A 72089-nucleotide genomic window follows, 5' to 3' on the forward strand; every position below is an offset into this window, starting at 1 on the left:
TTGTGAGGTGAGCTCGAAGCTCTTTTGAGAATGTCTTTTGGAGACTTGCTTTGGTTTAGGAGACCTTGATGTGGTTGACTCTTAGGAGGAGTTTTGGAGGATCACTGTTGGATATGGCTTATTTGTGGAGTTTTCTCGTCCTAGCTATGGCTAGGCGTAGTTTTGAGGAATCGTAGTTCCGATGATTGGTTGTGGATCGAAATTGAGGAATTTTGATTTAGCTTGGTGTTGCCAAGCACGATTTTGAGAGACTCGTTTTATGCCCTCATTCGTCGAGATTATGATATGTGTGCCACTTGGTGGAATTGTATTTTGAGGGTTTAGTTATCCATGATAGGGATGTGGATCCGATGTTTGATTACGGTGTAGTCTTGTAGTTGACTTGTTTCAGGGAGATATATAGGACTTCCGATGAAATGTCTTATTGGGAGATTTGTTTCGATTTTTGGAGGCTTTGATTTGCTTGTCAAGCTTTAGAATCTTAATCGATGTTGTTAACAGGAATATTTTGAGACGTTAGAGATGTTGGTTTTATTGTATTGAGGATTTTAGGCCTTAAGCATAAAGGTGCCTATGACATTGTTGTCAGAGTTTGGGATTGGCAAGGATGGTTTGGAACATCTTTGGACCATATTCCAACTCTCACGGATGCCTGGTTCCCACATTGCTTTTGGCCATGATCGGTTTGCGACATTGATGTCATTGGGCATCGAGAGGTTTTATGGGTAGACCTAGTGGGGGGCAGGTCATGAACTAGTGCCTTATACTGTCATGCTACCGTTTAAAGTTGTGTGTTGTGGGCGGGTGCTAGTTGCCGTCGATGCTACCTTATTGATGAGTAAGTGTGGGCGGGCACTAGGTACTGTCATTGCTACCATACATTTGAGTACGCCGTGGGCGAGTTATGGTCGCTATTCGTACTGCCACGTTGTCTTTGTTCTGTACCCTGATTTGATACGTGGGTATTTTGGAGTTCCTTTGGTGGTTATTTTTGGATCGGTGTGATGGTTCAGCATGAGGGATGGATACGGTTGTTGTTTTTCGTTCCTTTGTCTGGCCTTGGGTTCAGTGTGTGAAGTCTGACTTGTCGTGTGGCCATGTGGTCACTTTTTCTTTAAGAGGTTGTCTTGTCATAAGCATATGGGTGCAAATGACACTGGTTTGTGTGTTCCTTTAATCTTTGAAGTCGCTGGTGTGGCGTGTTGTGTGGGATACTCGGAGATGTACTCCGTAGTTATCCTGGTTTCCCCTATTTGTCTTCTTGGGGCTGGATTTCGGGAACGAAATCCCTTAAAGTTGGGAAGGTTATGATGACCTGGTCATTTTCTTTCCTTTCCCTTTTCTCAGATTTTTACGGATATTTTTTTTCCGTTGATCTTTCCTTTCTGAGTTCGGTTTCTCGTCACTTAGTGTCGTCTCGAGTGCTCTGAAATGATTTCTGAGACTCTTTTCTTTGGATTGACAACTTCTTTTGAGGACCGAGTCATTTCCACATTTTTCATTTTTCGACACTATTCACTTTTCGTCATTTTCCCTATTTCGTCTTTTTCCCTATTTTGTCTTTTCCCCGTTTGTCACTTTGTTTGCAAAACCACACTTCTTGTGTTCGGAGTTGGTTTTTGACTTCATGTATCTTCATTCTAAGTGATTTCCACGAAATATATATTTTTACTTTTGTAAGAAAGTACTCTGGTTGCTCCCGGTGTCCATAGGGGCATGGATGCATAGTTTTTCAAAATCTTTTTCTTTTCTTGGGGTGTTTTTCGTAAATATCTATTGAAGATATTTTATTTCAGGGGTTTTTAAGAAAATATTTTTGGAAGATATTTTCTTTCTGGGGCATTAGTGCAGTTTTCACTTTTTGGAGGGGGGCCATTGTACAATTAACGAAAGTTATTGCAAAAATACCTCGTCTAGAGTCTGGATCCTCGTACGGGATGCATTTTCACATTTTATCGAGTCGTGCACTCTTAGAATTTCCTCCTGGTCGTTGTTTTCCAGTTTCAGGGTTTCTGGCCCCGGTTGCCGCCGAACTTGTTTGAGGCATAACTTTCTACTCGGGACTCAGTTTTTTATGCCGTTTCTTCCTTTGTTCATATTTTCTCATTTTGAATCTTTTTTGTTCATGGAGTTTTTCCGTTTGAGTGTGTCTGCTCAAATTTCACTTTTCCAGACTCGGCGGGGCCCTTCCAAGGCACTTTTTGAGATTTTCTATAAATAGGAGACTTAAAGAAGAAAAGTAAGATTTTGATCATCTTCCTCCCCCTCTTGGCTGGCAGCCATGGTATCTCCTTAGGCTGCCACCTTTTCTTCTTCTCCTCCACTTGATTTCCTGAGTGAAAAGTCTTCGGCCTTAACGTTTGTTGTTTCCCTCGTCGTGCTCTACCTTTCACCCTTATTAGAACTACCATTTTTCGAGTTTGGGTTTGAAGTCAAGTTGTGATTTTGATGGGGCTTCTTGGGGGTTCATGTAGATCGTGTTGTCCCCGACAAAACCCTTCGGTATCGTTGGATTCGGAGCACTTTTTTTTCGGTGGGCTTTTAAGATTTTCATCTCAAATTGAGGTAGGGGATGTTTTAGGATTTTGTATGTATTGTATTGAGTGTCTTGCATGATTATACAACTTATTTGTATGCCTTGTATCAAATCTAGAAAATTAGTAATATTTATTTCTTTGTATAAGATTTAAATTTCAAAGGTGTATATAACTTAGAATTGGATTGTGGCATGATGATAAATTAGGCTTTAATATGTTTGTTAACATATATTAAATTGGGATTATTTGAATAATAATTGCACTTTTTATTTAATATTTTTCTTTTGTGAAAGATTAATTATCATGGTCGTATCTTGTATGAAATTAAGTTGTGATATACTTTTAAATTAAGTCTTAGCATGTTCCTTAACATACTTTAATTCAAGAGCATTTGGATAAGTATAAAAATCTAGAGATTTTAATTAAAATGATTAATTAAAATCTATTCAAAGGTTCCATTGGTTTAATTAAGTTTTTGACTTGATAATTATGAGGACTAGGACTTGTATAATCGTATATATTAAATTGGGACCATTTGATTTTGTTTTAGAATTTAGGGATTTAATTATCATGTTTTAATTAAATTCTATCATATTGATCCAATGACCTAAGTAAGCTTTTGATTTGATTCATGTGATGAATAAGTTATGTTATTTAACATGTGTTAATTAGGGTTCATTTGATTGAGATATGAAACTTAGAGAAATTAATTAGGCTATATAATTAATTTTCATTTTTATTGCATTATTGATTAAATCATGTGTTTAGCATTGATATTATATTTAAAGCTTGATTTTAGACTTATAATGGATTTATGCGATTATGTTTCAATATTAGATTATATTGTTATAGCGTGTAACGAATCGCACACTGAAGATTCGACATGTGATGTTATTATAGCGCGTAACGAATCGCGCTCTGAAGATTCAACATTTGTCATCCTATAGTAATTGTGGATTTAGAGCATGTACTGTGTGGTTTCAACCTACTTGTGTATGAAGTTAGTTTCGTGTACTATTCAATACGTATATAAGTTGTTAACTTATGTATTTTGGAGTCACTTGGGACATGGTTACTATGATATGGCTAGAGTTTGGCTCTAGTGCAGAAGGTATGAGTTCTCCCCGTCGAGGTAGTGCGCACTAGGGGTGGTATTACCAGCGGGTTAGTCCCCGTAATAGCCGTTGAGGTTTCGGCAAAATTCCGAGCTTAGATGTCCAAGTGTTCCACTAATTGATTTCGCACTTTTAGATTTCTAGTTGATAACCTAGAGAATCTATGTCTTGATGTGTGGTATTAGAAATTCTAATTATACTAAATTGCTATATTTAGTTGATTTGGTATTTTAGATTTCAAGTTGATAACTTTGAGAATCTATGTTTTGTTGCTTGGTATAGCATGCATCTATGTTGGTTAATTGCATAGATATTGTAATTCATATTCTGTTATTCAAATATGACTTAGGAATGATCCTATAGATTCATTTGGAATATAGACGTTAGGTGGCATGACCCACTTTAGTCGTTTATATACTTTTAGGTTTCAAGTTAATTACTTTGAGGATCTATGTCTTGACGTGTGGTACTAGAAACTCCAATTATGCTAAATGGTTATATTTAGTTGTTTACACATTTTAGATTTCAAGTTGATGACTTTGAGAATTTATATTTTATCGTTTTGTATAGTATGCTCCTATGTTGTTTGAATTGCATGAATGATGTGTTTCATGCTAGAAATGATCTCAGGCAGCTTAGGATGCTCCCTGAGTCTCACCTTTGACATAGACACTAGGTGGAATGAACCACGATATTTAAATCATGCAAACATGTAAAACGTTAGGTCGATGCATACTCATTTCCTACGAGTAGCTTTATGTTGCTCACCCCAAAGTTACTGGGGCATATTTCAGGTACATGATACAAGATTGGAGATTTGCACTTGCTTTGGTGATTTGCAGAACTGAAGTTTCTTTAGAAGCATTCTTGTTCACATGCAAGTGTTAGCATGTTTAAGTTTTGCCTATAAAATGTAATTTTTCCAACTTAGGGGTTTGACATGTTAAATGTTGTAAATGAATTGTAATAAGGCCATAGGCCATTTCAGCACGTTTAAAATGTTGTTTTACACTTGCGTGTATGTTCACATCATCACACACTTGCATATAATTAAGTTTGATCATGCAATGGGGAATTCAAGTGAGGCTTAAAGTCTCTTTTTTTTTTTTTAGTTTTGGTGTATGTGGTCTAGTTTGAACTAGATTTTGTCCTTTTGGTTGTCATTGGTGCCATAGGGTACCATTTGACCCTTTTCGTGTTAGTTTTCCCTTCCGGTTATTTCTTTGAGCTCCGTGACTTCTTAGAAGGTCAGATTGGTGTCTTGGGGATGGTTTATATCTCTATAAACTTTGGTTTTATCTTTCGCTTCCGTATTTCGAATCCGTTATGGGGTCAACTTTCGGTTCATCACTGACGCACCGAGTTAAAAAACTTGAGCCGTCACAGTTACCATGTGGATGATGGCCCATCCGAGAAGTATGTTGGTTGTTGAGAATTCGGCGAAGAACGATGATGGCAATGTCGAGATAGAATCGGTACGGTGGACTGAATCGGCGATGTGCAATTTCAGGCAAGGATTCCTGGTTCGGTTGGTTGGTGCAGCGATGGCGATGGCGGCATGTGCCGGCAATGGGTTATGGAGAGGTCGGTTGTGACCTTGCGGCGCGGCACCGGTGGGTAAGGAGAACTCTGCTGTGAGCTTCTCAGTGGTGAGTTCTGCTATGATGAACTCGTGGCACGGCACCGGCGAGCAAGAATTGGCCGGCTAGCTTTACCGGTTTTAACCCAAGCGGCCGACAACCGATTCACTTGCGAAACCTATACTGGTTCTACCTAGCCTTGTGTTCAAAACCCTCATTTTTTGTTCATTATTGAGTGATTAAAAATAAGTTTGGATGGAAGTTCATTTAGAGTATTGGGTCTTTGATTGTTCGCACAAGGAGTCCAATCCGGCTTTCTTGTTGTGTATATGAGCACGTTTGACTTGGTACTCGTTGATGGTGATTCCGACGACGTTCATGCCGGAGTTGGCGGCGATGGCGCGCATAGGACCTCTTACTTGGTTCTCTGAATATTTTTTTTTACTTTTGGTGATGTAGTTAACTCAATGAGGAAAGAGAAAGAAAGTAGGATGGAGGGCTGAGGAGAGAGAGAGAAAGTAGGATGGAGGGCTGAGGAGAGAGAAAGAAAGTTGATGACGTCTCCGTTAGTGCCTTCATGTCATATTTAGTATGAAGCTGATGTGGAAAGTTAGCAACATGTCATGTTTTTTTTGGATTGGGGTAGCAGGTGGATAGGCTGACGGGGTACCCTTGGGGTACCTAATATTCTCTCCTATTGCTGATATGTCAAATGAAATCCCAATGGGCAAATAGAAATTCAACAGCACATCAAATCTTACCACAAACACCACCTAACACTAACTTATTTTAGAGCAAAACAACACCCAACACTACTGCCTCATTTTAGTGCCAAACACTTCATTTCACACCACACTCTGTACCTTAGCATTATCCAAGACCAATCAATTCCTTCCTATTTTGTACATTCATACCTCATTTTCTCTCACCTCAACCAGAAATTTCAACCAATTTTCGTATTTGGGTTTCTGAATTTACACCAAGACCCTATATTTTTTTTGTACTTTTCAGTCTCTTAAAGGTGTTTGTCAAGTAGGGGAGTTGATTTGTCTGGCAAAAAAACCTTATCAGAATTCAAGCAATTCTCTCATCTAGCCTTTCTTAATTACATAAAAATCTTCAATTCTTGTGGGCCTTTCCTAGAGCTCTAATTGGTGATCTATACTGTTATAATGGACGATCCTAATGACGCGTTGGTGGGTTAACTCAGCAAGACCGTAAGGGACATTTCTAAGCTGCCCAAGTGCCTCACACCTAGAAGAAGATTTATGGTAATTTGGTTCCGAAAGTGAAGCTATTGAGCCTCTGTTTGAGAAATTAAAGGACGGCAACGAAGAGGTTGGTGACTATAAGGTTAGGACTCGAATCATTTGATATTTTTTTGCTTTGAATTCAGTTAAAATGCTTCTCCGATCGATCAATGAATGCAGTAAGCTAAAATTTAAAACACAATCTATAGCTCTCTCTCTGTGAAAAGTGAAGGCTCTGTATATTTTATTATTTGCAGTATTACATTTACAATGATCAAATATATATATATATATATATATATATAGGTACAAACACATCCCATAAATCATTTAATCGAATCCCTAATCAAAGGGATGACAACCACTATCATATCCCAATATTAAAGGAATATTGACCACAGCCTATGACAGCAACATTACCTAATTGAGTGTCTTAATATTCCCCCACAAACGGATGCAGAGGACAAACAAGCAGGAGAAGGACAAAACATCAGTTTGTCAGGAAGATGTAGGAAACGAGACGTGGGGAGACCCTTTGTGAAAATATCAGCAGTTTGATGGTCTGATCGAATGAAGTGCACCTAAAGAGTTCCATTTACAATTAATTCCTCAATGAAATGATAGTCAATCTCAACATGCTTGGTGCGGGTATGAAAGACGGGATTGGCAACAATATATGTGGCACATATATTATCACAGTAGAGAGAACTGGGTGTAGGGGGACAAATATAAAGGTCTCAAAGAAGGTAATGGAGCCAAATAAGTTCAGCAGTGGCATAGGCAAGAGCTCGGTATTTAGCTTCAGCACTACACCGGGCAACAGTGGGTTGGTTTTTGCAAGACCAGGAAATAAGATTAGAACCAAGAAATATGTAGAATCCAGTTGTAGAACGACGAAAATCAGGGCAGCCAGCCCAGTCAGCATCAGGGAAGGCAGTAAGTGCAAGAGAGGAATTTGAGTTGAGATGAATTCCCATATGAATGGTGCCTTTGATATAGCGAAGAATGCATTTAGCAGCGGTAAAATGTACCGTTGTCAGAGAATGCATAAATTGGCAGGCTTGATTAATAGCATAGGTTATATCAGGCTTTGTCAAGGTAAGATACTGAAGAGTTCCCACGATTTGCCGGTGCCAGTAAGATGAAGGATCGGGTAAGGGATCTGTTGGGATTTATATGCCCTGGCATAGCAAATTCCTGTTTGGATTAATTGACATATGTTTCTGACGTTTCTGAAATATTTATGTTTTATACAATTGGTGAATTCAATGTATTATATTTCGATTCACTATGAAATTGATAGTGTCCATGTAATTACAAGAAATATTTATGTATATGTATGTGATGGCAATCAATGCATGATATATAAATAGTAATTATAAATTGTTCATAGTCGGTAATTATGGATGGACTCATAATTAATTAAGACTTGAACTGGATCCGCGTTAGGTTGAGATATATTGCGAGAGCCGTCGTATGCAATTACTCCCTATCACCGTCATAGCTTTTGACTCTTAAGCATGAGAAAAGTATAGACTCTTTTATTAATTAATAATTACTTTGATTTGTTCGGCGGATTCTTCGGGATCCTTAGACCGACACTTCGGGTAGTTATGTAATTAATAGTTAGAGGGTTATATTTTCAATATTTGCATCATTGCTACTTGTATTTATTTTGTATTGATTATGATTGATCACAAAGTAAATTCGAAGGCCTTCGTATGATTTTAGACAAAATGATTTATTATATATTTATTTATTAAATTATTATTTTTGTCGAACAAATGTTTTATTGTGATCGAGCCAGAAATAATCAAAGGTACCAAAATAAATATATTAATTAAGTAGTCGGATTGATGGCATTATTTATCCGATAACTAATTATGCATAGAGGGGTCAAAGTGCAACATTGACTTAGAGGTTATTTATTATTTAATTGGAGTTCAATTAATTTCTTTTAGTGGAGTAGAAATTAATTTATGAATTAATTTAATTGGGTCCATGGACCGGGCCAATCATTAATTCATTGTAGCCAATAAAATAATAGGCCCAATGGATTCTCACTCATAGCCCAACTTGATATTGGAATCATATTAGATTTGAGACATGTGAATTAGAGATTGAGAAGGATTAGTTGTTTCCTTTTCTTTACCTTTATGTTACCTATAAATATACATGGTCTATGTATATTTTAGGGGTGATTTTTAATGAGAAGGAAAAATGAATTTATTTTCTCTCTCTAGAAAATTAGGGTTTATGTTCTCATCTAATGGAGGCTCCCACAAGCCTAGTTTTCCAAGGTCATTCATGGAGGCTTATGAGTGATACCTAAAGGCAAGACCATTACCAAGAAGATGGAGATGGAGATCTATAGAAAAGATGTCTAGCAAAAGGGATCTACAATAAGTGAGAACATTCACTTTAGAGGAGAGATCTAAGGTTTACTCAAACCTTGATGTAAGTATTCAATCTTTTAATTGAATGATACATCATGTTTTATTTTTGCATAAAACTTGTCTCTATGTTATGAATCAAGATCTATGAATTAAAATCCCTCGAAAAGTTTTTAAAACTAGCACGTTTCCCAACAGTGGTATCAGAGCATGGTTTGATTCATTACTAGAGATCATGATTTTATGAAAATCATCATTCATGGATCCAAAATTATATTCATATATATTTTTATTGATGTATGTTGATGTATGATTTAATATGTTGATATATATTGATACATAATGATGTATGAATGATTGTGAATGAATGATGATGTATGGTTGGGCCATGGATGAAGCTTATAGGTTAAATTAATGTAATTTTATCTTTGGATGAATATAATTAAGGCTTTGATTTAGCCGTTTGAAAGTTCAATGATGTAATTTAATTTTTTTTCATTGTATTTCAAATTGTAAATATTTTTAAAGCCATGTAATCTTCGTCAAAGGATGCTATGAAGCTTCAAGAAGGTCCAAAAGGGTTAAATTATGCTTCAGTAATTTTCTGGAATTTTTTCGAATTTTTTGGAATTTTTCTGGAATTTTTTTAGGCTTAATTTAATTTTCTGGGAATTTTTCTGATTTTTCTGAAATTTTTCGGCGTTTTTCCGGTGGCCGGAGCATCGCCGGCGGCGAGAAGAAGCGTCGAAGAAGGCTGGGATCAGATGTGGTGCAGGTGGGGTGAGCCTGGCGCGTGAGGAACACACGCCAGGAGGAGACATATGCTGGCACGTGCATTGCACGAGCCAGCCAAGGTGGTATGGCCTCCACGCGCATGCAGGCGCGTGCAGGCGCGTCCCACGCGCCCCACGCGCGTGCCAGCGCGTGGGGGCGCGTCCCACGTGCCCCAGGCATGTGTAAGCGCGTGTGGGGCCCTCCAGGCGCGTTCCAAGCGGTGTTTTGCTTCTCCCGGTGCGTACCAGCCTTATGTGGGTGTTTGCAAGCCGATGGATGATCCTCGCGCAATACTTAGAGTGGTTAAATGTTAAAAGCTGATTCCATTGGCCATTTTATTTGCTTTATCTGTTATTTGTTTACTTATGTGATGTATGAAATGTATGGAATATATAATTGTTAATTAATTATTATTCATGCATTGGATCCATGATATTTATTTAAATGGCTTGATTTATATTAATTAAGTTATGAAAATTAATTGGATTTGATTACTAATTAATTTGAGGGCACTTATTGGGAAACGCAAAATTATTTTTTTGTAAATTATTTTTAAAGTGTGCTTCAAATTAAATATTAGTGAATCGTTTAAAGTCCAAATATTTTCTAAATTTAATTGGATTAAAATCAAGACGTTTTGCATGCATTATATCATGTAAATGAATAAAATGAAAACCCTAATTATGAATGATTAAAAATTGAGTGGGAGCGGAGATTTTTATACATTGCCCCATGGCCTTCGTTATTAACACCATTGTAATTAGATCTTCAAAAATAAGGCCCCACGCATGATTTGAAGAGTCTTAATATTACAAGAATGGTTGTCTCATGAAAATACAAATATTAAATGTTCATTGTAATTAGATCTTTAAAAATAAGGCCCTACGCATGATTTAAAGAGTCTAGATTATAATGACAACATATTTAATGTTTAATTTTTCGTTAGAGTTTTAATAACGTTATACACTTAATCTAAAATCAATAGTGTTAGCTTCCCAACGAAGTGGTCTATACTAGATGATTTTAGAAAGGCTAAATTAAATCGGGAATCATTTCATATGATAGACAATGCATTGTCTTAAGAGATATGGAAATGATGGGATTTGCCCGCCAATAGCAATAATGAACTTCGCCAACCGAATAAGTTATTGGCGTATTGGTTATTCGATTTTTCATGCAGTGGTTAAGGGACCCACATATTATTATTTTAATGGAAGTGCTCGCTTAATAGCAAATGAATCTCAACAATAGTAATAATGAACTCCTCCAACAGGATAAGTTATTGACATATTGATTAGTTGATTTATTATGCTACAGAGTTGAGGGACCCGCATTAATTAAAAGGGATTGTTCACCAATAATGATAATGATCTCTTGTTCGATTGAGATTTATTGTATTATGTGGTTAACAAGCTCATTTTAATTTTAAATATGCATGACATTATTAATAGTTCACCTTGCATATTGTATGAATGCATTTATATTCAGATTAATTATGTCTAATCCAGTTTATCTGCTTGCTTACATATTCTATGATATTGGACCTTATTTATAATGACTGGAAAATGAACTTAGTTATTTTATTCACAACGTAAGGGTACAAAATGTGTTTATTACTCCTATACCTATCTCTTTTACTTTGAGATACCAAATTTGACATTAATGCTTTTAATAAATTAGATAAGGCAAATGATATGACTTGGTGCAATATTCTAGAGTTTAGCTCGAATATACTCCAAAGCTAACATTTGTATTATTTTATTTTCTTCAAGCATCATATTAAATGTCAATGAGATATTTTGGTGAGATTAGATACAGCATATGCCTAAGTACTGTGTCAAATTTAAATACATCAAGATAGGCTCATGAACTCCAGTTTGAAATCAAATTTTGGAAAATGATTGTTTATTATATAAAATTAGCTGGAGATCAATAGGGCTGACTTGGGTGGTAAGTTTCAAGTTAACATGATTATTGTCTTGTTACCAAACTCGTTCGATTCTGTTATAGTGAACTAAATAAGGAATCAGTTTGAGTTCACACTCGCTGATATTCTTATAGAATTGGTAACAGATGAAGGGATAATCAAGAGTATGGGCGTTCCTATCAATCTAACCTAGTCCATACCATCTTCTTCTAGGCCTAAGTGGACAGGCAAAGCAAAGAAGAAGGATGATAATAGGACTAGGCTAGCACAAAACATAGGTATCTAAAAGGTTAAAGGGAATAAGGCAGTGTATGCTGAGGGCGAATGAAACTGTTTCTTTTACCGTTAACTAAGACACTAAAGGACAAACTGTCTAAGCAATGACGTGGCATAGGAAAATATATATTTAATCATTGAGCCATGTTATGTGGTTGTATCTATTAATTCCTGATGGATAGATTCTGGAGCCACTAAACATGTTTGCAATTTATTGTAAGGATTTCAGGAATCCAGAAGCCTTGATGATATGGATATATATTTATCTTTTGACCTGATGCCAAGGTTGTAGTTAAGTCAGTGGGAGTATTACATCTGAAATTAGAGAGTATGAGGATATTAGTATTAGAGAACTATCTTTATGCACAGAAGTGAAACGCAATCTCATTCTTATTTCACTTTTGGCTTATAAAAACTAGATCGTTATTTTGTAAAACTGGTTTTATAAAATTGAATAGATATGCGATTGCTTCTGGTGCATCGAAAGATGGTTAATATACTATAATCACAAGCTCTTAAGATTTGCAGGATGTAGAAACTAATGTTGCATCTTCTAGATTGAATGTTAAGAGAAAATTTGTTATTCCTGACTCATTGTATTTTTGGTGTCTATTTTTGGGTTGTAATCAATCAAAATGAGATTTAAAGATTGGTTAAAGAAGGTTTATTACCTAGTGAGGCAGATGAGCCTAAACCAAACTTGTGAATCTTGTTTTGAAGGATAGATAACTCTAAGGACTTAATCAGCCAAATGAAATAGACATAAAGAACAATTGGAGTCGGTACACACGTACACGTGTAGTCTTATGAACATCCAATCAAGATTACTCACGTTTTGGATAAATTTACCTATTGCGACACAAGTCTTATACTTTTGGTATATTCCGAGAGGGTCAAGACTGATGTGGAGCACAGATTAGGTAAACTTATCAAGACACTTCGATCTGATCGAGTATTTGAGTATTTCTTGGGATAGTGCAAAGACTATATGGTCAATGAGCGTGTTGTGTACCAGTTTTTCGCAATTGACGCTAAATTAATTTAGGTGTCAAATAGGAATAACAGAATTCCACTTAACATGGTTAGATCTATAATCAGTAATGCCACATTATCTCTTTCCGTTAAGAGTTTAGCGTTAATGACATCGATGCGCATTATGAACTGCATTCCATCTTAGTCTGTCTCAAGGATACCATTGAGCTGTGTTTTTGACTAAATATTAGTTTGAATCATATGCACATATGGGGTAGTCTTGCACATGTGCGTTTGATATGGACAAGTAAGTTGGAATCAGATCATAGGCATGCTAGATTTGATAGCTACTCTAAATGTCACTAGGATGGATTATTTTATGATCTCAAAGATAAAAGTTGATTGTTTTCACTCACTGTTTATCTATAAGAGAATCATATTATGAATCACATACCTAGTAGCATAATGTTAGAGAATTTGGTATGAGTACCAGATGTACCACATGTGAACACACTTATTATAGAGATTGAGAATAATATATGAATTCCCTATTGATGCGTTAGCATCATCTACTACACAGATTCTTGCATCGGTACATTGATGTAGTGGGAGGATTATCATCCAATTCGACAGAATCATGTTTTTAGGTGAGACCATTATGGACATCCCTGTTAAACATGAGTTGGACCCAGTAAGCTACACGGAAGCGTGAACCGATGTGGATACAGATCGTTTTGGTGAGTTACTATGAAATCAGAGTTGGAATCTATATATTCTAATAAATTCTGGGATCTTGTAGAACTTTCTAGTAGGGTGATTCCTATGGAAGGCAAGTTAATCTACAAAAAGATACCAGAAGATTTCTTAGTGAATAAATCATGAGTGTACAAGGGAATGTCATTATTTTTCTTAATTCTATATATTGATGACATCCTACTCATTTATAATGACGTGGAAGTTTTGTCATCAATTAAAAGGTAGTTGTTCAATTACTTTTAAATGAAGGATTTTCAAGATGTAAGCTATATTCCTAATATCAAGCTTTTGCAAGATCAGGTTAAAAGGAAAATAGGCTTATCTTAATAATCCTACATTGATAAAGTTTTGACCAGGTTTGGTATGCATAACTCAAAGAATGAGTTCTTGCTTTATTGATATGGATCGCTCTCTCTAGTAAGTAGTTTTTCAAGACTAGCAGAGGAGATTGAGCAAATGAGACTGGAACAATATGTTTCGGCATATGAGAGTCTCATATATGCCATGGTCTATACCAAACAGGACATCCGCTACATAGTAGGGATAGTCAGTAGAGATCAGTCCAATACTGGACTTGACAACTGGTCTATTGTGAAAAATATCATTAAGTACCTAAGGAGAATCAATGATATCATACTCATTTAGGGATGTGATGATATGGTCCTAGTCAGGTATGCTAGTTCTGATTTTCAATCAGAAGTAGATACTATGAGGTTCATGACTTAGTGTATGTTCACTTAATGGAAGGGAAATCAGTTGGTAGATTGTCAAGCAGATTTCAACTGTTGACTCAAACCTGCAGGTGGAATATATTGCAGCCTTAAAGGTGGCGATATAAGCCTATTGGTTTGATCTCACTGATTTAGAGGTTGTGGAGCATACTAGCCTGCCTATCGAGCTATATTGCGACAATAGTGCAGAAGTAGTCCAAACCAATGACCCAAGGTTCCATAGATGAACAAAATACACTGATAGGAAGTATCATGTTCTACATGATATTATCCGGCAAGAAAATGTACTTGTAGCTAGAACATTGCATTGGAACACAACTTTGTTGATCCATTATCAAAGGTGTCATTGATCAATAATTTTGATCATCATCTGGATAACATTAGAGTTAGGTGCAATTTGAATTGGCTATGAGGGCAAGTGGGAGCTGTTGGGATTTATATGCCCTGGCATAGCAAATTCCTGTTTGGATTAATTGACATATGTTTCTGACGTTTCTGAAATATTTATGTTTTATACAATTGGTGAATTCAATGTATTATATTTCGATTCACTATGAAATTGATAGTGTCCATGTAATTACAAGAAATATTTATGTATATGTATGTGATGGCAATCAATGCATGATATATAAATAGTAATTATAAATTGTTCATAGTCGGTAATTATGGATGGACTCATAATTAATTAAGACTTGAACTGGATCCGCGTTAGGTTGAGATATATTGCGAGAGCCGTCGTATGCAATTACTCCCTATCACCGTCATGGCATTTGACTCTTAAGCATGAGAAAAGTATAGACTCTTTTATTAATTAATAATTACTTTGATTTGTTCGGCGGATTCTTCGGGATCCTTAGACCGACACTTCGGGTAGTTATGTAATTAATAGTTAGAGGGTTATATTTTCAATATTTGCATCATTGCTACTTGTATTTATTTTGTATTGATTATGATTGATCACAAAGTAAATTCAAAGGCCTTCGTATGATTTTAGACAAAATGATTTATTATATATTTATTTATTAAATTATTATTTTTGTCGAACAAATGTTTTATTGTGATCGAGCCAGAAATAATCAAAGGTACCAAAACAAATATATTAATTAAGTAGTCGGATTGATGGCATTATTTATCCGATAACTAATTATGCATAGAGGGGTCAAAGTGCAACATTGATTTAGAGGTTATTTATTATTTAATTAGAGTTCAATTAATTTCTTTTAGTGGAGTAGAAATTAATTTATGAATTAATTTAATTGGGTCCATGGACCGGGCCAATCATTAATTTATTGTAGCCAATAAAATAATAGGCCCAATGGATTCTCACTCATAGCCCAACTTGATATTGGAATCATATTAGATTTGAGACATGTGAATTAGAGATTGATAAGGATTAATTGTTTCCTTTTCTTTACCTTTATGTTGCCTATAAATATACATGGTCTATGTATATTTTAGGGGTGATTTTTAATGAGAAGGAAAAAGGAATTTATTTTCTCTCTCTAGAAAATTAGAGTTTATGTTTTCATCTAATGGAGGCTCCCACAAGCCTAGTTTTCCAAGGTCATTCATGGAGGCTTATGAGTGATACCTAAAGGCAAGACCATTACCAAGAAGATGGAGATGGAGATCTATAGAAAAGGTGTCTAGCAAAAGGGATCTACAATAAGTGAGAACATTTACTTTAGAGGAGAGATCTAAAGTTTACTCAAACCTTGATGTAAGTATTCAATCTTTTAATTGAATGATACATCATGTTTTATTTTTGCATAAAACTTGTCTCTATGTAATGAATCAAGATCTATGAATTAAAATCCCTCGAAAAGTTTTTAAAACTAGCACGTTTCCTAACAGGATCACCATCATGTGAGGAGAGCTTTTATCCAGAAGTAATGGGCATATTGGTACAAGATAACAGAGTGAAAACATACTTGGATTGGGATAGATGTAAGCCTGTAGGAGTACGTTTGGCTTCCATACCCAAGAAATAGAAGATCACCTAAGTCCTTCATTGAAAAATGAGAACTAAGAAAAGATGTAAAAGATTGAATAAGAGAGAGGTGACTGCCGGTTAAGATGATATCGTCAACGTAGAGAAGAAGCACCATAGTACCAGTCGAGGAGCGAAACACAAACATAAAGGAATCTGCTCGGCTACATAGAAAATTGCTAAATCGTTGAAACCAAGCACAAGGAGCCTGTTTAAGGCCATAATTATCTTTGTGAAGCTGACAAACATGAGTAGGCCGAGAAGGATCTTGAAAGCCAGGGGGTTGCTCCATATAAACTGATACCATGAAAAGTGAAGGCTCTGTATATTTATTATGTGCAGTATTACGTTTACAATTATCATATATATATATATATATTGAATCCCTTAATCAGATCCCTAATCAAAGGGATGACAACCACTATTATATCCCAATATTAAAGGAATATTGACCGCAGCCTATGACAGCAACATTACCTAATTGAGTGCCTTAATACTCTGCAAATGTCTCTCTCTACTCTAATGGCTATGTATGAAGCTTCTATTCAAACCCTAGAGGAAATTTCAAGAGACAATAGATTGTGCTTTTGCTAAGCATAACCAAATTCGAACTTCATCAAATTATGATCTGTGTACTAGTTGTGGAGATGAGGTCTGGCAACTGGACTTAATTTATCTTGGAAAGGTAGACGTTGATGGTGTAGAAATACATGAAAAGCATAGAGTTGTAGGACTTGAACGGTTAAAAAAAATATTGCAAATGAGAGAGATCTTGAGAGCTGAATGTTGCAAAGAAGTGTGGAACATCATGGAATTTTGAAGAAGTTAAAGTTTTATTCCTACCTTGAAAATGGGACAAAATTGGGTTAACAAATTGGATAACAGTCAAAAGGGCAAAAGCTTCATTTAAAAATAATGTGCGGCGGAGTCACGTGATTGCATATCGTTTGGAATGCAACGGATGATTGACAATGTGGGGTTAATTGTAAAAAAGAAAGTAGTTTAAGGAGTTATGTGTCCATTTAGTAGTTCAAAGGGGTTTTTTTTGGAAGAAGGTAATTTAAGGGGGGTTTTATGCACTTGACCTTTATAATATTTTGAACCGGACGTTATTGCTAGTTAGTGTTCCACTTTGAGTTCTTGCTATCCAAACCATGTGGCAAACACAACTAGACTAAAGGAAAACAACAAAAAAGAGTGTTCACAAAACCAACAAGAATGGTTTACGTTTTTTTGTTTTTTTTGTCACCAGGACCATTTTTATTTTATTATTATTATTTATTTTATTTTGTTTTTCTCCTTTTTAGTAACAAGTAAACTCCAACAAGACTAATCTTTAGGTGAGTGCCGCTCAAGTACCCTTCAGGGAAGTAATTATTATTATGTTTTTTTGACACAACTACATGAAGAACTGAACATTCTGTCAATTAGACAAATCTATTAATTAAAAAACTTTTTGCACATGCAATATGGTCAATGACATGAGCATGACTCAAATGATAACCATTTTTAGATAAAATCTTGGTAAATACATGAGTGTTTTTTTTTTCATCATTCTTGATTGATCAGGGCTCACGAGGACAACTCTATTCCACATGAATTGGTGACGTCGAAAGAATAACCCACTTAAGCATATGAGTTATATTTCTAAGAGAAGTCGTGATACCGATCGCAATGTAACGAAATAAGATAAAATTAATATAAATTGGTCAAAGCGGCCGATATGGGATCTTAAAAAAAGGTCGCGTATTGACCAATACGAAGAACTATGAATGAGAGTGATTAATGAAAATTGTAAAAGTACTATGAAAAACTCTCATATAGCTAAAGATTTTCCAATACCAGTTGTTTGAAGTGCGACAATTTTTGATATGCTTAGTTTGTAACTCTGAAAATAATTTAATTGAGTCTCAATTATAAAAAACCATATTTTCATATAGAATAATGATAGGGAGACCAATAAATTAACCTCGAATAAGTATCGAATTTAATGTGTTTTTGTCTACCTCATCTACTTAAACAGTTTCTAAAAAAATAATTGTTTAACACAGTGATAAGAATGGCCAAACACGTCAAATTTGATGCTAATTGGATGATTTCTTTTCGGTTTCCCTATCATTACTCTTTCATATAACTATTTTTTCATTATTTTTTTTTTTTTTTTGGAAATAATTTATGAACTACAAACCAAGCTGTTAATTTTCAAGAACCACTCCAATCAACCTATCATGTCAAAGTCCACGAATCTGATTATTGAAATCTCTAATAATATACCTCATGTTGATTGAAAGACATTAATGAATCCATGTCAAGTCGATGATTCATTCTCACAATCCATGGAATGGATGTCCAATCGAACACTTGTGACTGTCCGAGACATTCCCCCTTCCTAGCACAAGAAACTTAAGCACACATTTGTGGAATCCTCACCTTTCTTTTTAGGAGTAGAGGAGATACTACTAAGCTGAACTAATGCCAAATCAACAAAACCGACTCGGGCACAAGCAGGATTCATTAGCCAAAATGCATCAGCAAAACCGACTCGGACACAAGCAAGACTCATTCAGGCAAAATGCATTTTCCAATAAGACAAGCGAACATCATTATCTTGTCTACAAAACCAAAGAGGCAAAAATTAAGTCTTTAGGCTTCGTTTGGTTAGATAGAATCAACGAGAAAATAAAGAAAATAGAAAATTTTAAAACTTTTTAGGAGTTTGGTTATATAGAAAAGAAAAAGTTAGGAAAAATTAAAATTCTCGTAACCCTCTATTTCCCTCAAAACATTTCTTGCATAAAACATGGGGAAAATATATTTTTACGTTAGTAATATCTTTTTATTTTGTGTTCTTATTTACCAACAACTTCATTGCATTATTTTACACAATTTTATCATATTTTTTTTACTGATTTCAAAAAATTGCAGTCCAACAACAATTTTATCATTGATAGGGTTTTAATTAACTTACTTTCATTTTTAGTTACTTTCCATCATATATGAATGAAATAAATAATAATTTACAAGGTTTAATTTAATTAAAAACTTCATCATTTTTTATATACATACTACTAATTAATTTTTTTTTTATTTTACTATTTTTATAAAATAAGGATAATTTAGGTATCTAACTATAACATGATATTTTTTTAAAATTTTCTTGAATAAATTTTCATCTTAATCAAATACATACTAAAAAATCAATTTTCATTTTATTTACTTCACTTTTCTTTTTCTTTTTCATTTCCTTTCTTTTCTTACTATTTCCATGGAGCCTTATTATTCACCCATTTTTCAGATAAGAGCAAAGGTGATTTAATCGTCTTCGCTGTATTCTCTATATCTTTTGCACAGTTGATCTTTAGTTGAAAACAAGTATTCGAGAACCTTAATACCGGTCAGCTAAGCAAGGCAGCTAGAATACAAAATTTTCTAAAACTAAATTTTCCTTTTTTTTTTTTTTTTAAATGGCAAGAAACAGTCACTTCTTTACGCTCCGTTTGTTTTGGACGTTTTATTTTATTTTTTAATATTTGATTGTCGTAAAATATTTACAAAGAAAAAAAATATTAAAATTTAAAAAAAAAATAACTTATTCATCAATTCTCGACAAGTTATTTTACATGCTCCGCCCGATGAATTCGACCTCAATCTCGACCTAAACATTTACCAAACACTAACAAAATAAAATTAAAAAAATATTTTATTTAAAAATATATATATTCTTTAAAAAATATATTTTACGTCGAAACCAGACCAGAATCACTTGTCCGAGAATTTGAATTCTCACCTTCAAATGGGATAAAAGACAAAGATAATGATGATGGATGAGCACGTGCAGCATGTGGTCTTTGTGGATCCACAACTATCTAGTCAAAAGGCAGATGACTGTTGCCTAAAGACTCGTGTGCTGATTGCTCATAGAGATAGCCAAAATTTTGGAGTTCAGATCACCCCATGATCAAACATTGTACTGAAAATGGCAGAAATACCTTCTTGTGGCTCGACTCTTTTGCTCCTGGAGCTGGCCAAAATTCCTGTTGTGTAAAGTGTGCCTTGCAGCTTATGTATATTCTATTACAGAGCAGTTAGAGACATAGCTAAGGCTTGGGGGCCTTCAAAACTTGTTGAACGATCATGCATCTTGATCCATGCCACTCTTCTGCCTTTTTGGAGAAGCAGAGAAGGTACGCAGGGTGTTCAATTTTTTCCGACGAGGAATCATCTTATCTTTTTTTTTTTTATGGGAATCATCTTGTATATACAAGATAATTAACTATCTATCATGCACAATCAAATTTGGAAACCTATACAATACATGCTCTAAGTCCACAACTAATATGATATGATGAATGTCGAATCTTCAGTATGCGATTCGTTACACGCTATGTATGAAAGATATTAAATATGAAGTGTGCAAATCATTACACAAGGCAACAATATATTCAATAAGGAAAACATATACTCACGAGTATAAATATAAAACAACTATGTTATCCAATACTCAAAACATAACCAAATGAATATACAACAGGTCCATGTCCAGGATTTTGATATAGAAACGACTTTCAAACACAATTAAACCCATGGCTCAATTAGATAAAATTTAATTAAATAAAAATAATTAAATTCCCTAAATTCTAATTCAATTCCAAATAATCTCAAATTAATACATATTAAAGAATATGGCATGGTCATCACCTATATCCATTCTAAAACTCAATTAGGTTATTAGAACAACAAAATAGAACTCTAATTAAATCATGCTAATTTAATTACCAATATTCTAAAACAACTTCAAATGGTCCATAATTAATATATATTAGTAAATAAGTTATGACCAATACAAATATCAAGTTAAAATTTTAATTAAGCTAATGGGACCATTAAATAGATTTTAATTAATTCTTTTAATTAAAATCCCTAAATTTTCAAACTTATTCAAATGCTCTCAATTTAACCTATGTTAGGGAACATGCCAAGGCCTATTGTAATATCACATGACAAGCTTATTTCATGCAAGTTACATCTATTTAAATTAAACTTTCACCAAAGATAAATATTAAATAAAAGTTGTAATTCTCATGCAATTAGTCCCACTTTAATATATGTAAGCTACCATACCAAAACTTAATTTATCATCATGCCGCAATCAAATTCCAAGTTGTATATCATCTTGAGGATTAAATCTTAAACAAGAAATTAATCAAAGGAAATGTTCTAAAAACTTAACCAAATATTCTAAATCAAATATATGTGAAACTATATGGCATGTAAATCAAGAATATTAAGTCGGAATTTAAATGGAGTGAATAGTACACTCGGAGCAATTTAATTAATCAAATTAATTAAAAATCTCTATATTTCAAAATATCTCCAATTACTTTCAAATTAAAATATGTTAAAAAGCATGCTAAGGCCTAATATAATATGGTATCACACATTAATTTCAAGCTAGATAAGGCCACATGATTTAATATTTCGTTCAAGATAAAAATTAAAAAAATATTTATTTCTTATCTAAATGCTCCAATTTTAATATATGTTAATCAACATATCGGTGATGTTGCCCTCTAAAGTCATTACCTTCCTCGTGTGGCTGCTTTTCACAGAGATGCTTGGGGGTTATTGCCGGTGTATGTACCAAAAGTTTTTCTGGTGACTGTTTATCTCCAAAGGCTCTCAGAGATTTAAATTGATTGGTATAACACATTATCAAAAGCAAAGCAACATATATAGGTATAACATATTCTAGGAGGCTTATCACACTTCGTGACATAACTCACAGCCGTTATTATTTCTTGGAAGTATAGTGTTAAAAATTGTCTTAAATTCACATTCTAATTAGGATTTTATTTTTACATTTGTATTCTGTTAAGGTAATTTCTTGTTTGGCAAGTTTTGGTCTCTAAAGAATTGTAATCCTTCTCCAATAAGGAATTATGTTTGTAACTCTATAAATAGGTACATATGTTGTGGGTTGAGACTTATGAGATTGGGAAAGATGTAGTCTCATGAGGGAGTTGACGGGAAGAGTAGGAAAAACACCGGTGATGCTGGTAGCGAGGAAATAGACTCGTGGAGTAGTGGTGTTGGCACTCTATTGTTGTAATATCTTTACGAATCATAGTGGAATCTCTTCTCATCCATAGATGTAGGCCGATTTTAGTTGAACCATATATATCTTGTGTTTGTATGTGATTGCTTTGTTGAATTTCTTTGAATCTTTCTTATTTGTGCACTTCCGCTAACCTAACAAACTGGTATCAGAGCTTTCGGTTCAAAGCAGGGATGTCATCCAAGTTTCTGGAAATCGAGAAGTTTAACGGTAGAAACGATTTCAACCTATGGTGGGTTATGATGCAGGCTTTATTGGTTCAACAAGGGTTAATCCGAAGCGTTGATGGGGAAAGATGCACTACCAGAAAACATCAAGGACAAAGATGAGGTTACGGAGAAAGGAGTACGATTTTGTTGTGCTTGAGTAACGAGGTTCTACGAGAAGTTGCTGGAGAGTCTACGGTAGATGGGCTGTGGCAGAAGTTGGAGTCCCGGAAAATGACGAAATCTCTTGTGAATCGCTTGTATCTAATGAAGCGGTTGCTCACTTTTCAGATGCACGAAAGTTCATCTCTGAAAGACTATCTTGACAAGGTAAATATTATCATCATGGACTTGAATAATATTGATGTCAAGATAGAGGATGAAAATCAGGCTATTATTCTGTTGTGTTCTCTACCACCCTCGTATGAGAACTTTGTCGATACAATGATGTATAGCATAACTACTTTGTCCATAGAAGACTTGAAAGCAACTCTGAATTCTAAGGAGTTGCAGAAAATGGCGTTTAAGGGTAATACAGAAAGTTCGGTAGAGGGGTTATTTGTTAGAGGGAGAATGAATCAGAAGGGAGGGTCTAGTAGCAAAGGTCATCTAAGTCTAAGAACAAAATGAAGGTGTTGAGATGCTTCATCTGTCACAAGGAAGGACACTTCAAAAAGGATTGTCTAGAGTGTAAGAAGGGAAAGGTAAAATCCTCTGAAGTTGAAAGTATGGCTGTTGTAGAAGGTATTGATTCAGATGGTGGTAATGTTCTCACAATTTCAATCGGTAACTCTTGCGATGAGTGGATTCTTGATTCGGTTTGCTCGTTTCATGCTTATCCAAACAGGGATCAGTATACCTCTTATCGATCTATTGATGGAAAGGAAGTTCTGATGGGAAATGATGCAACATATAAGGTTGTAGGTATCGGTACAGTTCGAATCAAGATATATGATGGCATAGTGAGGACACTGACTGATGTTATGCATGTACTAGAACTGAGAAAGAATTTGATTTCCCTGGGTACACTGGATTCCATCGGGTGCACTTTTAAGGCTGGAGGTGGAGTCATTCGGGTTTCCAAGGGTGCTCTTGTGGTGATTAAGGGACTGAAAAAGCATGGTTTATATGCTCTGCAGGGTAGCACAATCATGGGTTCAGTTGTTGTATCGTACTCGAATATGGATTTAGATACTACCAGATTGTGGCATATGCGGCTTGGGCATATGAGTGAGAGGGGGATGGATGTTCTAAGTAAGCAGGGTTTGCTTAGTGGTCAGAAAATTGGGAAGCTGGATTTCAGTGAGCATCGTGTCTTCTGGAAGCAGTGAAGAGCGAAGTTCAGTACATGAACTCACAGGACCAAGGATACAGTGAATTATATTCATTCTGATCTTTGGGATCCCTCTCAGGTTACTTCACATGGTGGTGGTAGATATATGATGACGTTGATTGATGAATTTTCTCGAAAAGTTTGGGTTTATATTTTGAAGCACAAGAATGAGGCTTTTGTTACATTCAAGCAGTGGAAGACCTTGATTGAGAAGCAGACAGGAAACCAGGTCAAGCACTTAAGGACAGACAATGGCTTGGAATTTTGTGATGGAGAATTTAATGAGTTCTGCAAGACCCACGGGATTGTGAGACACCACATAGTGAGGAAGACTCCGCAACAGAATGGAGTTGCAGAACGGATGAACAAAACGTTATTGGAGAGGGCACGATGTATGATGTCTAATGCAGGGTTAGACAAAGCGTTTTGGGCTAAAACTGTTTCAACAACTAGTTACTTGGTGAACCGGTCTCCATCGACTGCTATCGATTGTAAGACTACAGAGGAGGTATGGTCTAGTTCTCCTGCTAGTTACAGTAATCTGAGAATATTTGGGTGTCCAACGTATGCTCATGTTAATGAGGGGAAGTTTGAATTGAGGGCTAAGAAATGCATATTTCTTGGTTATCAACTTGGGGTCAAGGGATACAGATTATGGTGCCCAGAGGCTTCGGGAAATAAGATACTTGTTAGCAAGGATGTGACTTTTCATGAGTCTGTGATGTTTACTCTGCAGAAGGAGGTGGTTGTTTTAGGGAAAGCTCAGTTAGAGGATAGTTAAGTAGGTGAAATTTCGGGCTGAGGAAAATGCACAGTTGCAGCAATATAGTTAGCTAGAGACAGGCCTAGGAGGGATATTAGGCCACCTGAAAAATATGGGTTTTCACATGCTGATTCGGTTGCTTATGCACTTAATGTGGCATAGGATATTGATGAGCCGTGTACTTATCATGAGGTCATCACAGGTGGAAAGTCAGCACAGTGGTCTTTTGCAATGAATGAGGAGATTGAATCTCTTCATAAGAATCAGACTTGGGAGCTAGTGAAGAAGCCTAAGAGCCAAAAAATTGTGGGCTGTAAATGGGTCTTCAAGAAGAAGGAAGGAATTCCAAGGGTGGAAGATGCAAGGTACAAGGCACGCTTGGGGCTATAGACAGAGGGAAGGGGTGGACTTCAATGAAGTGTTTTCTCCTGTGGTGAAACATAGCTCAATCCGGGTGTTACGTGCTATGTTGCTCTGTATGCCTTGGAGCTTGAGCAGCTTGATATCAAGACTGCTTTCTTACTTGGTGAGTTGGAAGAGCAGATTTATATGCATCAGCCTGAGGCGTTCGAGATTCTGGGAAAGGAAGATCATGTTTGCCTACTGAAGAAGTCCTTATATGGGCTAAAGCAGTCTACAGTGGTACAAGCAATTTGACACCTTTATGGTTGATAATGGCTACTGTAGGAGTAAGTTTGACAATTGTGTGTATCACATAAAGCTCTCAGATGGTTCGTATTTATATTTGTTGTTGTATGTTGATGACATGTTGATAGCTTGCAAGAACATGTCTAAAATAAACATATTGAAGGCTCAGCTTAGTGGTGAATTTGAGATGAAGGATTTTGGTGCTGCAAAGAGGATATTGGGTTTGGAAATTCAGAGGGACAGAGGAGCGGACAAATTGTATTTGTCACAAAAGAAATACATTGAGAAAGTGCTGGAACGCTTCGGTATGCAGGCATCTAAGCTTGTGAATACTTTATTGGTTACCCACTTTAGACTTTCAGCACGATTGTCACCACAGACAAAGGATGAGGTGGAGCACATGTCTCGTGTTCCTTATGTTAGTGCAGTTGGTAGCCTTATGTATGCTATGGTGTGCACTAGGCCAGACATTTCACATGCAGTTAGTGTAGTGAGTAGATACATGGATAGACCTGGAAAGGTCCATTGGTAGGCTGTGAAGTGGATATTACGATACTTGCGAGGCACTGCAGATGTTGGGTTAGTTTATGACAGAGGCAGCGACATGTGTAGGGGTGTTGCTGGATATATTGTTTCAGATTATGCTAGAGATCTTGATAGGAGAAGGTCCTTGACAGGGTATGTCTTCACTCTTTATGGGAGTGTGATCAATTGGAAGGCGACTTTGCAACCCGTAGTTGCATTGTCTATTACTGAGGCTGAGTACATAGTAGCTACAGAGGTAATGAAGGAAGTTATATGGTTGAGAGGCTTGGTTGGTGATTTGGGCTTGCAGTGGGATGATTTGACTGTGTTTTGCAACAGTCAAAGTGCCATACATTTGATTAAAAATCAGATGTTCCATGAGAGTACCAAGCACATTGATGTTAGGTTTCACTTCATTAGAGATGTGGTTGCACAGGGTGCTATTATAGTGAGGAAGATTGGGACAACAAAGAATCCGACAGATATGATGACCAAGGTAATTCTTACACTCAAGTTCAAACACTGTCTGGACTTGATTGGTACTTACAGTTGTTCAGGCCCTTAGGGGCATATAGAGCCAAAAGCGAAGGAGATTTAGAAAACACAAGAAGTCTCAACATATGCTGCAACGGGCTTTAGTTGTATGTGAAGTCAATCAGCTTAGTCACATGGCATGGAGCTCAAGTAGTCAATGTGGAGCCTTAGAGGTTTAATTGATCGAACAACGTATAATGTGGACAATCAAAGTTTTGCAGGAGTATTGTCAAGATTGAAGATGCAAAAGAATTGTCATGATTAATGCCATGGGAAGTAATGATTGGCCGGATGAAATTTGAGCCAAGGTGGAGATTGTTGGGATTTATGTCTCAAATTCCAGCTCTAATTATATTTCTATTTTAGAGTTGTATTCTGCTTGATAACTTCTTGTTTGGCAAGTCTTGGCCTTTAAGAAATTTTAACCCTTGTCCAGCAAGGAATTGAGTTTGAAACTCTATAAATAGATACATAGGCTTTGAGTCAAGACTTGTGAGATTGAGAGAGATGTAGTCTCATGAGGGAATTGATGTAGAGTATGAAAAACATCGGTAATGCTTGTAACAAGGAAATAAGCTCGTGGAGTAATGGTGTTGGTACTCTATTGTTGTAATATCTCTACGAACTCTTTTCATCCATGGACGTAGGTCAGTTTTGGCTGAACCATGTAAATCTTGTGTTTGTGTATTGTAAAGATTGAAAGAGAAAGAGATGAAGGTTGTGTTCCATATATTAAACCCTAGAACAAAAGAAGCGAAGCCTATATACAAGTACAAGAATGAGCTAATTACATACTGGCCCTACCAACTATACATAATTACAACATGGTCATATATATATATATATATATATATATATATATATATATATATATATATATGTTCTAATACTTCCCTTCAAGCTGGAGAATATATATCATATAATTCCAGCTTAGAACAGATAATCCTCAATCGATTATGACCCAATATTTTGGTAAACATATCAGCTATTTGATCTTCAGACTTCACAAATGGAGTAGAGAGATGCTTCCACTTAATATTTTTTCCCGAATGAAGTGAGAATCAACTTAAATATGCTTGGTCCTCTCATGGAACACAGGATTGGATGCAATGTGAATGGCCGCTTGGTTATCACAAAACAATGGAATAGGAGTTTTAACTGTCAACCCAAGTTCCTCTAGAAAGTGTTATATCCATGTCAACTCATCACTAGTGCTATGAGTCATTGCCTTGTACTCGACTTCAGCACTAGATCGAGCTACTACCGCTTGTTTCTTCCTCTTCCATGTAATAAGATTTTCTCCAATAAATATGCAATAGCCTATAGTAAACCTCCTATCCGAGAGAGATCCAGCCCAGTCAGCATCTGTAAAACCTTCCACACTAAGATGACCATTCGATTTATATAGCAACCCGAAACTTGGAGCCTGCTTGAGATATCGAATAATTCAAAGAACAACATTCCAATGCGGTACTCTAGGAGCTCCCATGAACTAACTTACGGCACTAACTGCATATGAAATGTCAAGTCGGGTGATGGTGAGAAAAATTAATTTCTCAACTAGACGTCGATATCTACCATAGTCGTCAAATAAATCACCCTCATCAGACGAGTTTTATATTTGGATCCATAAGAGCATTAACAGGACGACCACCTAACATATACATGTTTCTTATAATAAGTCCAACACATATTTCCTTTAAGATAAGCTTATATCTTTTCTTGGATCTAGCAACCTTAATACCCAAAAAATATTTGAGTTTCCCCAAAGCAGTATGGAACCGATTTTGCATAAATAACTTCAACTTAGCAAGGCCATCATAATCATCACATGTGATAACAATATCGTCTACATACACCATAAGAAATATAAAACCAGTTCTGGTGTACTGGTAAAATACCGAATGATCTGCCTGACATCTTTTAAGACCAAAGGCAAGTGCTGCCTCAATGAATTTTCCAAACCAAGGGCCTTCTTAAGGCGACGTACAGCATGACGAGACTCCCCCTGAGCAACAAAGCCAGGTGGTTGCTCCATATAAACCTCTTCAAGTAAATTACCATGTAAGAATGCATTTTTCACATCTAATTGGAACAACGGCCAGTTACAATTGGCGGCAATGGAAATAAGGACTCGGATAGAAGAAATCTTCGCAACAAGGGAAAAGGTCTCATCATAATCAATACCATAGGTCTAGGAGTACCTCTTTGCAACAAGACGAGCCTTTAAACGCTCAATAGACCCATCATGAAGATATTTGACAATGTAGACCCACTTACAACCAATTGGTTTAGAACCAGGAGGTAAGGGAACAAGGTCTCATGTTCCATTATGATGAAGAGCATCCATTGCATCTACCATGTCTTTGCGCCAATCGGGATTAGAAAGAGCATCATGCACAGTCTTGGGAACAACAGTGGCAGACAATGTGGATAAAAAATAGGACAAAAAGGGCGATACATTATTATATGAGACAAAGTTAGAAATACGATGTGCAGTGACATAAGAACGAGTACCTTAGCGCAAGGAAATAGGAATATCATTAGCAGGAGGAGGAGCCTCAATGGAAGTAGACAACTGGGGGGATGTTTCCTGTGGTTGTCGACTATACACTTGAAGTGGTGGTGGTGTGACAGACTCAGTTGAAATAGACACAATAGGCAACAGAAGCAATAAATCAGTATTTAAAGACGAACCACATGAAGAGAAGTAAGGAATATCCTAAAAAAATGACATCCATACACACAAAAGCACTACGAGTGTTAGGATCCCAACATTTATAACCCTTTTGAGTTTGAGAGTAACCAATAAAGACACATTTAACAACACGAGGAGACAATTTATCACTACCAGGACGTAATATATGAGCAAAGTGCACACAACCAAAAACACGAGTAGTCAATGCAAATAAGGGACGAGTACGAAAAACAATAGAATAAGGGCATTTCCAGTTAAGAACGGAAGATGGCATACAATTAATTAAGTAGCAAGCAGTTAAAACAGCATCTCCCCAAAATGCATTTGTAAGATGCATATTTATCATTAAAGTCCGAACTATTTCAATAAAATGCCGATTTTTCCATTCTGCTACACCATTTTGTTGAGGAGTATAAGAACAATAAGTTTGGTATAAAATACCATGAGAGTCACAAAATGTAGAAATAATACCTTTTGACATATTCCATTGCATTATCATATTGTAAAGTTCGTATAATACAACCAAATTGGACCTCAATTTCTTTAAAAAAAATAATTTAAATATAGAAATAAGTTCAGACCAGTCTTTCATTAAAAACATTAGTTATCCTTGAATAATCATCAACAAAGGTAACAAAATATGAACAACCTGAATTACTAACATGATGAGCAAGACCCCAAATGTCTATATGCACCAATTCAAATAAAGAAGACAGACGATTATCAATACGAGGAGGAAAAGACACTCTATGGTGCTTGCCCAATTGACATAACTCACAATCTAAAGTAGACACCGACTCAAGAAAAGGTAAAGCAAACTTCAAGTACCTCAAGGAGGGATGACCTAACCGATAATGCCATTGGCGTACATAAACATGTGAATGGAAAGCCACACCACAAGTTGACAACTGGCAATCCAAGTAATAGAGGCCATTCCTTTTAATTCCGCCACCAATTTGTCTTCTTTGTTTTGAGGTTCTGAAAGACACCGAAGGAAGGATAAAAAATCACAGAACAATTGAGTGCTTTAGTCAGTTTACTCACATATAATAAATTAAAAGGAAATTGGGGAACCAATTGCACAGAAGATAATGAAATGGAAGTAGTGAGTTTAATTGTGCCCTGACCAATAATGGGATGAGTTCTACCATCTACAATGGTAACAAAAGATGTGGAGCTAGACTTGTGGAAATTAGAAAATAGAGATTCATTACCCGTTAGATGCGTAGATGCCCCAGAGTCAAAAACCCAAGAGGAGGATGAAGTTTGTACATCTGAAAAACATGTAATATTACCTGACTTGACATAGGTAACAACATCATCAGACTTGTGGTGTGCTTGGTTGACTAAGGCACTGAACTTGGCTCGAGATACTATGACACTGTCACTAATAGATGAATTCGATGGCATTACAAAAGGTGAGGAAGGTGGGATGGCCTGGCCAAGAGAGGGATGAGAACAAATAGTTTCAGAGGAAGTGACAACTTGATTCGCCCATGCTGGTTTTCATAAAGATCCCAACAGTACTTAATAGAATTATTAGTACCCCCATAGTGGCCATAGTGACGACTATCAGTACGTCCACGACGACGACGACCCCGACCTCTATCATGACCACCATTGCCACGAGAACCACACACATTGCCTCCATACCCTCAGTTGGTACTGGGATTACCATGATTTCTAGAAACCTGTGGTGTGACAGAAGGAATCATCATAACTAAATTTTCTTTCCTAGTTGATGTTCCACGTGATGGTTCTAAAATCCGAAGTAATCTAGCATAAATGTTACCCAAAGATGGAAGCCCTCCATCACTAGCAAGGATTTGTTCCTAAATACTCTGAAGATTAGTGTCTAGTCCCGCAAGGAAAATAGAAACATAAAATTCCTCGCGTTGTCGCTTAAGAACTTCAAGATCAGTGGTCAAGGGGTGGTATTGATTCAACCATCCAACAGGCTTTTGAAATCACTGTAATACTCAGCAATGCTCTGACCAGACTAATGAGAATGAAACATCTTTTTATATAGAGAATAGATGCGAGAAACATTTGTGTCCATAGATTAAGTTTCTTTTACTGCATCCCAAATTTCCTTTGCGGTGTTCAAAAACATATACTTTGTTTCAATGGAAAGCTCCATACTATTCCATGACCATGACATAACCATGTAGTTATCTGTTTCCAGTCATTATACCCTATTGCAATTATAGATGGAGGATTATGTTTAACAAATTTTAATTTTCGTTGGGCTCCTAAAGAGATTTTCACAGCTTGAGTCCATAGTAAATAATTAGAAGCACTTAATTTCAAAGTTGTTATTTGCAATCCAACATGATCAAAATGTGCAGTAGAAGGTTTAATCAAGCAAGTTCAGAGGCAGTAGTGGTTGAAGACTTTGACAAGGATGAATGCTCAACTAAAGAGACTATACTTCAAACAAAAAAAAAAAAATGCACAGGCGAGAGAGAGAAGGCAAAGAAATGCTGCCGATAAATTGGTCCGCCGGATCCACAGGAAATTTTGGGTCGAATTCAACAAAATGGGTCAGATTCAAATATGGGTCGGATCCAATTATACGAGTCTGCAGAACTGGGTTGAGTCAGAACCGGATCTTTGCTAAACCGATTTTAGTACACCAGGTTTGGGCTACCTAACTCATGTAGCCAAACACCCGTCATCTTCTTCACACTTGCAGTTCCAAACTGCAACTCAACAACGACGAGGACATGGCGACCTGCAACTCTATCTTTTGGCAAAGGCGACGGCGACGGCGACGAACAACACAGATAGCGGCGACTACAACCGAAAAATAACAGCAACAGCTAAACACGGCAAGACCCAAATCCAGTTACCGACGGCGACCTCTAAAAACTTCTCGTCGATAACCCAGAGATGGTCGTTGACGAAGAACACAGCTAAGAAATGATGAAGGCAGCAATCGCGAGACTACAACAATTTTCAATTACAAACCAAGCTCGCCAACGCATGTCGATCTGAAATATCACGATCGCAAAAAGAAATTTCCGATGATAGATGAAGATGACACATAGAAAAGGAAAGAAAAATGAGGTCCTCTGCACCTCGTCAAACAAATCACGCCCACAAGCTAATACACACCCTAGCCTTCGGTAGCAGCGACAATGGCCGGATTGATGCATTGATACCATGTAAACATTGAAAGAGATGGAAGGTTGTGTTTCATATATTAAACCCTAGAACAAAAGAAGCGAAGCCTATATACAAGTACAAGAATAAGCTAATTACATACTGGCCTACCAACTATACATAATTACAACATGGCCCAATATATATATATATATATATATATATATATATATATATAAATGTTCTAACAACATGAAGCTCGAGTAGTCAAGGTGGAGCCTTGGAGGTTTGATTGATCGAACAACGTATAATGTGGGCAATCGAAGTTTTGCAAAAAGTATCGTCAAGATTGAAGCTGCAAAAGAATTGTCATAATCAATACTATGGGAAGCGATGATTGGCCGAATGAAATTTGAGCCAAGGTGGAAATTGTTGGGATTTGTGTCTCAAATTCCTGCTCTAATTATGTTTCTATTTTAGAGTTGTATTTTGCTTGATAATTTCATGTTTGGCAAGTCTTCGCCTCTAAAAAATTGTAATTCTTGTCCAACAAGGAATTGGGTTTGTAACTCTATAAATAAATACACAGGCTTTGAGTCGAGACTTATGAGATTGAGAGAGACGTAGTCTCATGAAGAAATTGATGAGGAGAGGTAGTATGCTGATTGGTAGAGTAGGAAAAACACCAGTGATGCTGATAGCGAGAAAAAAGGCTCGTGGAGTGATGGTGTTAGCACTCTATTGTTGTAATATCTCTGTGAACTCTTTTCATCCATGAAAGTATGCCAGATTTGGCTGAACCATGTAAATCTTGTGTTTGTGTGTGATTGCTTTATTTCTTCTTTTGCTTTCGATGTGCCTCAACAAATTCGTATCAGAGCCAAAGGTGAAGAAGATTTAGAAAACACAAGGAGCCTCGACATGTGCTGCAACGGGCTTCAGTTGTAGGTGGAGTCGATCGGCTTGGTTACAGGACACGAAGTTCGAGTAGCCAAGTAAAGCCTTGGAAGTTTGACTAATCGAGTAACATATAATGTGGACAATCGAAATTTTGCAGGAGTATCGTCAAGATTGAAACTACATAAGAATTGTCCTAATTAGCACCATGGGAAGCGATAATTGACTTGATGGAATTTGAGCCAAGGTGGAGATTGTTGAAAATTGTGACTCAAATTCCTATTCTAATTAGGATTCTATTTTGGAGTTGTATTTTGTTAGTTAATTTCTTATTTGGCAAATATTGGTCTCTAAAAAATTGTAATCATTATCCAACAAGAAATTATGTTTGTAACTCTATAAATAGATACATATGTTGTGAGTTGAGACTTAAGAGATTGAGAGAGATGTAGTATCATGAGGGAGTTGACGGGTAGAGATAGTATGCGAGCTGGTAGAGTAGGAAAAACACCGATGACGCTAGTAGCGAGGAAATAGACTCATGGAGTGGTGGTGTTCAAGGGCGGATCCAACATTTCTGAATGGGGTGGGCTAACTTTGGATTAGGCTAATTTGGGATGGGTTACCACCCCAATTTTTTTTTTTTTTTTTTGGTGGGCTAAAGCCCATCTTCGCTACCACCCACCCCAATTTTTTTTTTTTTTTGGTGGGCTAAATCCCATCTTCGCTACCCCTAGATCCGCCTTTGGTGGTGTTGGTACTCTATTGTTTTAATATCTCTACGAATCAAAATGAAAGTTTTTCTTATCCATGGACGTAGGCCGATTTTGACTGAATCATGTATACCTTATGTTTGTGTGTGGTTGCTTTGTTGAATTTATTTGAATCTTTCATATTTGCTTTCTTATTTGCGCTCTTCCGCTGACCCAACATATACAGTTATTAGGGTTCAATATAAAACACATCCTCCCAGATCCACTAAATAGACATATTTCAAACTATAAACAAGCGTTTAAAACATAAGCATTAGTTGGTAAATCATATAGAGCAATTAACAAATATCGATCATAAGAAAGTGCTACAAATCATAAAGAAAGTGCTACATCATTAATGTAAATTGCATGAAATACTATAAGTCAAGCATACCCTTATCAGTCAAAAGAACCTAAAATCTAACATCAAAATCCATCCATCCACTTTCCCAATTCATCAACCTAGTTGTGCCTCTTTCAGTGGATGTTTTTTCTTAGCACTCTCTCTAGTCACTATTAGTTTTTTCAATAATTAGATCTAACCATACAACGAAATCTCGTGAAAAATAATTATTGGTAAAAAGGCCGCAATGAGGAGTGGATTTTGTTTGGTCCATATCCAAGAAAATGAATCTCATTTAGTCCATGCGCAATGTTTCTGCGGAACAGTCCACTCAGAAACTTCATTTATTAACTGATGAGAAACATGTAACAATGACACTATGACTCATTATTGCCTACTAATTTGATGGCAAAACTGCAGCATTGTTGCATAATATATGAAATGTTCACATCTCATGCTGAGCATCAATGACATTTCCTCATGCTTCTTTTCTTTTTCTTTTTCTTTTTCGTTAAGAAGAACAATTTTATTTTTACAACAAAGAGTAAAATGAGCAAATGCTTACATCTACAACTTCGCTGCAGGTTTCTTTGCACTACGACCTGCTATGAAGTCCTGCATTTTCTTGAACTGCTCCTTAGTCATTCCATTGTAATATTCGTGAGCCCTCTCCTGAACGTAACAACAACAGCATTAATTTAGTACCACAATAGAAGACAAAATGTATCAATTTACTAAAGCACTGACATATCATGAAGAATGTCGTTTTACATTTTATATATATATATATATATAGAGAGAGAGAGAGAGAGAGTATATTGGTGAGATAATTGCAACCAAATCTCCATTCTTTTAAACCAATACGCATTTCTGTTCATGATCCTTTCATTTATATGGATTAAAGCCAATCATGTCACTGAAGCTATAAGCAGTTACAAATAATTCAAACTACATCCACACTGCTGATGCTTATAAAGATTCTACGCTCTGTTTTTCCCCGTCTCTGTAGAAATACAACAGTGCAACTTAAAAGCATGATTATATAATAGAACTCAATACAAAGATACCAATTGGGGATCGACCTTAAGTTCTAAACACAATTTATATGTCATCTTTCCTATAAATTCCGCTGATAGAGAAAAAAAAAAAACGAATGGCAAAGCATTGGTTCATTAAAGGCAATGCTTTGGCGACAATGAGTTTGCAGAGGCCATTGTGATGTTTAAAACTACAAACTTTGTAAACAAAATACACATATACGCAATTGGTCTAGACCACAGTTATATTTCCATTTTGTTCCATGCAGAGATGCTGTTTCAGCCAAAGAACAGAACATATGAAGCAACAGTTTGCACCACCTTTGGTTTCCGCCATCTTGGACCAATTTGGTCAGTATAATCAAAATCAATACACTCTAGACGAAATTTTTGTTTCGCCAGTATCTGCAACTTCGGTTACATGGTTGAGAGACAGAGAGTTAAATGTAACGACTTGGTAGCAAATATGTCAGATGGTATCAGCTGCAACTGCTTCTATACTCACTAATTTGCTTGAACCATTGTCATACCATGAGAGATAAAGCTTTAGATCTGATTCATAGAGGTAAAGGGACTGCATATTTACAATATGGCCTTATTCTTTACATAAATGAAACATATAATAAAGGTGTAGATTAGCAATCTGACATCTAACTTTAGAATCATATGAGATCAAGCTCACCAAGCACACCCATTTCTCCCACTGGTTAATAAATAAATAAATAAAATAAAACATGAAAGGAGCTAAAGAATATGAATTTAAGCGATGGAAATGTCCACCAAATCACAGGATCCAATAAGTGTATAGTGTATGCATGTGTAAATGTACCTATGGAGCTAGGCAGTATATGAAAAACAAATTACTGACTGGAAAGTTAAATTTGTGGCCTATGTTGCTGCATCAAGCAGCACAAATATTGAGAAGGGCAGTAAAATCTCTAATAGTAGTGAATAAGCCCCATTTCAAGATCATCAAACACATGATAAGAACTAGATTGTTTAAACATTAATTTAAAATTTTCCAAGATCATTAAATACATGCATAAAAATGATCAAAAACTTTCCAAGATGTGCAATACTAAAATTTGAGGTGGTCATAGAACCATGTAAACTTGATATCAACTCATGATCCAATTAACAGGTTTATTTTTATGCAAAACAAAAGAACCACTCAAATAAGAAAAGTAACTACCTTTTCTAGCACAAGAGCATGGCCCAGAGGAAGCTTGAGGCCATCGTTTATAACTGACTTGTACCTCAACACCAAGTCTTGATTATTTTTTATCATGGCCTCCGCAACTTCCCGGGCTTTCTTCAACAATGCACTTCCTTCAACAACATGATTCACAAAGCCCAACCTTTCAGCTTGTTCAGCAGTTAGGGGCATGGCTGTTAACGATACTTCACGTGCTTTGTTGGGACCTATAATGCGTGAAAGCTTCTGAGAGAGACCCCATGAAGGAAATATCCCAAACCTATAACAAGTTCACATAACATTAATTTAAAGATCTAATAAGAACACAGAGAAGAACCGTAAATTCCATCATACATATCCAAGATGTTTAAAGTACAATACTTATGTTTCCCTCAACAGTATTTCACAAAACTCAAACTTGGTAATGCTGCAAAGTACCGATTCCTAATCTAATTCAGGGCAAAAAGATGTTGACATTATCAATTTTTATAAAGTGTATTATGCCAAAATGCGTCTTATAATGACATCAACCCAACACAAGATTTGCAATTTAGAAATCTAAGAGAAACAGCATCTTGGGGAAGTGTCAGGAGTATGCCCGGTCCGGTGAACCTCACCAAGTTCTACCGCTGCAGTCCAAGCAAAGCAAACTCTGATGGGGCAAGATCGGCGGACGCCTTTTCATACCGCAGAAATCGATCAGATTTCCATTGTGAAATCATGATTTGTTTGATCATAGGTGTAAATAGCTAAAATCATTGAATCAATCCCAACCCTCTCGTATTAACATTTAATTGTCCAAGCTGAGAATATAGATACTCTTAAGATTAGGAATTGAGTTCCCAAACTATATATATGGTCACAGCAAAACATGAGACAATTACAAAAATAAACTAATTCAAACTATGTCCAAACTGGTGATAATCAAACAACTAGCATTAGTTTCATGCACTATATTCACACTATTCAAATATCTATCCAACAAAAATATAAAAATAAAAATAAACGTCCAACTTAGCATAGCATAATTTCTTGGTAGTTCCATAGCCAAACCATATATGTGGTTTGTAAAATATCCTTCTTTCCTTTTTGTTTCCAACAGGTATAATTGGCAACACAACTGATACACTGCCCCTGCATAAAACCCATACACACATACACACACACACACACACACACACATATATATAGAACAAAAAATTAATTAAAAAAAAAGCCCAAATCATATTCGAAATGTATATACTTCTTTCTCCATTCTAATTGAATGATTGAGAATCTTCGAGAACCTAAAAAAAAAAAAACAAAACACGCAAAAATAAAGAAGTAATTGAGAGAAGAAAAACCTAGCATGAGTGTCCATGAACTTGGCTCCTTTAGCAGCGACCAAAATATCACAAGCAAGAGCGATCTCAAACCCAGCTGTGACAGCGAACCCTCCAATCGCTCCGATGATGGGTTTTCGACAGCGCTCCATCTGGGCAACCGGGTCAATCTCCACGTCCTTCACGTCACCCTTGAAAACGCCCTCCGCCGCCGTCAGGTCCACACCGGAGCAGAACGCCCGGCCCGACCCGGAAAGCACCACGACCCGCACCGAATCGTCTGCGTCCAATGCCTTGAATGCCGTCGCCAGATCCGTCATCATCGGCTTCGTGAGAGAGTTCAGCGACTTGGGTCGGTTGATCGTCACGTAGGCGATCCCGTCTGGTTCGCGGGTCACGAGTATGAGCTTGTCCGGTGACGAACTATCCATTTTTGGTTCTCAATATTGTGTTCGCAATACTGTGTATGTTTTGTCTGTGTATATATATATATATATATACACACACTCGTATTTATCTTCTATTTACATGTCTTTGTCTCTGTATCCTTATCCATTAATCTCGGGTTGCGTGTGCGCGTTGTGGCTGATGTTGTCTTGCATCATATTGTTATGCCTTGGGCGGCTGAGCTTAGTCTGTTAGGACAAAAATCCTCTCCTTTGCACCACTCACTCAAAACTGTTGAGTTGGCAAATGAGTTAAATGAGTATTTATCATATTGTGGGTTATACATGTAATTTACACATCTTCTCTTTATATACTGTATTATTAAATTTATTTATTTAACACAGTATGAGCATTAATATTCAATTTCCCCCAAAAGGAAAATTCCCCTTCGCCCAAAAACTCTGCTATATGTGTAGTGAGTCTAAAAATCAAACAAGAAATCCCTCTATGAAATTTGAAATATCCAAACTCAACCTCATCCAATGACTGATGTGAGCTGAAAAATCTTTACTTGCCCTTCTTCTACCATGTTCTACTAATGCTTTTTATCATATGAGCATGGAGTTTTTAAATCTTTTCAGTCAAATTTCTTCAAGTCTAATCCTCCTTGGAGTGTGAATTCAGTTGGTGTCAGATCGAAGGAACAGACTTATATGTCTTTGTTGTGGTAAAATCTTCAAATTGTCCTTGAAAATCACGTGTTGTTGTAGAATCAAAATCTAAGACTGGTTTAACAAAGAACTCTAAAATTCAACTGCTATTCACTGATTGGTGTTGTTTCTAACATGAGTGGTTTGTTGTTTCATGTCAATGGAAGTCCTTCCTCAGCTCTCAACTCAAAGAAAAATTTCTGGATGGCAGCATTCTCAAATGGTAGGTTCAAGTATATGGTATCACTTCAGAATTGATTTTCATCTCTTGGTATGTTGCTCAGTACCTCAAGTTCATTATTTGAGCATCTATATGTTACTATTCAAATGCTGTGTATGACTTTGAAGAGCTTATTCTGAAGAATTCACTGGAAGTAGCCGTATTCTCACTAATCCAACATAACCATTATCTATTACTGAAATTGTTTCATTGCCTCGTATAATTGCTTGTCCGTTGTCTCTTTATTTTGATCCCTTAAATAAAATTTGTCCTATCCACTGAACTGAAGGTTCAAGCTTATCTCATCTCTCACTGTCATGGTGGCTCCGATATTTGGCCCTTTTGATTTTCAATGTCAAAAAGGGGGAGAATACTAGGTTTTTGTCATTAAAAGGTGAAATAGGGAGATTGTTGATGTGGTTTGCTCTTTGAATGACAAAATATCAGTCCTGTGGCTAAATGGTATAATCTATCTTGAGGTTTGTTCTTGTATACAAGGCTGAAGGCTAAAGGCTAAATTGTACAAGCAGAAGGTTGAAGGCATAAGGCCGAAGGCTGAGGCTGAAGGCTGAAGGAAGTTCTACACAAGGCTGAAGGCTAAATGAACTGAAGGCATTTCTACACGAGGTTGAAGGCTGAAGGCTGAAGGTTGAAGACTGAAGGCATTTCTATATAAGGTTGAAGGCTGAAGACATTTCTATACAGGGCTGAAGGCTGAAGGGCGAAGGTCAAATGGGCTGAAGGCATTTCTATGCAAAGTTGAAGGCTGAAGGCCAAAGGCTAAATGGGTTGTAGCAAACAACATCTGGTTTATGTGACAAGTGTCAAGTTGAAGGGCATTTCTGGAAGTCCATATACAATTGAGGTCAGAAGGCTGTACAATGAATGCTCAAATGACATGTCTCAGTGGTCTTAGAAAAGAATGTGACATGTCTCAGTGGTCCTACAAAAGAATGTGACACGTTTCAGTGGTCCTAGAGAGTTGGTATATGCAAGAATATTTCATTCCTTAAAGGCTAAGTTTGGACAGAAATATAATTCAGTACTCAAACTTGCAACCTACTGTAGCTGGTAGAATAGTGACAAAGTTGGCTGAGGTGGCAGGCCTGTATTGGTCCATTGCTCTGAAAATATCTGAAATATGCTCTCCCAATCATTGGTGAAAGGTGACAGGTGTATATCCGTAGTGTGTGAAGCCTTGGGTAATTTAGAGTCACTATAAATATCCTGTTATAAGGCTCCTTAGGGTTAGAGCCCCATAAATACACAGTGCACTGACTTAAGGCCTTATGAGCTTCAATTGAGCTATTGTGAATGAGAGTCTCGTGAGCTAAGATGTTGAGTGATTTTCAGAGAAAATTTGTGAGGTTCTGAGCTGAATTTAATCTTTGAAATCAACAAGAAAAGGGACACTAAATCACCAAAACATTAAAGATCCAGTGTTGTTGATTTACTGGTGTAAGAAGGGGGTTGCGGAGGTTCAAAAATTGTTGTGGAGGTTTTTGTGGTTTAAACAAGGCTCAAGCAAGTTTGTTTGTGATTTTTACATCTACAGGAGGTGCTCACTTATATAAAGTTGAGCTGAAGTAAGTTTCGATATCTTAAATCCTCTATCAAGCCTGTTTTCTGATTTAGCCTACTAATTTGAGTATACACTGCCTATATCTTGCTATGAGTTACATGTTAAGCATTCTAGCAAGTTTCAATGACTGATTCGAGGCTATTGAAATTAAAAAGTTGCCATAAACCTGACCATTTTGTTGTTCAGCCTTATAAATCTAAGTTATATATTAGAGGTTTAGGCCTGAAAAACTGATATTTGAGCTTTGAAGAGAATATACCATGTTATTCTTGATGTGATTTCTATTTGAGCATGTGTATTAATCTAAAATATGACTAAGGATCTCGAGCATACTATGTCAAATAAGTTTTTCTCTGCTGTTTGATGCTGACCTATGCAAGAAAAATTCATTGAATCAACTATGAGGTGTATATTGAATGTTGAGATGAGGCTGCTGTCAAATTAGCTGATACAAGGGCTTTATTGAATAATGACTTTGGGTTTCAAGCTGTTGTGGTCTATTCTAAAGGTTGTCATAGCTATTCTGTGCCGAGGCTATTCTTTGCCAAAGCTGTTTTGTGCTAAAGCTACTATGTGCTGAGGCTACTCTGTGCTGAGGCTATTCTGTGCCGAGGCTATTTTGTGCTGAAGCTTTCTTGTGCTGAAGCTTTTTGTGCTAAAGTGTGATAATCTTGCTAAGCTTATTGAATACATTGTTTGTGCAAGTGGGCTATGATTATGTGAAGCTGTGAGAACCAACATTAACTCAAGGTTCAAGTGATTTGACTGATTTACCCTTCTTAGAGTTTTGAAGCCTTATATACTGAACGTATTGTGTACTTGTTGTCTATTAATCAAGAATTATTTGAGCAAGTCAGTTGAACTAATTCAAGGCTATGGGAACCTAGTGTGAGCTACACGTGAAGCTGCATTGTGATTTTACGGTTCAATCCTTCCAATTGCAATGAAGAAAAAGCTTGGGTTTCATATTGTTCTACTTCAAGCTGTGTGTGTTCATTCTTATATTTTGTTGCAGCTGAAGTAGTATGTACTTAGTGTATTGGGACTTTATTGCATATGGTAGTGAGGATTTACATCCTCACCCCATTATTGATGAGCTAGTGTGTTGACACTTATTATAAATGGCAATGAGGCTTTACATCCTCACCCCATTGATGATAATGGCAGTGAGGCATGATCCCTCACCCCATTGTTGAGTGGCAGTGAGGCTTTACATCTTCACCCCACTATAGAGTGAGCTTTGAAAGCTTATTGGGTCCAAGCGTGGTTGCTTCGGACAGGGGGAGTGCGTGGATGCATTGTGGTGTCCTAGTGTGTGTGTATTGGTTGGGAAAACTAGTGTCTATTATGGTGCATGGGTGTGTGCAAAGAGTGAGACAGCTGAGTGTGTAACAAGATACATACAACTAGTGGATTGCTTATTAGCTGAGGCCAAGAACCAAGGTTTTTCCCTATTCAGAGGGTTTCCTTGTATACCTTGTGTTATGTGCTTAATTGGTGTTTAACTTGTGTTGCTTTCAGTGAAGAAAAAGTTTAATAAGACCAATTCACCCCTCTCTTGGTCTAACAGTTTTTAGGTTTTTAGATTATTTCCTTGTTGATTTTTTTTTTAATCACCGATGTGATAGAATTTTTCTGGAAATTAATTCGAAAAAGTTTTTTTTTTGTCAAAAGAACACAAGGTTTCAAGATTGTGTCTCTTGAACGAGTTCCAAAAGGTGGGAATTGGTTCAAGTTGTCCACTAGCTCAAAGCTAAAGTGGACTGTTGGTTTGGAACCAGTTCCTATGTTTGGGAACTGGTTCAAGGCATCGGGCATAGGCACTTAAGGCCTAGCATGCGCCCATTGAAAGGAACTTTGCTCTCTCTCTTTTGTTGCGAATTTTTGCCCTCTTTTCTCTCACATTTCACAACTCTCATACACCCACATATATGTATCATCTATAGATATTGTTCATCATTCCATAACATATATTGCATGAATATCATTGAGAATTGAAGAACAATTACATGATGATGAAGATTGAAACTTGCAAATTGGGTTTAAGTTGAAAGTGGTGGAAGGGATTGAAGAACTTAAAGATTGGTTTAACTTGATTGTTGATGATAGTTGAAGTTTCTAAAGTGAAATTGAGTTGATTTCTACATTGTTGATTGATTTTTGGAATAATTGAAGTTTGAAATCAAGCTTTCTATAAACACTTTTGAGGTTGCACACCAAGTGTTTGATAGAATTCCCAAGAGAAGTTGAAGGCTTCAAAGTGAAATTTTTTTATGAAGAACATGGCACCAAAATTTTCCAAAGAAGCCAAAGGTAAAGGAATTGAAGTTTCAGAAGCTCACAACCGAGCTAGAACTGGTATTGTCGTCATGATGCATGAATAAAATAAAGAATGGATGCGGAGTTTGATGCGAATGATGAAGAATATTGATGTCCTTTTGACATTATTTTTGGAGATACTGATGCTTGATATTTTATCTTTCATCATGACATCATACACTTTAATTATCACATGGTCATTATTTTTGGAAATTCTTGGTTTTGCTTTAATGACATGTTTAGGTGTTTATTTGTGTCTCTTATTTGTCTCTATCCTTTGTCAATTTGTTACAAAAAGGCGGAGAACAAATGTGATATTCAGGGGGAGATAATAATTTTTTATTTTTGGATATTTACTTAAGGGGGAGTTTTTATAAATTTTTATTTATTAAACTTCACTGGTAGTTGTTGCTTGATATTGTGCATGAATTTAGGTCAAGCCATATATTCAAGAAGAGAATAGAACAGTTATATTCCATGTTTTACCTTTAAACCAATTTGTAATTTACTTTTCTGCTTTGGGTAGATTATTCAAATTGTTTTTAGGGTTTTGTCACGAAATTGATAAAGGGGGAGATTGTGAGATATTATTTTGTAATTTGGTAATTATCGTAAACAAAACTAATCCAAGTCAAGGTGTAATTCAAGTTACTTGTAATACAAGTTATCAAGATTGACGGCGATTATGGAATTAGAAGGTTGTTCAAAGATGCCATATTTGAAATCATCACAGAAAAGGAAGAACAACATGTTAGGAAGAAATCTAAAAAGGTTAGGCCACACTTCATATTTTGTTAGTTTCAGAACATACCAAAAATAGTGCCCAGAACCTTAGGAATCAAGTATGGTAGACTTAAACCGGTTCATAATTCTTGGAACCGGTTCAAGCCATTTAAATTTGGCCTAGAAATCGTTCTGTCTTACTTAAACCGGTTCCCACTTTCTTGAATCGGTTCAAGACTTCACCATTGGCCTCAAAATTTATTCTACCATACTTAAACCGGTTCCCAAATTCCTGAACTGGTTCAAAAGTCCTAACAGCTTATGGAAAGTTCAGTTTCCTATTTCAGATTTCTCTCCTAGTTGGTCTAAAATTGTTCCAAGTCCTATGCACGAATTTTATCATATTTTTAGAGGGATTAGGACATTCTAAACTCTATATAAACCTTGTCATACACATAGGTTTATTAACGGCTTTTTGCATTATCAGTTTGTTATTCTTAAAATGCCTTAGGAAGATTTTTATCTTAGAAATTCTTAGAGAATTTTTTGTTTGTCTTTTTAGAACATATACACATAAAAACTTAGTGATTTTAGAGTTGTGTTGTTCGAATCCTGATCGTAATCATACAGTTGCATCTACATCGATCAGATAAAAGCAGATCTACTTCTACATCGAATTCAAACGATTGAAGAATAGAAGTAAAAACAACCACACTTTGAAAGGGTTAGAGCATTCGAGGAGTGTTGTCTGATATATCTGCTACTCTTCTACAAAGATTAAGCATAAGTCTGAGGTCAAGTCACAAAGCCAGAGGATTGTCAACAGTTGGTGTTTGGTAGAACCATAGGGTATGAGTTAGAGTCAAAGTTCAGTGTACTTTGTTTCAAGCATAGTGGATCGGTTTACTTTGAACTGCACAGTGAGGTTTTTCCCACGCAAACAGTTGACGTATTTTATCAATTGGGTTTCCTCACTAAAATCCTGGTGTCATTTCTAACTTTACTTTGCTTTATTTTATTACATGATATTAATTTATTAATTACTAAAATAAAGAAAGTTAGAAAAACACAAGATCTGTTTTTAAATAATCAAAATTTTCTAAGTATTTTTCGCTATGTACGACTACATTATATTCCCATAACAAATATATCTAAAATAGTTTAAGTGTACATTAAATATGAAAATAATTGGTAGCAAACATAATTAGACTTTAACAACACAACTTTTCTATAATATATGTCAACACTTTGATAAATACAATATTACATCTTTCACCTAACATATCCACATAAAATTTACTTCTACACTAATATAATGTATTACCATTCATGCAAACATTTTCTATCATGTGGCATATGTTTGCATAACAAATATATATAACATAGTTCAAGTGTAAACTAGATATGAAAACAATTGGTAACAAACATAATTTGACCTTAACAGTACAACTTTTCTATAACATATATTAACACTTTGATAAATACATTATCACATATTTCACCTAACATATCTACGTAAAATTTACTTCTACGCTAATATAATGCATTATCATTCATGCAAGCACTTTCTAACATGTAGCATATGTTGCCATAACAAATATATCTAACATACTTCAAGTGTACACTAGATATTGAAACAATTGATAGCAAACATAATTTGACCTTTACAACACAACTTTTATATAACATATGTCAACACTTTGATAAATACAATATCACATCTTTCACTTAACATATACACATAAAATTTACTTATACACTATTATAATGCATTATCATTTATACAAGCACTTTCTAACAAGTGACATATGTTGCCATTACAAATATATCTAACATACTTCAAGTGTACATTAAATATGAAAATAATTAGTAGCAAACATAATTAGACCTTAACAACACAACTTTTATATAACATATGTCAACACTTTGATAAATACAATATCACATCTTTCACTTAACATATCTACATAAAATTTACTGCTACACTAATATAATACATTACCATTCATGCAACCACTATCTAACATTTGGCATATATTACCATAACAAATATATCTAACATAGTTCAAATGTACACTAGATATGAAAACAATTGGTAACAAATATAATTTGACCTTAACAACATAACTTTTCTACGTAGTATAACATATGTCAATAGTTTCATAAATACAACATCACATCTTTCATCTAAAATATCTATATAAAATTTATTGCTACACTATTATAATGCATATCCATTCATCAAGCATTTTATAACATGTGGCATATGCATATAATTATCGAATTAAACATAATTTACAATCCCTGCAATGTTCGGGATATGTATATACAATCCTAAAATTTTATTAAAACTGAAAAGTAATAGGGTTCATTCACAAATAAAGTTATTTTGATGACGGCTAAAATAGATAAATATCAACATAACATATACACAAGAACAAACAAACCAAATCTCGGGTTGCCTCAAAATAAAATAAACCAAGCTTCAAAATCTGGTATATGCATGTACAATTATAAAATTTTATCAAAACTGAAAAGTAGTAGGGTTCATTCACAAATAAAGTTATTTGAAGAAGGCCAAAACAAATAAATATCAACATAACATATACACAAGAATAAACTAACCAAATATCAGGTTACCTCAAAATAAAGTAAACCAAACTTCAAAATATGGTATTACAAATGATTTGATGCTCATTAGGACTAATAACCCCGCCTTCAAATTTTTTGATTGCAAATAATCACTGCCGAATTGCCGCCATATAAGATAAACTTTGATATATCATTATGAATAAAGTTACTAGAAATTCAAAATCATGACCTAATACTTATAATGATCGGAGTTTCAGCTTCTCGCCGAACTGTATGCTGTTTTTTGGGGGAATCTCTCTTTCTTGAAAATTTTAGCTTCTCGCCAAAATGTATCGTGATTTTTCCGAATAGATCTTCTTTTATTTGATTGAAAACGGGAACGGATCTTCTTTGAAGAGGTAGATCCTTTGCTTATTTGTACGTCCTCAGTTCAACTTATTCGCCGAATAATCTGACTTGCTTTGCCTTTTCTTGAAAATTTTTATGTTTGTGTAAGAAACTCTCTTGGTTGCCTTGTTTGAATCGGTAATAATCTCCACATAAACTCTATAGAATTATAGTTCAGAGTGCAAATTTGCAATTCAGCTTTAGAGATACCCCAAACATCACTCCCCCAGCCTTCAATTGGCAATATACACATGCTTAGATGATAAGATCAAATTATAAAGTAAGACATAACAAAGAATAGGCTTACAGCAGTAATAAGAAAATCAAATCCTCAATAACAAAGGACTCCTTCAGCTTGAAAATGATGTATTTCACTAATCCAACAGCTGGGACACGAAGTACAAGTAGGGGCACCACACATCAACTTGAATGGCAAGAAGTTATTTGTGACGACCCTGGATTTTACAACCCAGTGTGTCCTATGATGACCCGAACTAGATACAGAATGCGGAAATAAAAGATAAAACGACGGTCTCTAGAGATATAACATGTCTCTAAGACACCAATGTGACACTCAATGAGGTCACGGAACCCAAAGAAAATAAATGCAGAAGAGACGTTTCAAAAACAGACAAGAATGAACCTAGGGGCAAAACTGTCATTTCTAACATAAAAGTGGTCTCTAATTAACACATGTTAAACAATATAGCATGGTCATTACATATACCAAATCAAAAACTTAATTAGGCTAATTGAACAATAAGATGGAATTTAATTAAATCATGATAATCAAATCCTTAAATTCTAAAACAACATCAAATGGTCCCAAATTAACATATGCTAGTATGTAACTCCTAGTCGTCACCAATATCAAGTTAAAAACTTAATTAAGCCAATGGAACCTTAAAAATAGATTTTAATTAATCATTTTAATTAAAGTCTCTAGATTTTCTTACTCATCCAAATGCTCTCAAATTAAAGTATGTTAAAGAACATGCCAAGACTTAATTTAAAAGCATATCACAAGTTAATTTCATGCAAGGTACATCTATAAGAATTAAACTTTCACCAAAGATAATTATTGAATAAAAAGTGCAATTCTTATTCAAATAATTCCGATTTAATGTATGTTAACAAACATATCAAAACATAATTTATCATCATGCCACAATTCAATTCTAAGCTATATACATACTTGTAAATTAAATCTTATACAAAGAAATAAATATTACTGATTTTCTAGATTTGATACAAGGCATGCAAACAAGTTGTATAATCATGGAAAACACTCAATACAACATATACAAAATCTTAAAACACCCCCTATCTCAATTTGAGATGAAAATCTCAAAAGCCACCAAAATGAAACCGCTTTGAATCCGACGAAACTTCTAAGTTTTGTCAAGGACAACATGATGAACAAGAACCCCAAGGAAGCACCATGAAAATCACAGCTTGACTTCAAACCCGAACTCAAGAAATGGTCAAAACGAGATTCCAATCGGTGGATTCGAAGGCCTCGCCAAGACGAACATAAAACAATAAGGCATTATGACTTTTCACTAAGGGAAAAAAGCTCAAAAGAGGAGAGAGAAGGTGGCATACATGGCTGCCATGGAATCCAGCCAAGAAAGGGGAGAGAGAGAGTGAAATATGATTTTTCACTTAAAGACCCCTATTTATAGAAAAACTCAAAAAGTGCCCTGAACGGGCCCTGTCGGGTCTCGAAAAGTGGAATTTGCGCAAACGCGCTCAAACAACAAAACTTTGTGAATGAAAAAGAACCAAAATGAGAAAAGATGAACAACGGAAGAAACGACGTAGAAAATCGAGTCCCGTACAGGAAGATATGCCCCGAACAAGTTCGGAGGCAACCGGGGCAAAAACCCTAAAACTGGAGAAAAACGACCAGAATGGAATTCTAAGAGTACATGACTAGATGAAAAGTGAAATGAATCCCATACAAAGATTCAGGCTCAAAACAAGGCATTTAGCAATAACTTTCATTAATTGCACAATGGCCCCTCCAAAAAGTGAAAACTACACAATTGGCCCAAAATAAAAATATTTTCCAAAAATATTTTCTTAGAAGCCCTTGAAATAAAATATCTTAAAAAGATATTTATGAAAAACACCCCAAGAAAAGAAAATGTTTTTGAAAAACTGTGCATTCATGCCCCTGTGGACACCGGGAGCAACTAGAATACTTTTCTGAAAAAGTAAAGATACGTAGTTCGTGGAAATCACCAAGAATGAAGGTACGCGAAGTCAAAAACTAACTCCGAACACAAAAAGTGTGATTATGCCAACAGAGTGACAAACGGGGAAAAGACAAAATAGGGAAAAGGACAAAAAGTGAATAGTGTCTAAAAAATGAAAATGTGGAAATGACATGGTCCTCAAAGGAAGTTGTCAATCCAAGGAAAAGAGTCTCGGAAATCATTCCAGAACACTCAAGATGACACTAAGCGACGAGAAACTGAACTCGGAAAAGAAAAGATCAACGAAAAAAACATATCCGTGAAAGTCTAAGGAAATGAAAGGAAGAAAAATGATTAGGTCATTACACTATTAGCTTGTGACAGGTTTAATTACTACTGTTATATTAATTTGGTTTGAGGGGTACATTTTAGAGAGAAGACTGGTCCTTCTTGAATCAAGCTCCCACAACAAACATTCATAATATTGCACATGCTCAGAGAAGTAAAACACCAAGTACAGCAATGAATTGCAATGACAATACCCAACACAACCTTATAACCAGGTGAACACATGAGTTGGTGTGGTTCAACATACCAGAACCAAAATAAGTTATACCTCAGGCAAACCTTCAACATGAATAGTCATAAACTGACAAACTCAACATTTTCAGATAATAAAATTTAGCCCTCAGAAGAGTAATCACATTCACAGTCCAAACACAAGAATATATTGCAGCATACAACTGAGTACAGTAGGTTTAAGATGCTGAATTTACCTTCACCTTGAGCATGTTCAATCATATCACTGCAGTAGATGTTGATTGATGGCTTGCACTAAAATTGACATGAAGAAGCTCTAAACTAACTTCAAGATTATTTAACTCTTCAGAACACGTATTAGCACTAGCAAACAATAGTAAGAGGCATTTGAATAACATGAAACAACTTGTCTCTGAGAGGAGGTGGCCTTAAGGAGATTTGGAGTTGACAGACAATAGAAGAGCATTGATCATGAAAAGCCTTATCTCTGAGAGGAGGTGGCTTTGAGTATGTTGCATTCATAAGGATTTCTTCATTGGAGTTCTGAGAGAGGTATTTATTAGAACACTTTTTCTTCATCATGGATTGAATAAGCTTTGAATATTTGACACTTAAGGTTGTGCCATTTCCATTTCTTGATATAGACATATAACTGATCCTGGAAACAATATGTTCCAACATACTCATTGGATGTGCCTTCAAGGGTGACCTTAAAATATTTGAGATTAATGAGGAGCTTTTTGTCTTTAACATTGTGGTTGTGTTTGAACAACCTTTTGAACTTGACATCCTTCCAACCTTCTTGAACCATCACTAATTTTCCTTTTAAGGTGTGAGGGAGAGAGCACTTCAGACATAGCATTTTGAAATTCAAATAACTTTTAAATGAGTATTTAGTCTTCTTCTTCATCAGCCTTAGAGTTTTGCAACTATCCTCAACATCTGAATCAAGTTCGAGTGTATTCTCATCTGTCACAGGCAGTGAAAGACTTTCATTTTTCTCTAAGACTTTCTTTGATCTGATCTTCAATATGCTGAACACAATAAGTGAGAATGAAATCAAAGCTGAAATTTCAGTCTTGAACACTTCAGTACAAACATCTTCTTCAATCTCATCCCTTTGAACCAAATTTTTTATGCACTGATTTGACATAGTATTTCTTCCAGTTTTTGTTGTTGCAGGTTCTTCAAGCTCATCATGGGATTCATAAACAGCCCCAAGAGTATCCCAAATCTCCTTGGATGAATTACAATCCTTGATAGTTATGAAATCTAGTTGATTCAGCCCTCTGACCAACACTTGTTTTGCCTTGCGATCATTTATAAGATAGTCCTTTATTCTTTGAAATTTGGTACCATTGATTGCTACATCCCATATATCATAAGATAAATATATCAAGTAAGCCTCCATTCTAATCTTCTAATGACCATAGTTTGAATCGTCTAAGACAGAAGCAATATCTGGATCAAGTCCTTCTTCCATTGATAGGATCTTTGTTGCAGGTATGTTAAACCTTAAGATAACAGACCCGAGGCTTTGAAACCAATTGTTAGACCAAGATGGGGGTGAATTGGTCTTATTAAACTTTTTCTTCACTAAAAGCAACACAAGTTAAACACCAATTAAGCACATAACACAAGGTATACAAGGAAACCCTCTGAATAGGGAAAAACCTTGGTTCTTGGCCTCAGCCAATAAGTAATCCACTAGTTGTATGTATCTTGTTACACACTCAACTGTCTCACTCTCTGCACACATCCATGCATCAGATATGACAGCCCAAGTTTTGTAAACCCGGTGCGTCAGTGATGACCAAATGATGACCCGATAATGGATCCAAAATGCGGAAGCGAAAGGTGAAACAATGATCTTTAGAGATACAATGCGTCTCTAAGACACCAATGTGACCCTCAATGAGGTCACGGAACCCAAAGGAAATAAATGCAGAAGTGTCGTTTAAAAAACGGACAAAAAGAACCTAGGGGCAAAATGGTTATTTTGTAAAAAGTGGATTCAGGTGCTATCGAGCACACCTCTGGAAAGACAATGACAAATTAGTCAAGTTCAAAAAAAATTTTACTCAATTTGGAGTCCGGACGGGGGAGAAAGGTCAAAAACAAAAATGATGTCGTGGCGGCCCGACGAAGACAACCCACCACTGCTCAACTGAGAGTAAAAATAGGCATCTAAACGGACTTTTTTAGAAAAACTCAAAGAAGAAACCCCCCCCTAAAATCAAGTTTCCTACCCTAGGTGTAGACGGAAACAAAAAAAATGCATTGTAAAATGCCCAGAATGCCCCCAAGAAAATCAGGTCAAGAGGAAAAAAAGTAATCCGAGCTACTACCCAAGTTTTGGAAATAGGGCTTCGGGAGGTTTTTAAATTGCCTAAATTGAAAATGCAATCTTAAAATGCACCCACAAGACCTCCGGAAGTTTTGGATTAGTCGTGACGATTTTCAAAAAAAAAGTCGATGAATAGTACCAATTACATTTGTACTCAAAATTTGCAAAACCTGGCAGCAAGGATTTTTCGGAAAAATATTGATTTTTGAGGGCCAAGATGATGTTTTTTAGAAAAACATAAAGAAGAAACCCCCCTCAAAATTGAGTTTTCTACGTGACTTGGGAGGAAAAATAAAAAAGAAAACACATTGTGAAATATCCGAAATGCCCTTGCAACAAACTAGGGTAAAACTCCCTAAAAATGCTACTTAGAGTTTTTGTTTCATCAATGAAGGTATTTTTTGCCAAAGTGAGCATGCAAGTGTATGTAATATGATAAAATAGATGTGTTACAATGGCCTATAGCCTCATTACTATACATTTACAACATTTGACATGTCAAACCTCCAAGTTAGAAAAATTACATTTCATAGACAAATCATGAACATACTAACACTTGCATGTGAATAGGAATGCTTCTAAAGAAGCTCAACTTAGCAAATCACCCAAGCAATTGCAATCTCCAATCTTGTATCCTGTACCTGAAATATGCCCCAGTATCGTAAGGGTGAGTAACATAAAGCTGCTCGTAGGAAATGAGCATGCATCGACCTACATTTTACAAGTGTACATGATTTAATCATTGTGGTTCATTCTACCTAACGTCTATGTCAAAGGTGAGACTCAGGGAGCATCCTAGCTATCTAAGATCATTTCTAGCATAAAACACATCATTTATGCAATTTTAACAACACAAGAGCATGCTACACATAGCAACAAGATATAACATGCTTACACAAAGCAACCAGTTAGAAACATGCTTACACAAAGCAACCAGATAGAAACATGCTTACACAAAGCAACTAGATATAGATTTTTAAAGTTATCAACTTGAAATCTAAATGCTAAATCAACTAAATATAGCAATTTAGTATGGATGTACTTAACAATATCAAATTGCCAATAGCCAAAACCACAATCACAATATAAACATGATTGATAACTTGGAATTGAATGTGAAACCAAATAGTGGAAGACTTGGACATCAGTCAGATGAGACCGATACAGGGCTAATTCGGAGCTACTAACCCCCAGGTAACCTACCCAACGCGCGAACTTTTCTAAGCTAATTTGGAGCTACTAACCCCCAGGCAGCCTACCTAACGCGCGAACTTTTGACTTAGAGGACTCTTGTCCCCGTACTAGAGCTAAACCCTAGCCATCATGCAATGTCCCAAGTGGTTCCAAAATAAATAGATAAGTTTACAACTTATATACGTATTGAATAGTACACGAAACTACCTTCATGCACAAGTAGGCTGAAACCACACAACACATGCTCTAAATCCACAACTACTATAGGATGACAATGTCGAATCTTCAAAGCGTAATTCGTTACGCGCTATAATAACATCACAAGTCGAATCTTCAGAGCGCGATTTGTTACGCGCTATAACAATATAATCCAATATTGAAACATAACTCATAAATCCATTATAAGTCAAAAGTCATGATTTAAACATACTATCAATATCAAATACATGAGTTAATCAATAATACAATAGAAATGGAATTTAATCAATAAACTAATTAAATTCCCTAGGTTTAAAATCTCAATCAAATGGCCTCCAATTAATATATGATAAACAATATAGCATGGTCATTACATACACCACATCAAAACTCGATTAGGCCATAAGAACAATAAAGTGGAATTTAATTAAATCATGATAATCAAATCCCTAACTTCTAAAATAACATCAAATGGTTCCAAATTAACATACGCTAGAACATAAGTCATAGTTATCACAAATATCAAGTTAAACACTTAATTAGGCCAATGGAACCCTTAATTAGATTTTAATAAATCATTTTAATTAAAATCTCTAGATTTTCATACTTGTCCAAATACTCTCAAATTAAAGTATGTTAAACAACATGCCAACACATAATTTAAAAGCATATCATAAGTCAATTTTATGCTAGGTTCGGCCATGTGATTTAATCTTTCACAAAAGATAAATCTTAAATAAAATATGCAATTCTTATTCAATTAATCCCATTTTAATATATGTTAACAAACATATTAAAACATGATTTTCTAGCATGCCATAATTCCATTCTAAGTCATACACATCCTTGTGAATTAAATTTCATACAAAGAAATAATTAATACTAATTTTCTAGAATCGATACAAGGCATGCAATTAAGTTGTATAATCATGTTAAACACTCAATACAACACACACAAAAGCCTAGAACATCCCCTACCTCAATTTGAGATGAAAATCTCAAAAGCCACCAAATGGAAACCACTTCGAATCCGACGAAACTTCTAGGTTTTGTCGGGGACTACACCATGCACATAACCCCCAAGGAAGCCCCATCAAAATCACAAATTGACTTCAAACCTAAACTCAAAGAATGGTTAGAAATGGGTTCTAATAAGGGTGAAAGAAGCGCGTAGTCAACACGAACACTAAACACAAAGGCCCTTCTATATTCTGACGAATGAATTAAGCTCAAAAGAGGAGAGAGAAGGTTGCAGTCTCCCTTGGGCTGCCATGGAAGCTTCAGGTCATGCAAGAGAGTGGGGAAGATGAAAAAATAAAATATCTCACCCCCTTTTTATAGAAATCTCAAAAAGTGCCGTGAACGGGCCCCGCCGGGTCTGAAAAAGTGAAATTTGAGCAGACGCGCTCAAATGATAAAACTCTATGAACGAAAAAGATTCAAAATGATAAAATATGAATAATGGAAGAAACAACGTCAAAAACTAAGTCCCGAGCAGAAAGTTATGCCCCAAACAAGTTTGGCGCTAACCGAGGCCAGAAACCCTGAAACTGGAAAACAATGACCAGAAGGAATTTCTAAGAGTATAGGACTCGATGAAAAGTGAAAATGAATGCCATACAAGGATTCAGGCTCAAAACAAGGCATTCAGCAATAACTTTCATTAATTGCACAATGGCCCTTCCAAAAAGTGAAAACTGCACTAATAGCCCAGAATGAAAATATCTTCCAAAAATATTTTCTTAAAAACCCCTGAAATAAAATATCTTCAAAAGATATTTACAAAAAACACCCCAAGAAAAGAAAATAATTTCAAAGAACTTTGCATCCCTGCCCCTATGGACATCGGGAGCAACCAGAGTACTTTCTTGCGAAAGTAAAGATACGTATTTCGTGAAAATCACTCAAGATGGAGATACATGAAGTTAAAAACTAACTTCGAATACAAGAAGTGTGGTTATGCCAATAAAGTGTCAAATGGGGAAAAGACAAAATAGGGAAAAGGACGAAAAGTGAATATTTTGTCTTTTCTATTTTTTCGTTTTTCATTTTTTCGACACTATTCACTTAGCTCACCAGACTCTCATTCACAGCAGCTCAATTAAAGCTCATAAGGCCTTAAGTCAGTGCGCTGTGTATTTATGAGGCTCTGACCCTAAAGAGCCTTATAGCAGCATATTTATAGTGACTCTAAATTACCCAAGGCCTCACACACCACGAATTTACACCTATCACCTTTCACCAACGATTGGGAGAGCATATTTCAGATATTTTCAGAGCAATGGACCAATGCAGGCTTGCCACCTCAATTAACTTTGTCACTATTCTACCAGCTATAGTAGGTTGCAAGTTTGAGTACTGAATTCCATTTCTATCCAAACTTAGCCTCTAAGGAATGACATATTCTTACATATACCAGCTCTTTAGAACCACTGAAATGTGTCACATTATTCTTTAGGACCACTGAGACATGTCACATTTTTCTCTAAGACCACTGAGACGTGTCATTTGAGCATTCATTGTACAGCCTTGTGACCTCAATTGTATATAGACTTCCAGAAATTCCCTTCAACTTGACCCTTGTCACTTAAACTAGATGTTACTTGCTGCAGCCCATTTAGCCTTTGGCCTTTGGCCTTTAGCTTTGCATAGAAATGCCTTCAGCCCACTTAGTCTTTAGCCCATTTGGCCTTCGGCCTTCAACCTTCAGCCTTGTATAGAAATGTCTTCAGCCTTCATCCTTCAGCCTTGTATAGAAACGCCTTCAGTCTTCAGCCTTCAGCCTTCAGCCTTGTGTAGAAATGCCTTCAGCTTATTTAGCCTTCAATCTTTAGCCTTGTGTAGAAATGCCTTCAGTTCATTTAGCCTTCAGCATTGTGTAGAACTACCTTCAATCTTCAGCCTTTAGCCTTCAGCCTTCGGCCTTATGCCTTATGCCTTCAGCCTTGGGCCTATACCATTTAGCCTTTAGCCTTCAGCCTTGTATACAAGAACAAACCTCAAGATAGATGATACCATTTAGCTATAGGACTGGTATTTTGTCATTCAAAGAGCAACAAAAACAAATCAAAATCTTTTGAGAATTTTTTTTTTTATTTTCCATTTTATTTTTAGAAATAAAACAAATCACTAATCATTAAAATCATTCGGTCAACACACGATTCAAAACCCTTTCAGAGAATTTTAAAAAAATCTCAAAGAACAAATATTTGACTCTACAGACTTTTCAAATAATTTCAAATCTCAAAAAGTAATCATAACATGAAATCAAACTTGCAAATCTAGCAAGTTCATGTGTGTGTGTGAAATCGAATCTAATTCATCTTCAGTTAAATTTCAACAGATCATTGTTTAAACCTTATTGATCGAAAAACATCAAGATAAAATTGTTTTGAGCAATTTTTCTAAGCAAGGTGGCTTTCACTTTAAAGAAAAGCCAGCAATTCCCCAACTCAACTTATTTCTGTTTTTAGCTTCAATTCACAATTTAATGAGAGTTTTCGATCAAATCTCAATAGGTAGCATTTTCCTTAGCAAAGTATTCAGCAACTTTCAAGGATTTTTTTTTTTTTTTTTTTTTTTTTTTTTTTTTTTTTTAAGCTGAATATTTTTCAAATTTTTTTTAAGCTCCTATTTTTTTTGGACAATAATCTTTATAGCTTTTGTTAATAATAAGTCAACAGATCAAAAGATTTTCAACCAAATTTGTCAAAGATGGACTAGTGCACAAAAGACTATAAACTTAAGAGATTCAAATCCAAAAATCCCCTAATCAATGCAAATCATCTTTCATTGTATAGATTACAGACCAAAAATCTATTTTTATCCAAATTATCATGTGTCTCAATTTGCATTCAAAGATAGATCATAAATTCCTCAAAAGAATTTTCACATATATATCATGAAGATTATGATAAGAAATTCAAAACTCTAACCAAACCTAACAAGTGATCCAATGGCAACAAAATCTTCTTTTAAGCTTAAGCCATGATCACTGAATTTTGTAGGACTCAGTTTGAAGGTGAAGTCCTTTTGGAATCTAGTTCCATGGACTCAACAGGCACAAAATTGATCAAATTAGTCTTTTTGATCCAAAAAGTCTTTACTTTTACTTCCTGAAATTCTCTCTCATTCGTTACCTCTTTCTTAGGCAAATTTACAGCTTTAGAAAAACTTAGGTGGCACAAAATTCTTTTTCTTTTCAGAAAACACCTTTTTCTTAGCTTGAATGTTCTGAGAATGAATTTTTGAAAACTTGTTCTTTTTCCTTTGAAAACATGAGTGAAACTTATGTCTAGTCTTACCACAGAAAGTGCAATGCAATAATTTAGGCAAATAAGACATATCAAAATGCAATGAATCAGACAAACATGGTTTAGGCATATCAATAGGTTTAACAAAAATTGTTTTACCTTGACCACTAGATGAACCTCTAACAAATCCTAATTCAGTCTTATCATATACATCCTTTCCCAAGTTGATTATCTTATTCAAACAGTTTTGACTCATATTGAATCCTTTCAGTTTATCTTGTTCAGATTTCAATTTAATTTTAAAATAATCATTTTTCAAAGCAAGACATTCCTTCAATGAGTTAGCAATACTTACCTTATCCTCAAGAATGATAATCTGCTTCTCAAGCTCAGTGATGACAAAATTGTTTTCAAAAGCCTCCCTCTTCCTATTAACAATCTGTTTCCTTAGATCTTCATTCTCTCCTTTTGTTTGGATAAGCTCCTTGGGTAACTTATTGACCATCTTTTTTAATCTTTCATCATTCTTTTCAACCTCTTCCACCTATTCATCATGAATTTTATTGTCTTCGTTATCTGAAATATCAGAGTTAAATAAAGTGACAACATGAGGACCTTTTTCAAGAAAAGCGACATAAGAAAAATCATTAGTATCATCCTGAGGATAATCATTATCACTTAAAGTAGAATTTTTAGACATAGAAACTTTTATTACTTTTCCTTTATTCTTATCCTTTTGTTCTTTCCTAGGACTAGGACAAATATTGGATGCATGACCTTTGCCACCACAATTCCAGCAAATGAAATCAGTTTCTTTTGATTCTTCTACTTTCTTTTCATTGAACCTAAACTTTGATGTCTTGTTAAAATTTTGAGGATTAGTCATGTTGCTATTCCTTCTCCTCTGTTGTCTTTGCAAAATCTGATTAAATTGCCTTGACAAAAATACAAGATCATCATCAGAGTTATCATCCACAGAATTCTCAACTTGTGTAGATTTTAAAGCAAGAATCTTTTCCTTCTGATTTAAATCAAAATTCTATATCTCAAAAGTTTTCAATGAGCCTACCATCTCATCAACTTTACAGGTAGTCAAATCCTAATGTTCAGTGATGGTTTCAACTCTAATATGGAATCTTTTAGGTAAAGACCTTAACATTTTCTCACAGATTTTCTTATCACTAACTTTTTTACCTAAGTGACGCAATTCAGAAATTATTTCAAGAAGACTAGAATAAAAATTAGAAAAGCATTCATCTTCTTTCATCACGATGTTCCCAAAGTTATGAGAAAGCATCTGAATTTTTGATAACTTTACTTTTGAAGTTCCTTCACGAGCAACCTGCAAAATATCCTAAGCTTCTTTAGCAGTTTTACAATCATAAATTTTAGCATATTCAGATGGAACAATAGAATTAATAATTGCATATAAAGCTTTGCCATTAGTATCATTACGCTCAGTTTCAACAGCAGTAAAAACAAAAGCATCTTTTAATTCTTTGATTACTTTACCATCCACAGTTGTGTAATATCCCTAATTTTTAAATGATAGTCTCAGTATTTATTTATTTATTTATTTTTAATTACATTTTAATTTTTTAATTGATTATTTGGCTAATTGCTTACGTGTTTAAATTGATTTAAGTGTTACTTGATTAATTGCCTATTTGTCTATGTGTTAATTATATTATTTGTTTAGTTAAATTGTGTGCTTTAATGATGTGAATTCATTGTAATTTTTATTTGGTAGATTAAATGTTTATTTTATTTTATTTTTAGTTTAAAAGAATGGATATGGATTGTAGTAATGGACCAGTAAATTGGGTCACATGGACTACTTGGATAGGAGCCTAAATGGGTAGGATTATGACCCATGGGCATTGGTTTGTATATATATATATATATATATATATATATATATATATATATATAACTACTCCATTTATTATTATTATTATTAACAATTACTATTATTAGACTAATAATAGTATATAGTAATGGCCATATATATATATGTATATACGTATATTAGCATGGTATGTATTATTAGTATTTATTATTATTAATACATGGTAGTTTTTTATAGATACGTATATATATAAATCAATATATATATATATATGGTATATATATAATATTATTATTATTATATTTAGTAATTATATATCATGGAGGAGTTATATATATATATATATATTATGTGTGTATATATATATATTACGTATCACATGATATATATAGTCAGATTATTATAATTAGTTATTTTATTTTCCTTTTTCCATTTTTTCCTTAAGGCAGGTTTAGGGTTAAACTAGGATTAGGGTTATATGTTATAATATATATATATATATAGGTCTGTGGGAGGATATATTTTATTATTACATGGTTCGACGATGGTGTTGTGTCGCGGGTGCACCAAATTAATGAAAGTGTGTAGTGTGGCCAAGTTTTAAATTTATAATGCCACTACCACTACTAACTATTAATGTAGCTAGAGTGAGTAGGGATCGTCCCAAGGAAAAATGGAGTGTATTTTTGCTTAGAAATCAACTTTGGATTAGTAGTTCGAATGATCAAAAGATGGTTTGATTGGTTAATTAAACTAAGATTCAATTAAAATAATGCAAGAAGGTAACAATCTAGAAATTAGGGAAAAATATATAAGAAAGAGGTCTTGGGGCTTAAAGTTCACCACTAAACTTCACTTCACCAAACACTAGCAATTGTGAATTAATGGGGAAATTTAAGTTGTAACTTGTGTGTGTATGTACCACTAATTGAAAACAGAGCATGATAGATGGCAAATAAGCATAACTTGTCTAATCAATCTATTGAGTAGCACAAACTATCAAATGAAACCATTAACCATTCAATTAAACCACAATTAGTACACACACAAATATATAGAGAAATGTACTCTTTGCATTCATAAGTATGGATCATCAAACAATAAGAATTTATTGTCCACCTACCTAAGAAATTAAAGCAATTACACTACAACTAAACTAGAGACATGAAAATTAAACTAAAGGTGTGTCACAATCCATCAAGAAATAAGTATGGACCATTAAATAAACCACAAGAGTGTTCAATTAAGCACCATGCCTTGACCATCACTAGATTAGCAGCATCAACACACATAGACATGAATCAATTTTATCAAATCTAGAGACAAAAACATGAACATCAATTATAGTATACATAGACATATGGATAGAACTAAATGATCAATTGAAATCATTAATCCATATAAATCAAGTAAGAATTACAAGATTTATATTTATTCATGGTCAAAACATCTATTGCAACTAAAATCCCCAAAAATACACAAAAGCTAGGTTTAGGAAGCAAGCCTAAGGGCTATCTTTAGCCCCAAGAGAAAGATTTAGCCACTTATTATAGTGGTCATGGAACTCTTAATGGCTAGCTTGGAGGATGGCATCATCTTCTTCATCTTTGCTTTCTTCCCAAAACCCTAGTTCTAGAGAGAGAAATTTTTCTATAATTAGCAATGTTTCTATCAAGATATTTTTCAATATGGTTCAATGAATCAAATACATTCCTCTTTGAGTAGGTAACAAGTCATAAATATAGCCTATCATTGGAGGAAATTTGCAGCTACACAAGTTAGCTAAAGATTGGTGCGGTCGGGAATTAGACAGCTCACTGCTAGCAGAATTCTCGATCAATCGAAGATTCTCAATCGATCCAACACTTAGTTTCGATCGATCGATGCTAACGTGGCATCAAAATATCTTTCAGGCCTTATCCACTTTGCAGAGCTGGCACCGCCTGATTTCGATCGATTATAGACTTCTTCGATCGATCGAAGCTTTTCTGGTGCATTTTCTTGGCTTCTTTCTAACTTTGCTCCTTAGCTCCAAAATTGAGCTAAATGGCTCTCGTTAGACTGTTTGAACTTTATTGACCTGAAATAGGCAAAAACACAAATAAGTATCTAAGACATGAAAGTAAGATAGATGAATAGACTAAAATACCCTAACTTAAGTGCTAAAATGCGTCACATTTGAGCATTTATTACACCCCCAAACTTAGATATTGCTAGTCCTTAGCAATGAACTATAAGGAAAAGAAAGAAATAAACAACTATACAACTATGAACTAGAAAGAAATAAAAGGATAACGCCATTTTTGTAGGGAACACGATTGCATTTAGTATATGTAACAAGTCTTTTGAACCCCTAGGTTACCCCTAGTGAATGAGTGAAGTCTCATGAGGATTTCCAGAAATTATACCCATAAACATTGAACTCTTTCTCACAAGAGAGGTACCAATATACAAAACAAGCATTGGGAGGAAACTACCTCGAGTATGAATTTTTCAGCCCTTTCCAAGCAATCTCCCAAAATTTCAACACCCAAGCAAACAAATATGGTCTTCCACACATCAAGACAATGATCATGCAAATCAAAACAATTCTATACTCCTTTCTAAGTGAACTAACATCAAATATATTGCTATTTAAGCCAACCAAAGAAGTAATCACATCCGACTTCAAACTAACACACAAATCTAGTACCGATCATTAAGACAAAGAGTGGACCTTTTATTAAAGCTTTATTCATCTAAGTGTCCTTATTCTTTTCACTCGATTTTTTTTTTCTCTAATCTTAAGGATCAAAGATGGAAGTGCAGTGCAATGTGTTGATCTATTAAGCTTTCTAGCGATTCATGAGGTCGAGCGTGAGGTCAATGACTCCCAAACCAAACAGCTTTAAGGCATTAGGTGTTTAAACACCCTTAATGACTTACAAGCTCAAATCGACTAGGCTACAAATTAAAACTATCTCCATCTAATCATTTTCCACTTCTCACTGTAATGACTCGGTCATTTTCCTTCATTTCTTTTTTCGGTAAATTCTTTTTTTCATCTTTTCCCTATTTTGTCTTTTTCCCGTTTATCATTTTTCATTGCATAACATCACTCTTTGTACTCGGATTTGATTCCGGCTTTGCATACATTCATGATATTTGATTTCCAAAATAATTGTATTTTTACTATGCATTCATGATATTTGATTTCCAAAATAATTGTATTTTTACTTTCATAGAAAATACATTCTAGTTGCTTACTTTTTCGTAAAAAGTGTAGATGCATAGTTTCTTGGAAACATTCTTGATTTTTGGGGTTTTAATGTAATTATGTAAAGTAATTATTTTTCATCTTAGGGACCATTTTGCAATTTAATTTGGAGGATATTTTGAAAAATGACCTTTTTGCAATTTTTAAAAAGTGTGACAAGTGTCACACTCTCATGGAAAAACTTGTTGGCATTAGGATGGAGTCACTTGGAAGCTTTGTCTTGTGACATGTGGAGGCTGGAGATTTATCCACTTGTTGGCCTAGGATAGGTGCACTTATTGGCTTGGATGGTTGGTGGCTCAAAATGGACATTGGCTACTAGAATTTGATAAATAATGTTCAAATAAATTCCAAAGAGTTATCGAGAAAGTGCATATGAACCTGCTATGCACCAAAAATGAAGGGAAGTTCTTAAGTCTCATTTGAATCCCCCATAGCATGATCAAATTTAAAACTATGCATTTGTGTACTAATGTGAGCATGCACACAAACATATAATAACATTTTAGACGCGCTACAATGGCCTACAGCCTCATTACATTTCATTTACCCCAAATCAAATGACAAATCTCCAAAGTTAACAAAATTGTATTTTAAAGATGAAACTCGAAGTTTAAATGCATACATTTGAACTTTAAAGTTTGTGGCCCTTGGCCTCATGCCATACATATCAAATGAGTTCTAAAAAGAGTGCTTAGGCACTCATTACATAGCTGGAATTGAAAATGACATGTTAAACCAAATATTACATTGCAATTTCAAAGAGAATCTAAACATGCTAACACTTGCATATTGACAAAAATACATCAAATCACTTCAAAATATACAAGGTAACCTAGGGATGTTGTGCATCTCAAACAAAGGTATCCATACCTGAAAAGTAACCCAATAACTTAGGGTGAGTAAACCAATTACTCGTAGGAAGAAGTGCATGCGTATACCTTAAAGTTTCAAATGCCATGCAAGTTCAACATAGATCATCACAAGGGATCATTCCTCCTAACGTCTATGTTCCAAGGTGAACTAAGGGATCATCTCAAACTACTCATGTAATTGAAATAAACTACGGTTTATAAGTATACATGCTCAAATATACAAAACAATGTTGAAACACAATATACGACATATAACCATACATTTACAAGTATACTAAACCATATTAAAACAAGTTATGCAATGTCTAAGCATCTATACACAAATATACAATTAATATGGAAAACTCATAAATCAAGTCTACGAGCACAAATATACTAAGCTAAATGAATTACGAATGAAACAAATATACACGACACAAGTATACTAAATGAAATCCGATTACACAAAACAAACATACAAGGTGTTAGTATACAAGATAGAGTTTAGATACACAAACAAGGATACAAGTTAAAAAATGCTAAATGAGATCTAAATACACATAGCAAGTATACAGTTTCAAGTATACTAAATGAGATCTAAATACATAAGCAAGTATACAAGTTCAAGTATACTAAATGAAATTTAAACCCACAAAGTAAGCACCAATTCTCAAGCTACAAGTAATCCATAATTAACAACTTGAAATTAAATGTGAAATCAAATAATGGAAAGACTAGGACACGTGGTCACAGACCAAGCAAGTTATTCCAGGTAATTACGACCCACAAGGTACTAGCTAGTGCGCACTTATGACTGAGAAGACTATTGTCTTCGTACTAAAGCCAAACCCTAGCCATCACCTGTATTATGTCCTTACAAGTTTTCCAAAATCAATAAGTTCAAAACTTATGCAAAATCAATAAGTTAAACCAAACTTATATCAAATCAAATAATGCATAAAAACCATCTTCCATGCACAATTAAGTAAGGTTGAATCCACACAATCCATGCCCTAGAATTCTAGTCTAAGTGGCATATGATATGTCAAGTCTTCAATATACAAATTATACATAAAGAAAGAATATTTTACAACAATTGAGCCAAATTACCGCCCTAAGCCACAAGTACTAAATAAGCTATAATTTAGTAACTAGCTTTCAAGGTAATCAATTGTAATATTTGTTGAACCAAGAAGGGGTGAATTGGTTCAACTATGTTCAATTTTAAATCCTTACAATGATCATAATAAGTAACCAAAATAAGTCCAAATAAGGTTTACAAGGAAACCCTCTCAACTAGAGAAAACCTTGGTTCTTGGCCTCAGCCAATGTACAATCCACTGCTAGTTGTATGTATTTTGTTACACACTCAGTTGTCTCACTCTCTGCACACACCCAAGTACAAGAATAGACACTAGTTTTCACAACCAATACATACACTAGTACACCACAATGCTCACAGGCATTCCCCCTATCCTAAGCAACCTTCCTTAGACCCAAACAGTTCTTAAAGTTCTCCACACACACCATTACAGATGTAAATAAGTACAAACAAGTATTTCCAACAATTATAATAGGTTGGACAACACAGAACTCCAAGTTATTGCCTCAAAACCACAATATGCTGCAATTAGTGTTTGAGGGGTAAAAAGGGAATTTCCTCTCGAGATCAATTCACCAGTACCTTACACAGTCTTCTTTTAATGTAGTACTCATGTTCATAACTTAAATCAATTAAGAATAGCATGAGTATATTACAAAGTTTAGTCACAGTACTTAAACAAACACACTACAACACTGTTTTAGGGTTATACAAGTTCAATATCACAGTGTGTTAATAAAATGTCTCACAGCCAATTTCAATAGCTTCATTCACCAAAATAAATTTGCTAGCAGGAAAATAATTCATGAAACAGCTAGACTTAACCATTTTGTACTTAAATGACAGATTAAACCAGAAAACAAGCTTGAATGATGATCTAAAGATTCAAATTCAGTTTTAGCAAGTTTTTGTCCAAAACAAAATACTGAGCAAGTGTAAATAGTTTGGTTATACCTGTGACAACCTTTCGAAATGACCACAGTAGCTTGAAACACAAAACCACTACTCAATCCAGCCCTTACACCAGTAAACTTGACAGCAGCTGTGATACCCCGCAGATCCGAGACACGGGTTGATCAGGCCCAGGCCCAAACCCGAGGGAATATCAAACAATTAATATTTTATAATGAACACGGAATACAAAATAAATTAAGAAATGAAATTAAAGCTGGAAAGAACTAAAAATAGAATCCGCAAAATATTATAATTATTAAAATCCATCAAACCCAAACTCCAAAACTTCATCAGTTTACAACTTGGGAATCCATCTCTAGTGGACCCCTATTAAACATCCAAACGGAAGATAGAACAAATGTAATAAACGTCCAGAAATAAAACTATAGAGAGAGCCCTACATCGTCGGAAGAGTGAATAGAGACCTCTGCTTAGCACGAACACGTCTAAGCCTGGAACTGTCGTGTACCTGAAAAATAGAAGTGGGTCAGGCCTACGCGCAAGTTCTATACTACTACAATCCAAACAGAGGCCCGATACGCATGTACATCCTAAACAATTCAACAATAGCTAATAGTCCGTAAATATATATATAGTCACACTAAAGGACTCTCACTGGACTACAGGCCGGTCTCAACTTGAATAGAGGTAACATGCTAAAACACACACGAAGTGGGCATATGTACCTATACCTAAACAGGGTACACCTCCAACCATCGTAGCCAGCTACACATCCCGATGCATATATGCTCCCTAGCCATCGGTCCTGAGGGTCAAGCTCATACCGAGGCACCATAACAGTACATATATAAAATCCAAAATCCCTGGTATTGCTGCTCAACAAGTAGTTGCCATGACAATACAAATCCACGGGACTTAACTTTTAGTTAATCCCATCCTTATTCCAAGTAGGTGGGTAATGGTATTGTTTTAAAAACCAAACCCATCCTTAGTATGCCACCGTCCCATACCGGTGCCTACTTTTCAATCCTCCAGTAGTCAATAATACCAATAAATCAAGTATATATCAACTAAATTCCAACATCCAACATTCAATGTTAGCAATGATAAAATAAGCATTGATAAACAGGGTCACAACAACAACATATACATGCCCAATTTAAGTTGTTCCCTTTAGTCTGATATAAAGACAGAATTAATTAAAACTTTCAGTTAACACCTTACAAATGACATATAGATATGTAGGGTATGTGTCACAAAATCCTAACCTCCACAGTTGATACTAACTGTGATAATGTAAGCATCAAAATAATATTCACAGTATGTATGTAAACATGCTCAAATTATAGTGTTCCACAAAACTGATCTAGTGTTAAAGTCAAATCCTCCTAGTATTTAAGTTCCAACAGTTGCTATTACAGAAGTTAAGATAGCTATCATCTAGACCCATCCTTCCAATAATTTATACTAGCAGTGGTAACGAAAAACGTGAACCACAGAACCACAATGCATCCACAAACATGCTTAGTCTAGGTTGAACAAGCATACAACACTACTATAACTACCAGTTTCATAGCAAAACAGATATCATTTTAGTTTGGTTTAATCTTCATTAATCCTGGAATCATTTAAGAGTGCAAAGAGTATGAAGCCTAAGGAAAAGAGTAAGGATAGAACCTTGCCTCAGAAACTTTTGTTCAAAGTTTCAACGTCGTCTTCTTAAAAAATCCCGGCGAGTTCCAAAACCCGGTTACTGTTCACGGGTACGAAACACTGTTCCCGAGGTCAAACTTTGATCTTCACCATTCAGATTGTGCATCACTGAGTCATGAACCTCTCCTCCAAAATTCAGCTCGATCGGACCATGGACGAAGTGGGATCGGATGTTTGATGAAATCTGGGCAGAATGGAAAAAACCTGTGCGACCCAGTTACTATTCACGAGTACGAATCACTGTTCCCGAGGTCAAACTCTGATCTATACCATTCAGATTGTGCATCACTGAGTCATGAACCTCTCCTCCAAAATTTAGCTCGATCGGACCACAGACGAAGCGGGATCGGATGTTTGATGAAATCTGGGCAGAATGGAAAAAAACCTGTGCGACCCAGTTACTGTTCACGAGTACGAATCACTGTTTCCGAGGTCAAACTCTGATCTTCACCGTTCAGATTGTGCATTACTGAGTCGTGAACCTTTCTTCCAAAATTCAGCTCGATCGGACCACGGACGAGGTGGGATCGCAACTTTGATCAAACCTTGGCAGAATGTGAAAAACTGCGTTTTTCCTTCTCCACTTCCACAAAACGTGTGCTTTGTTTAAAAAAAACCCTACACAGACGTCTACCTTATACTTATAGAGTTTTCCTAAACCCTAGGTTCATTTAAGTCCAACTCACAATCCTAACCGGCCCATCTAATTAACGTAGAAACCTACGACGGCTATAATATAAAACCCTAATTTATACTGTAATTAAAACCCTAGTTAGATGTATTTACCTAATTACCCTATTCACCATTAAATACTTAACAAATAATCTAATTGAACAAAATAATAATTAGTAAACCCAATTAAACCAAATAAGACATACATAAAATAATTAAACCAATTACACTTAAACCATTAATGTCAATTAAATAATTAAAACACTAACAAGTAATTCCAATCAAATAACTAAACCAATTACACTTAAACCATTAATGCCAATTAAATAATTAAAACACTAACAAGTAATTCCAATCAAATAACTAAAAATAAATATCATTTAAATAAATTAAATCACCACAAAAGAAAACAATTAAGCACCTAATAAAAAAAATAATGACACATAATCAAATAAAATGCACTTAAATAATAAATTAAATACCATTAAATACCAGGAATATCCTTTTTAAAATTAGGGGTATTACATTCTTCCCCTCTAACAAAAGGAATTCCGTCCTCGGAATTCACTCTTACCTTCTTCCAATATTTCAGGAAACCGTGAGCGAATGACAACCTCTCGTTCCCAAGTGGACTCAGACTCATTGTGATGACTCCACTGAACACGAACCAAAGGAATAACCTTATTACAAAGAATCTGATCTCGTCGGTCGACAATACGACACGGTGGCTCTAAATAAGTTGCATCCGGCTGCAACGCAATCTCCCCAACATCGATATGCTGATACCGATCCTCATCTCGAAGAAATTTCCGCAACATGGAAACATGAAACACGTTGTGGACGCGATCCAAAGTATCCGGAAGTGCCAACCGATAAGCAACAGCTCCAATGCGATCCGTAATCATGAATGGACTAACAAATCGCGGTGACAACTTCCCTTTCTTCCCAAAGCGCATAACACCCTTCATAGGAGCCACTTTGAGTAGAACCTGATCCCCAACCTGAAACTCCAGAGCCCGAGTACGATGATCAGCATAGTTCTTCTGCCTACTTTGGGCAGTACGCATGCGATCTCGAATAAGAGCAATCTTTTCAAAGGTATCCTTGATGAACTCAGGACCTAAGAATCGATTCTCTCCAACCTCCATCCAACAAACAGGTGACCGACACGGTCGACCATACAATGTCTCAAATGGTGCCATACCAATAGTCTTTTGGAAACTATTGTTATAAGCAAACTCCACAAGTGGCAAATATTCCTCCCAGTGGCCCTTGAAATCCAGAACACACGACCAAAGCATATCTTCCATAATCTGATTCACTCTCTCAGTCTGTCCGTCAGTCTGAGGATGATAAGCAGTACTAAGGTGTAACTCCGTACCTAAAGCCTGCTGAAAACTCTTCCAAAATCTAGATACAAAGCTCGAATCCCTGTCCGATATAATAGACAATGGAATGCCATGTAGCTTCATAATCTTTGAAATTTAAAGCCTCGCCAACTGCTCCGAAGTGTAGTCAGTGCAAATAGGTAAGAAATGAGCTGACTTGGTCAACCTATCCACAATGACCCATATGGAATTATGCCCCTTGAAAGAATTTGGCAACCCTTCCACAAAATCCATAGATATGCTCTTCCATTTCTATTCCGAAATTGGTAGTGGCTGTAGAGCTCATGGCGGCCTCTGATGATCAATCTTAACCATCTGACAAGTATTACATTGAGAAATAAAAAGAGCAATGTCCCTCTTCATACCTGCCCACCAAAACTGCCACTTCATATCTTGATACATCTTATCGCCTCCTGGATGAACAGAAAACTCAGAGTGATGAGTCTCAGTCATCACATCCTTCCTCAAATTATCAGCAGAAGGTACCACTAACCGTCCCTTGTACCTTAAACCTCCATCAGCCCCAACATAGTAGAATGGAACCTCTCCGGAAGCTATCTCTGCGACCTTATCGACACACTGCTGATCGGTGAGTTGTGCTTGTAAAACCTTGTGAATGATGGAAGGTGTAACCACCATGCAAGCCATAAAAGCATCCGATAACTCATGCACACTCTTTAAAGCATTCCACTCAGTAGTGAATAGAGCAGAAAGGCTACCAACAGGTCGGCGATTGAGTGCATCTGCCACTACATTCGCTTTCCCTGGATGGTACTGTATAGAAAAATGATAGTCTTTTACAAACTCCAACCACCTGCGCTGTCTCATATTTAGCTCCCGCTGAGTGAACAAGTACTGCAGACTCTTGTGATCATTGAATAATCTGAAGGACTCACCCAACAGATAATGCCTCCAAATACGCAAGGCAAAGACCACTGCTGCCAACTCTAAATCATATGTTGGATAATTAAGCTCATGAGGCTTAAGTTTCCGAGATCCATAAGAAATCGGTCGCTCCTCCTGCATCAATACACATCCAAGACCCTGCAATGAAGCATCCGTGTAAACAAGATACTCTATCCCGCTCTGCAGAGTAACCAGAACTGGTGCAGAAGTCAGCTTCCTTTTCAGCTCATCAAAAGCTCGCTGACAGTGTTCATCCCACACGAACTTTACACCCTTCTTGGTCAGATGAGTGAGTGGTCCTGCTATCTTGGAGAACCCCTAGATGAATCTCCTGTAATATCCTGCCAGACCGAGAAAACTCCGAATCTCAGTAGGTGATGTAGGCTGTCCCCACTCAATTACCGCTGAAACCTTGGCCGGATCCACTGCTATCCCCTTTTCTGACACCACGTGACCCAGAAATTTCCCCTCCCGCTGCCAAAATTCACACTTCTCGAACTTGGCATATAACTGGTGCTCACGAAGCGTCTGCAAGATTATGCGAAGATGTCTAGCATGATCGTCCTCCGATCGAGAATAGATCAAGATGTCATCAATAAAGACAATAACAAACTGATCCAAATAAGCCCGGAAGACTCTATTCATTAAGTCCATGAATACTGCAGGTGCATTAGTCGTCCCAAACGGTATAACTCGAAACTCATCAGAACCATATCGCGTGAGAAATGCTGTCTTAGGAACATCCTGCTCCCTGACCCTCAGCTGATGATACCCAGAACGCAGATCAATCTTGGAGAAATATGTGGCTCCCCTTAACTGATCAAACAAGTCATCAATCCTGGGTAAAGGATACTTGTTACGAATCGTAACCTTGTTCAACTCCCTGTAATCTATACACAGACGAAGCGAACCATCCTTCTTCTTTACAAACAGAACCGGTGCTCCCCAAGGTGATGTACTCCTACGAATAAAACCCTGGCTGAGTAACTGCTGAATCTGATCCCTCAGCTCTCTCATCTCTACCGGTGCCATCCTATAGGGTGCCCTAGCAATAGGCGCAGTGCCTGGAGCTAAGTCTATCACAAAATCGATCTCGCGACTAGGTGGCAACCCTGGAATCTCCTGAAATACATCCGGGAAATTCTGTACAATCGGTATGTTATCCAATGACATAGTAATCCCCTCCTCATTTTCTTCTTCCACATGGAACAAATAGGTACTACCGCCCCCTTTAGAACGTGGCATAGCTACTACATACATATCTTGACCAGGTATGGTAAAAATAATAGATCTATCAAAACAAACAACTTGGGCATGGTAGTGAGACAACCAATCCATCCCAAGTATCATATCATAAGTGTGCATATCCAGGACCAATAGATTGGCTAGAAATCTGAGTCTGCCAATATCTAGTGTCACAGGCCCATCACTCTCATGTATAATAGCTATATCACCCAATGGTGTAGAAATACCCTGAGGTCTAGTGCATACCCTCGTCCTCATCCCAGACAAAGCAACAAAAGTCCTAGCTACAAATGAGTGTGTAGCACCCGTATCAAATAAAACACGTCCATGCAAACCATGAATAAGAAACTTACCCTCAATAGTCTGAGGTGCCTGAACATCCTGTGGCATGGGGTTATACACCCTGCCATAGTGCAACTACTGTGGTGCTTGTCCCTGAGTCTGCGGCGGTGCCGGTAAAGCCAGATGTGTCTGTCCCTGAATCCGTGGAACCTATGGAGCTGGTAGAGGCACTGGCACCCTCTGTCCCTGCTGCACATACTGTCTCTGTCCCTGTCCTTGTCCTGCTTTAGGACACTGCCTGGTGGTATGACCATACTCTCCACAAGTGTAACAACTACCCTGGAAAGTACCAAATGGCCTCCTCTGTCGGTTAGCCTGTGGCTGACCCTGTCCTGCCTGTGGTCCCCTATTCTGTTGCCTCTGAATAGGTGCCCCATTCCAGTGAGCATCTGAACCACCTTTGTGCTTCTTCCAAGGCTG

At 35.8% G+C, this 72089-nt stretch overlaps 1 protein-coding gene and 1 long non-coding RNA gene across 3 annotated transcripts; one reads left to right on the top strand and one right to left on the bottom strand.

Moving 5' to 3' along the window:
• Positions 1-6043: 6043 nt before the first annotated feature.
• Positions 6044-7770, top strand: LOC132291050 (uncharacterized). Its single transcript, XR_009475938.1, has 2 exons — positions 6044-6585; positions 6943-7770. It is a non-coding gene; the product is annotated as an uncharacterized LOC132291050 (long non-coding RNA).
• Positions 7771-19983: 12213 nt separating this feature from the next.
• Positions 19984-38325, bottom strand: LOC132291130 (probable enoyl-CoA hydratase 1, peroxisomal). 2 transcript variants are annotated; one of them, XM_059790265.1, is made up of 4 exons: positions 37796-38325; positions 36450-36732; positions 34786-34892; positions 19984-30101 (listed from the first exon to the last, which is right to left on the bottom strand). In XM_059790265.1, the coding sequence occupies exons 1-3, from the start codon at positions 38203-38205 to the stop codon at positions 34788-34790; spliced, it is 798 nt and encodes a 265-aa protein (XP_059646248.1). In that variant the 5' UTR covers positions 38206-38325; the 3' UTR covers positions 19984-30101; positions 34786-34787. The 2 variants fall into 2 exon arrangements, with proteins under 2 accessions (XP_059646248.1, XP_059646238.1); XM_059790255.1 differs by lacking the exon at positions 19984-30101 and having other exon boundaries at positions 33732-34892; positions 37796-38323.
• Between the last annotated feature and the right edge of the window lie 33764 nt (positions 38326-72089).

Source organism: Cornus florida, unplaced genomic scaffold (assembly GCF_030987335.1).
Source record: "Cornus florida cultivar Cherokee Brave unplaced genomic scaffold, ASM3098733v1 CherokeeBrave_3.0.0_Hap2_Chr01, whole genome shotgun sequence".
Classification (NCBI taxonomy): domain Eukaryota; kingdom Viridiplantae; phylum Streptophyta; class Magnoliopsida; order Cornales; family Cornaceae; genus Cornus; species Cornus florida.

Bases quoted from the DNA above. Each gene is read 5' to 3' on its own strand.
- LOC132291130 (XM_059790265.1), bottom strand. From the start codon at position 38,205: ATGGATAGTTCGTCACCGGACAAGCTCATACTCGTGACCCGCGAACCA. The intron at 36,733-37,795 runs GTTTTTCTTCTC...AACTTGTTATAG, and splicing joins TTCATGGACACTCATGCTAG to GTTTGGGATATTTCCTTCAT. The intron at 34,893-36,449 runs GTAGTTACTTTT...TGTTACGTTCAG, and splicing joins ATGCTCTTGTGCTAGAAAAG to GAGAGGGCTCACGAATATTA.